At 38.4% G+C, this 72,089-nt stretch overlaps 1 protein-coding gene across 1 annotated transcript; it reads left to right on the top strand.

Moving 5' to 3' along the window:
- On the top strand, window positions 46,591-69,092 carry LOC110259440 (uncharacterized protein DKFZp434B061-like). Its single transcript, XM_021084640.1, has 5 exons — window positions 46,591-46,761; window positions 46,853-47,375; window positions 47,435-47,841; window positions 48,590-48,782; window positions 64,482-69,092. Exons 1-5 carry the CDS (start codon window positions 46,591-46,593, stop codon window positions 64,610-64,612), a joined length of 1,425 nt encoding a protein of 474 aa, XP_020940299.1. The 3' UTR covers window positions 64,613-69,092.

Here is a 72,089-nt window from a genome sequence, read left to right as displayed (position 1 = left end):
GAAGAACTGATGTTTCTGCACATGTCATTGCTTCTGACACTGGGATATAATTTTCTTTTTCCAGATCAAGTAAAATAACTTAAGTATTCTATTCTACCCTAAATACCTAGTATCTCTCTTCAAATTAATTATATAGTTTGGGATCCTATGTTATGGTCCCAAAATGGGCTTATATGTATCTTTGCTCACAGGCCACTATGAAATGAAAAAAAAAAATATTGCGCTATTGAATAGCTGGCCTCCAGTGTCTTCTAAGCATTGTTAGGAAGTATGTCCTCTTGGTAGAATTTCTGCAATGATGTTATACACAATCAATAAATTCTGTTCTAGATTTAACCAATGTATTCAAGGAAGCACAAAATAAATGCTTTCAAAGCTTAGAAAAGAGTAGACTGGGATTGTTCATCCGGCTTTCAGTTATATTAGCAAACTTATTCTGCATCATGAGTGAAATATGTAGTCTGTATAATGAAAAGTAGCTGCTCAAGACTACTATATTTAAAAATTTCAATTATTTTATTGGAGTAATTAAAACTAAAGCTGTAGTGGATGCTGTGATAATCAGCCATACCCTCCTTCAGGACTTTAAGACATCATCCTAACTGACAGAAGAGGGGTCCTTAGCTGTCAGTCTTCTCCAGAAACTGACCTTTGGAAAGGGCCTTGGACTAGAGAAAGTTGCTTTACCCAAGCACAAGTCTCTTTCCTGGGACAGCACTATCCAACAACTAATGTAAATTATAAAGTATAATACATAGTACAAACTACATATAGCCATCCAGTATATAGTATTATATATATAATATATGATAGTATAGGATACAGAACCAAATGATTAGTATACTACTCATAATTAGTATAGTATATGGAATAAGTATATAGCATTTTAATATAGTATATAAGCTATATATTATATAGAACAGAAAATAGTATATAGTATAGTGTCTTGAACAGTATAGTACGTAGTTTATAGTGTAAACTATTTGCTTAGTATATAGTATACAGAATAATGTAAAGACCCAGCTCCCTTGCTGAAGTACGGAGTTATTCCACTACTGAGACAGCATCTCAGCTCCAGTTCTTCTCTCTGCTCAGTCCTGCTTCCTCTCCTCTCTTTCCCTCCCTTCTTTCTCACTCTCAATCCATCTTCTCTTCCCTCCCCTCCCCCTTCTCCCTGTCCCCTTCCTTTTCTTCACTTGTCTTCTCTTCTCTTCCCTAACTGTTAATCCAGAGAACAATCTGTGATAAAAGTCCTGCCCATATTGCAGCCTAAGAATCAGCTTTGTAAGGAACATGCTGCAACTAAAGGTTAAGAAAAATGAGACTTTAACTCAAACTAGTTTTTGAGATTCCTTTTCTGGACAAGATATTTAAAAGAATAAAATAAGTGATTATTTTTCTAGAATCATTTAGGTCTGATCCAACCTAGAGTAGTTTAGATTAAATGATGCCAACGATTTGATTGTGGAGTGTGTGAAAATAGATTTTAAAAAATCAGTGTATATTTAAGAATGATTCAACAGCAGAAAGTACAAATCCTACTAAAGACAAGAAGTGATTTCACCAGTAATCAATCTCTGAGTATTTACACATTCTTTTTTTCTTTTTTTTTAATTTTATAAAAGAAGATTAGTTGACTTACAATGTTGTATGGGTTTCAGGTGTGCAGCAAAGTTATTTTTCCTTTGATAGGCTTTTTATGAAGTTTTGAGTAGATTTCCCTATGCTATACAGTAGGTTCTTGTTAATTATATATGTGTATATGTTATTCTCTTCCTCTTAATTCATTCCCTCCCTCCCTGGCATGGTTTCCTCTATGACCATGTTTGATTTTGAAATCTGTTTGTTTCTTTTCCAAATAAGTTCTTTTGTACTTTTTTATTAGATTTCACATATAAGTGATATTATATGATATGTGTCTTTCTCTGTCTGACTTACTTCACTTAATATGATAACCTCTAGGTCCATCCATGTTGCTGCAAATGGCATTATTTCCTTTTTTATGGCTGAGTTTTTCATTGACAGTTATTTTTTCTTAAATATTTTTCTCACCTTGAAATGATATATATATTCACTCTCACCAAAATATAGCAAATATGCATTCTATCTACTCTGCAAATATCTGTATTATATTTCCTTTTGAGAAATAAACTACAACAACTTTAATGAAGGTCTAAAAGCTTATCTCTATGTACCATTGTCCAAAGAACCACATCCAGAAGTGAAAAGCATCAGAAACTCAGAAGGTGAGGTGCTCACATCAACAAGGGGCCCTGGGCATTATAGTTGGTTAAAAAAAAAAAAAAAGAAAAGAAAAAAAAAAGAAAGCCAAGTACTGGGTCACTCTCAATTACCAACAGTCACTTATCTATGTTTGAAACAGCAAAGTATCACTCAGAGCCTTTTGGTTTGTGTATATTGGGATGGGAGGGTGGCAGTGACAAGGCCAGATCCTTAGCCCACTAGGCCACCAGAGGACTCCCCTTTTGCTTTTATTGCTTATTTTTTTCTTTTGAAAAGTTATCAAACTTATTTAACTTTCACATTATTCTATTCATAAGCAGCTGGTTTGCATGAAAAAATTCTGCCATCATTTCAGAATGGCTACCCATCTCTAAAATGATGGCACGTATCTGAGCTGAAAAAGTGTGTTCCCTTTTTCATTTTAGTATCCCTGTCTCATTACACAGTTAACGTTCTGTTTCATCATCTAATGTAACATAATATGACAAGTAAGATTTGAGAAAAGAAATCATTTTTTATATTAGGTAAGCTACTTTCTATTTGAAAAGCTGATATCTGTCTCCACTTCCCTGAACACACCAAATAGCACCATAGCTTAAGCCAACATCTGCTTGCAGACACTGGTTAATGAGCTGATGGCTGACTTTTAAAAAATCTGAGTAGCTTGGCACACTGCATTCTACCCCAAAATTATGACATATGATGTTTTATAGCGTCCAATTTTCTTGAAAAGGCTGTGTTTTTCTTGTGTTATCATCTTTTCCTGTCTTGTTTATATATTTTACCACCTACATGGATTCACACAAAAATATCGAGTTCTTTTTCTTTTCCTTAATTAAGACAAACTACATAATGCCGTAAATGCCAATGGGGAAAAATATTGTTAAGTTCTGTTACTTTTAAGATAAAAGCACAGAAAAAGATGGGCCAAGACTGTCTTTGCTTCCCATATGTTCCATTCTTGAAGAGAATGGACTTCTTTGTCCCAGTTGATGGGGTGCCCAAGAATTTCTGGGTGCAAATGTGTGATTCTGCCTCTAATAACCTGTATCTCAATAATAGATAATGTTTTCATACACTTTTACAACATTGATTGTTAAATGTTTATTATCTCTTCTGAAACTTTTAAAATTACATCAACTATTAATGTAACACTAAATATCTCATATTGAAGTATGAAATTTTAAAGTATTGACATTGAATCCTCTTATTATCCTCTGCCAGTCTTATTAATGTTGCCTATACTGTCGCTATTATTAGCTCTGTGTTCCTTTCTTTTCTTTTGTACCTCATTGATTCGGAATTCAGACAATGGATATTCCCTATGGGGAAATTTTCTTGATGTTTAAGGCTGATTGTTCTTTTGTTATTTAAAGATAGTACTTTTAATGGCAAGAGCAATGGCAAGGAGGGGAAAAAATGATATTTAAATGTTTGATAGGTCTATCCTAACATATTTAATTCTTATAAAACATTGATTGTAGAGCTAATACAAGACAGAATTTTGAAATTCCAATTCTTTAATAAAAAATGAATCAGCCTGCCATCTGTTTCTGTATGGCTCACAAGCTAAAATGGCTTTTACGTGTTTTTTTGTTTTTTTGCTTTTTTTATAAGGGCTGCACCCACTGAATATGGAGGTTTCCAGGCTAGGGGCTGAATCAGAGCTACAGCTGCCAACCTACACCACAGCTCACAGCACCTTTGGATCCTTAACCCACAGAGCAAGGCCAGGAATCGAACCCATAACCTCATGGTTTCTAGTTGCATTCATTTCCGTTCGCAACTTCCCTTTTACATTTTTAAAAAGCTGCATTATAAATGGTTATTGAAGTATCTACATAGTATCCTTGATTTTGCCTCTTAAGTTGAAAAGTCTAAAATATTTATTATGTGTCCCTTTAAGAAAACATTTGCTGGCCCCTGATCTGGAGGAAAGGAACACTGTGCTTTTTTTAATACTATGTAGTTTTCTATGATGACTGTGGTCACTGGTCTATCAGTGACTCTCAGAAAAAAATAAGCAGTTTGGATGAGTGTAGGAAGGGTATGTGGGGGAAATGCTTATTTATTTTTCCCATCTGTTTTCTATTTCATTTGTTTGTCTTTCTGTTATCAATCCAGCACTTTTTCCCCACTTCTTCAATATGCTTTTCCTCCCAGGCAGAAATAACACATTCCTTGTAGAATATAATTACAACATAGATTTCACCTATTTGTGGACAAGTGAGGACCGTGATGTTATCATCTCTCCACTCATAAACATAATTGAATGATATCGACATAATTGAATGATAAATACACATGAACTAAATTTAAAATAAATCAATAATGTAAATACAAAATAAGTTTTAAAGAAAGATGGTAGACTTTTCCTCTGGCTAAACATTGAATAAGAACATAGGTATAAAATTTGTATAAACTGAAAACATGCTACTAACTAACTTGCATTATCAACTTAGTGTGTTCACTTAGTAAAATTTCCGTTTTGTTGGAATGTTTACACTTTATCCTTTTCTTGGAATATTTTGACATGAATGTTCTACATGATGATGGTAAGAACTTTATCACTGATGCCTAGGACACTGAATTTTGAGGAAGCCTCCTTAAATTGCAAGACATCAGGAATTCCTGTCATGGCTCAGCAGAAACAAATCTGACTAGCATCCATGAGCATGCAGGTTTGATCCCTGGTCTGGCCCAGTGGGTTAAGGATAGGTGTTGCCATGAGCTGTGGTGTAGGTCGCAGACGTGGCTCGGATCCTACATTGCTGTGGCTGTGGTGTAGGCCAGCAGCTATAGCTCTGTTTTGACCCCTAGCCTGGGAACCTCCATATGCTGCAGGTGTGGCCCTTAAAAGACAGAAGAAAACTGCAATGCATCATCTTTGATAAAAGGACAATTATTCTGTCTATAAAAATGATTTATGCCCATGTCCCAGTTATATGACTTTACCTTAAATAAACAAGATTTTCATATGTAGATAAGTCAATGCCTTTCTGAAGTGTCATGCATACTGCATTCTGCCTTTCTAAATGATTGCATAAAAATAAGCTTATAATAAATAATGTTTTATGAGTGTTGAACATCACACTAGATACTTCATTTTAATATCCAGAAAAGTAACACATTCCTTGTCAGGCAGGCAGGTCTGCCTGTCTAGGCTCTTCAAAATGAAGAAAAAGAAAAGAAAAGAAAAAAAGAAAAAACTCTATAAATTCTAAATTGTGATTGGGGATAGCAAACAAGAAGCGTGAAAAATAACCTGAACTCTTGCTCTTTAGAGAAGAAAAAAACTGAGATCCAGGGGGGACTTAGGGTTGCTCTGCAGTCCTTCCAGCACTTAGCTTCTATGATTTTTATTTCTAAATCCATAAACATAAGCTTCTAATTTTTTTTCACACGTTGAGCAGAATAAAATAGTATCTAATGCAATTCAAAATAACTTTAGTAAGTCATCCCACTGGTATCATAACATTTCTTTTTTTGGTATATCTTTCTTCCAAACTCAGTTTTTCATTTAGCACCGAAAGACACTGTAGCACTCAGAAAAGAAATAAAGACTTTATTTTTAAAGAGTGTTAAGTCTACAAGTGACTAAAGAGTCTTTGATACCAAAAATACCCTAGGTAAAGGGGGAAATTTTTCCCTTTGAAAAATATGCAGTCATAAATGTGCCAGACTTTCTATTAGCCCAGATACTGAGAAAAACAGTTGGTGAGGCTGCAACTCTTTGCTGAAAAAGAACAATACATATTGCATGGAATATGGAATATGGACCCTTCCTTCTCCCATATGCACATACACACCTACACACTCACATGCACACATACCCTCAGACATTCTCATACACAAATATCACATCTATATACACACTCGGGAACACACATACCTGGTCACACAGACACTTAGATACACATACACTCAAACATTCTCCTATGCACAAATAGGTGCATACATAGACTCAGAGACACATACACACCAAGTCACACAGATACACACAAATACATGCCTTGTGTCACAGACTCTGTGACTGCTTTATTATTAAAAGTCTTATCATTAAATTGAAAAACAGCATCTTACAAATATGACAGGAAGTTGGTCAACTCAAGACTGTGGCAACACAATGACAATGACAGAAAGAAAGAAAAGAGAAAAAAAGAAATTGTGTAGGAGAACATGGGCTCCTAGACTGGGGAAAAGCTGAGTGATTCACCTGTGGCAGGTCACTCTGATTCATCATTTGTGAAAGGTGGGAGCTGGGCTAGTGTCCCCTAAGCTGTCACACTCTAGGAACACATACTTAGTTGCATATGAAAAACGTTATTAACTCTCACTGCCTAGGCCCAGATCATCTGCCAAACATTAAAACATCCCCTGTAACCTGAACATTCAGCAGTAGAGAAATTACTGAGTTTTCCAACCAAACATCTAATATGCCTGAACGAAGCAGGGAAATGATCAGTTGGTTGACAAATCTGCCCTTGACCTTGACCAAGATGAATGCTGAGAGAGACTTATAATTCTTAGGAGCTATCAATAGTGAACTATCTATATCACCATAAAATAAATTATTTGCTAAAGGCATGACTGCCTTGGGCGCTGAATAAACACTGCACACAGTGACCAAACTTCAAATAATGATGGTGAGAGTGATAGACTGTATATTAAAAGTAAAACTTCCTTGTTTGAGCCTCTTCAGGAGCTGTATCTGTCACAAGATCCTGCTCATTCAATGTAACTTTAATATTGAATATCCTTTCAAAATCTTTCAAATTTGAGAAAATGAATGGTATGACTTTGGTAATATTATATGCTCATCTCATCTCTTATGGAGAAAACACATCAGTGAACTACTCAAACCTATTATAAGCTACCAACTATTGAGTTCCTATTATGACTGGGTAATTAGATACCTTATTTAGCACTCTCAAGAACAGGCTCCGTGGTTAAAATGACTATTTCCATTTAGCAGACACAGTACTAAAGCTCAGAGATGAAGTAACCTGCTCAAGGCCAAAAGCCAGTAAACAGCAGATCTGAGACTGGAGCCCAGTTCTGGTGGACTCCTGATCACTGCACAGCACTGGCCTGGATCACGCAGAAGTCTGTGTGCACAGAGGTGGTCTCTTGGAGTCACTAGGAAGGCGTCTGGTTCCTGGGGTCCCATGTTAATCATAGAAAATACAGAAGTTCTTCTCAACTTCTAGAGAGGGGCTCCTGGTCCTGAGTGCACATTAGACTTGAGAGGAAGTTTTCAAGAAAATGACTGGGACATAATTATCAGATTGGACATAAACTTTTGTGTTTTTTAAAAAAGTGTCCAGGAGATTCTGATGTTCAGTTAGAGCTGAGAATCACTGTTTTGAGCAGTGGTTCTTAAAGTATAGCCCCCAGGTGAGCAGTATCAGCATCACCTGGAAACCTGCAAATTCTCTGGCCTCAGACCTGCTGAAAAAAACTCTGAAGCTGAAGCCCAACAATCATGATTTACCAAGTCCTCCACATGATTCTGATACATATTAAATTTTCAGGACCATTGCCCTACATCAAGTATCCAAGAGATATGCTTTTCAAACTTTAACATGCACAAATGTTAAAAAGAAAACTATAATTTACAGCTGGGTGGAGTCTGAGACTGTGCATTTCTAGGAAGCTTCTTCCAAGTGATACTAACTCTATCTGCAGAGGATGCTTTGAGTAGAGCCAAACTTCAGACTTCTATTTTATCTTAATTATATCACCAATGCCAATTTTCCAACCAAGGCAATATCCTGGCATCAAAAAGAGGACTCTTAGAGGACTCTGCCAATAGTAACAGATAAGACAGCATGAACTTTTCACTATAGCCCCCAAGATGCAGCAGATGAAAGAGAGCAGCAAATGGGGTTCCAAATCTAGTTCTGGAGAAACGTGAATGAGTCCCATGACTTCTTTACAACTATTTTTCTTCCTTTTTAAAATAGCGAACATTGAGTGAATTATTTTAGTATGTTTTGAGCTCAAAATTCTTTGTGTAATCAACTTTATATCACTGTCTAGTGTACTTAACTATACTTCCACCTCCGCTTAGAATATGCTATTAAATGCAGGAACTGTGACTTATAAATTTTCAAAGCCCCTACAGCACTGGGATGGTATTTAGTACATAGTAGGCTCTTTAAACTGATTAAAGTGATTAGTGACGGAAGTGATGAAAGCACTAGAAGCAAATTATAAATTCTTTTCTCAGAAAACTTCAATTTTTAAAACAAGACCTATATTTTTTTCTCTGTAGAGATACTTCTTTGCACTAATGAGAAAGACACATCCACTTGAAAATCTTGTTTTATGTAACCACAAAAAAAGGCTTGCAGGATGTATCTGACCTACTGCCTCACTCGTGGAACTTCTTTCTGCTCATGCAATCCACACACAGTGGGTGCAAAATTCCAAGGGATTTAAAGATACTGAAAAGGACTTTTCTCTTGGAAGAGCAGCATTTTAATCTGAAACTGCAACTTACAAGTATTAAAGATAGTCATTTTTGTCCCTTTCTCTCTTATTGTAGTTGAAAAGCAAAGCAGGCAAAATTTTTGAAAGAGCAACAGCACATGACCAAAGAAAAGGAAATATATTACTCAGTGGGTTCAGTATTTCCAGTGACACTTGCTTCAAACTCTTTATCCTTTGTTCCTAAAGGCATAGATGTGAGATAAATACCTCCCTTAAGGACTGGAAACTAAAGATAAAGGGTATCCTTGGGACTTGGGGGTAGGTCTGCAGACTTGGGAAAACAGTGAAACTTGAGAGTCAAAGTCAGTTTACCGGGAAGCTGTGATTAACAGAATTAGGCCAGGGAAAAGAGTGAGATTAAATCAGTTGGGTTGACAACGAACAAAATACTCAGGAAGTTCTAACAGATGGAGTTCAGATCCTTAGAGAACATGGAGACCTGTCTTAGAAGCAGATGGCTGATGAAAAAGTACAATCTTGAGAACCAGATGTAAAAATGAACATTCTATAACCTTCCCATTAGTGTTGCTCTGTAAGATTGTTCTGGATACAAAAAGCAAAGTCCCAATGACAAATAATAACAATAATAAAGTATTTCCTGTCCATATAAAGAAAGTTCCTTTCATTCATCAGAACAATCCACAGATGTACAAAAATGCAAAAGAGGCAGAGAGGGATGAAGGATGCTAAAGTAACAGAGGTAGAAAACCAGCATCACCAGTTAGACATGCTACACTGGACATTAACTTAGAAGCAGAACTCTGAATTACCCTGAACACAGCATAAGTGCTACCACTACGCTGAGTGTCAGGGACACAATATTTAGTAAAATCAGACACAGTGCCTGCTCATTTAGAGTTTATCATCCAGGATGGAAGATATTCATAAAATATTCACAAGGTAAGAATAAAATGTGATTTTCACTGGGAAAGGAAAGGGCAGTTGTTCTCTGAGAGTTTGTAGGAAGGGAATTTGACCTAAAAAGGGTAATGCAACACAACATCCCTAATGAAGTAATGAGTTTACTGAAATCTGAACGAAAAGTAGGAATTAAGATGTGTGACAGTGGGAGAGGGCATTGAAAAATGGAGTGAGACTAAGAAGCCCAGAGAGAGATGTGTGGTGACAGATGACACTGGAAAGAGAGCAGGAAGAAGGGGTAAGATGATGCAGAAAGATCATGTTAAATATCTTGGTCTTTATTCCAAGATTCGTGAGAGACAACTGAGTTATTTAAACAGAGGACTGACATGAGAAGTTATATTTTATTTAAAAAGATCGTTCTGGCAGTGGCATAATGCACAGTGTAGTGCAGCCAAGATTTTAAAGTACTAAGGTGGAAGGATTTTGGAGGCTCTTATGGTTCTCCAGGTGAAGATGATGGCAGCTTGAAGTAGGATGCTGGTAATGAAAACAGAGAGTATTTGTTGGCTTGAGAGACATAGAAAGTACAATCAGCAGGACCTGGTGATGGATTAATTGAACACAGCATATAAAAAAAGCAAGCCTTCAAGGATGATTCATGTTTCCAGCTTGCTTATCTTTGAAACAACAATACTAGAAAAACATCTTATTTTGTTTTGTTCATGGTGGAAAGGTGACAATGATAAGTTTAGTTTGGGATGGGTAGAATTTTAAATGACTTTTAGATGTCCAGGTGGAGATACCAAATAGGCAACTGAGCATACTGGTCTGGACTCAGAGGACTGCTCTGGGCTGAAGATAAAAATAGACAAGGCAAGCCAGGCATGGAGAAGGTAATTGAAGACAGGTGCCTGGGTAGGACTGCCTGGAAAGTGTGGATTAAATGAGAAAAGGAGGGATTAGGGGATGGGATTTGAAGAAGTCTAATGGGAAGGGAGAAATCTGTCATAAGTTCCTCACTCTGGCCAGACTTTACCCTAACCTAAAAAGATATTCTAGGGAAAACAAAAAACACTAAAGGAACAGAACAGAATATACTAATATCATAATTTCAAACACTGGAAACATATGAGAGCAAGAGAACTTGTTAAGAGTCTCTGATTTAAGTAAATGAGGAGAAAAATTCAAATAATCAAAAATACATATTCAGGTCTAATTTTCACCTTATTGAAGGATGTTTTCATTGGCCAACCTATATATTTATCCCATGTCTGTTGAAAACTTATCTCCAGGCATTTAAAATGAGATTTGCTTTGGCATATAGGGGATGAAGCAAATGGACTATGCCCTTGCCAGGTGCTAACAATGGTGCTGAAACTTTGATGGCAGCCATGTTCCTCAGACATGATGTGCAGACATCCCTTCACTCTGAGGAGAGAGACTTGATTCCAGACTTCAGCAAGCATGTTTGGTTTCCAGCACGGAAAGAGTCGATAATGAAGCATAGCATCTCCTCTCTGAGCACAAAAGATATATTCCTGCACATATATCCTAACAAAACACCTTCCGCAGTGACAGGAAATTCTGTAGGGAAAATTGAGATTTTTTTTGGTGAATCCCCAACCAAGAAGTTAAGGTTAACCTGTAAGGACCAAGGAGAACTGAGCAAAATATTTCTAGGAAGAAAATAATGCATCTCTGTCTTCCTTTCTATATTTCATTTTTTTTAATGGTGGATTCCATAATTTTTCTATGTAGTTAAAAAAAAAAAGCATGTGTACTGGAAGTGCATAATCACAGCAAAAACCAAAATATCTATAAACTCGTTTTTCACATCTGAGTTTATGCAAGCATTAAAATTGTTTCTACTTTAAAAACAATAGCTGCTGAGGGAGCCATAGGGGTACCCAGTGAGGCAGATGAGCACACGGAAGAATTAGTGAAACACTCCCAGTTGGTAACTTCATCACAAGGAAACAATATTCTCTCAAGGCTTTCAATGAGATTTTTTAAATCTTGTGTTTGAGTGATTTTTTTAAATACATCTACCATTTTAAATTGTTCCAAAGAATGTTTTTGTCCTCTGGAGAGAGCTAATGAAAACATAACTGACAATACATGTAGCACCTTTTTCAATATCTTTGTAGTCTTTATTTTAAATTCTCTTTTTATGTTTCCTTTCAAAAATATGTTTTTCTTCTGACACTGTTATTCTATTATGAATTTTAATTTTCTTACTCCAGCTTTGTCTAACTTTATAGATTTAAATACCTCAGCAAGCTCAAAGTATAAGGATGCAGGGCAGGGCGGGGTGGGGGAGAAACCCCCTGATGTGATATCAATGTGCCAACTAAATGGTATTTATACTTTGTAGTCAGAAATGTTACAATGAAATTGTCTCTGCTTGTGATCTCACATTATGTAGAGTTCTGAGGGTCTGACAACTCCTGACATTATGATATACTCCTGTTACATGCTTAAAGCAGGCAGCCAGAGCAGAGTTCTCAGCAGAGCATAAGGAAAGATTTATAGACATGGCAAAGAACACTTTGCCTGTTCCCTTCTTTAAATAATTATGACTTTCCATGAATCTCTTTCTAAATCAACTGCAGAATGACAAATATCTGTGCAAAGAAAAGGCCACAAAAATATCACTTACAGTAAGCCCTATTGAGGTTTCAGAAGCACGGCATTCAATTCTCTGTTGCGCGTTCTATGTATGATTCATTATGCGAGATGTTCCCCACCTCTCCACACACCATATATTTCTCCCATTAGCATTCAGAAAGAACTTTTAAGCCTCCCTCTTTCTGTCAAGTTCTTTCTTTTCTCAACACAAGAAGTCAGGAAGAAAATATTTCAGTGTATATTGAATTGGATAAGTTGAGGGGATGGGATAAAAATATTTGCCTAATCGATTATATGATGTGAGTACTTTGGAAGGAATTTCCAGAATTTTGGAAAACAATTCACAAGTATATTTGGGATGCCTTTTTCATTTAATCATGAAGATGTTTATAAAGTAAAATTCTGAAATACTGAATTTTTTTAATGTCCTTTTTTTTCAGAGAAGGGAAGGGAAACTATTATTTGTGGAGCATCTTTTGTACAAGGGCCTGTCCATTTATTATATCTCTCAGTCTTTATAAAAGCCCAAGGAAGGACAGGACCTCAGCCTATTTTATAGATAAGCATATTGAGTTTCAGACAGATTATGTGCCCAAGATCATGTAACTAATACTAACAGATCCAGAATCTGAAGCATTGACTCTCAATTCCATGTTCTTTCTTGAGACCCGACAGAGGCACTGCATACAAACACGAGTGAATAAAATAGAAACAAAAATATTCTAGCCCTGGTGCTTCGCTGTTATAATATAAATGCATACTGGAGAAAAAAGGATGTGAGTGCTGATTTCATATGTTATATAATTCTGTATATTTGAAGAGTCTAACAATAAAATGATGAGGAATATAACATTTGCATATTTATCAAGCTCTGAGCTAAGCATACCTGTACTACAGCATGTAACAAAATGGTTCAATAATTAAAATATTAAATACTTGAAATCCTCACAATAATACCATGAGGTAGATACAATTACTAACTCCAAAATGGTGAGGAAACTGAGGCTGAGAGAGTAAAAAGCTTATCCAGGACTACACAGTAAGTAAGCGGCAGAGCCAGGCTTGAACCTGTGCTTATATGGTGCTAAAGAGCTCCTACCTACTATGTTATTGCCTTCCTTGACTACATAATTACTACAAAACTAAACTGTAACAAGATACTGACTGCTTTTATATTTTAAAGCAATAAAAATTGCATTATACACAACTTTATGGTTCATATTTTAATTATCTAAATACTACATAAACACTGTTAAAAAAAAAAAAAACCTGTAAAAGAATAGAGAAGTTAACTTTGAAAAGTAACGTATGGATCTCACCTGCTGTGCTTTCCACTAGCATTCCCTTCCTCCCTAAAAGTAACTCCTGTTGATAGATATATATTCTTCCCAAAGTTTTCAATGTATCTTACACATATATATATGTTATCCAAATATGATTTTATCATGTTATACCCTATTTTATTCTTCCTGATTTAATAACCTGTCTTGGGGCTCTTTTCACACTGAGACACTCAGCTTTCATACTCTCGTTCTTTACTCCTGAATAGTTTACCATGATACAGATATGCCACATGTTAGTTTTCCATTCTACAGTTGATGGACATCACATTATTTTATGGGTTCCTTAACTTTTCTCTGAAGCAGCAATCATGTGCTCTCCTCAGTTACCTATTGGATACCTCTGGATGCCCAACAGTGGATTCACCTTCCCTTTCCCATGTACAAAGTGAAATCTATTACCATGCTTCACATTGCTAACCCCTATATATTCTCTAGGCTATGTTACTGAGAGCATGAATCATGGACCAGTGACGGTCTAGGGATCATTTGAATTAGTCTGGGAACCAAGGACAAAAACTGAGAGGAAGCATTTGGAAACTTTCATAGCCATTTGACAATGTTGCAACATCTAACTGCAGGAGCACGCATCTGGTACTTCATCTTTGTTATAGTTTACAAAAGCATACATTGAATCAGAAATAAAAAAAAGAAAAAAGAAAAGAAAAAACTGATCCTCGGAGTTCCCTTCATGTCTCAGTGGTTAACGAAACCAACTAGCATCCATGAGGATGCCAGTTGGATCCTTGGCTTCACTCAGTGGGTTAAGCCTCCTGCGTTGTCATGAGCTGTGGTGTAGGTCGCTGACACAGCTCAGATCCCGTGTTGCTGTGGCTGCGGTATAGGCCGGTGGCTACAGCTCCAATTAGACCCCTAACCTGGGAACCTCCATATGCCATGGGTGTGGCCCTAAAAAAGACAAAACAAAACAACAAAAAAAACCTGATCCTCACCACAGATAGTCTGAGAAACACTGACTGAGGCAATTCAGCGAAAGGCACAACTATTCAACCAGCCACATAAACCAGAAATGTGAGCAGCATACACAGACAAACAAGCAGGACAAAGTTTCCAGAGCAAGGAATTTTTTTAACTTCCTGCCTTTACTTGGGCCTTTTCCTATTAGGATTAAAACATGCCAATTTCCCTTAATCTCTTAAATATACTCTCTTGGAGTTCCCGTTTTGGCTCAGTGGTTAATGAACATGACTAGTATCCATGAGGATGAGGGTTCGATCCCTGGCCTCACTCAGTGGATTAAGGATCCAGTGTTGCTGTGAACTATGGTGTAGGTCACAGACACAGCTTGGATCTGGTGTTGCTGTGGCTATGGCATGGGCCAGTGGTTACAGCTCCAATTCAGCCTCAGCCTGGGAACCTCCATGTGCCATGGGTGTGGCCCTAAAAAGACAAAAGACCAAAATAATTAAAAAGTTAAAATAAAAAAACCCTCTCTGGATCCAACCTGACCCTTCAGCTATTATTAATCTATACCGTTCCTCCCCTCCATAGTAACACTTGTGTTAAAAAGTTTTGGAGAACACCATGATCCCTTCCAGGCTCCCCATAGATTCTGATGACCAAAACAGTGCGATTTCCTCAACTCCTCTGTTGAAAGTCCTAACAAAATAAACAATGATGGCCTCATTTCTAAATCCACAGTTGAGATCTTAAACGTTTCTGATCTCTATGCAACGTTTAACACCATCGACCAGCCTCTCCTTCTTGATACCCAGTCTGGCCAATGGTTTCAATTTCAACACTGTGGAGTAAGATGTGAAATGATCCATTAATAAGTGTAGAAGGTATTAAATTGCTCTTGTAGCGATTAATGGAGGGCAGTGTCTATAGAAAATAAAAAGACAGCCAGGCAGTGTTGAGATCATCCTGGAAACCACCAATGTGGCGTAGCTTCTTTCTCTTATTTTCCTCCAGTGAAAGCAGGTGGTCGAATTGACCCAGAGTTTGTCATTTTAAAGGTGGTGGTGGATGAATACCACTAACGTAAATAAGATCCCCTAAGGAAAATATGTTGAAGGATAAGCAAGGAGGACCAAGGAGAAAATTCCAGAGAATGTTAATATTTAAAGAGTTGACAAAGAAGGTGTTTACTGCTGGTGCCAAGGAAATGCTACAGCCAAATAAGAGGATAAACATAAAAAAGGTAAGGCAGAAAAAATAGAGAGCATTTTAAAAGACAGATATCATCAATAGTAGCAACTGTACATAAATTATGCAGGATGAGGCAAGAAAATACATGAATGGATGTGAAAATTAATGTCATGAGTGATTTTATCAGTAGTTTCAGAAATACAGCTCCAGCTTTTGCTGAATCAGACAACAAACTCTGCTTCTTGCAGCACTGGGACTTATACTAGTGGCCATGATAGTCCCAAAGCCATAAAATATATGGCCACAATTAGTGGGCAGAAGCAAATCTCCCTGGAAAAATCCTTTTACGCACATTGCCATCCCAAAGGCCTTAAACTAAGAGTGTTATCTGTCATCATCTACTCTCCTGAATAAACCACCCAGGCCCCTCTGTGGAAGCCATTCAATCAAGACAAAACTCTCGTGACTCTGAAAAAGAACAAAGTGAAAAGCTGATACTTTCTATTTAATACCACTCCCAAGCTCTGTCTGAAATGACTGCTATGCTTTCATGACTGATTTTCATAATGACTGTCCTCTGTCTCTCTTCCAAGACTCATTCTTCCTGCCTTAAAAAAAAAACAAAACAAACAAACAAACCAAAAAAAAAACTGGCACAAAACCCCAAAGCCTTCTACATAAACATGACAGGAATTTTTGTTAGAAAAGACGAATCATCTTTAGCTCTTCTTCCCATACATTTATGTTTTTCATTCCAAAGGCTATCCTAAGAGCTCTCCATGTTTCAACACATGTGTCATGTAAATTCCAGAAAGTTCTTCCCACTAGCAAAGCAGTCAATGCAGGGAGCACACATTTCCCACCATGAAATTTGAGGGAGAAGAGTTGGTAAATGTGAAACTTCCTGATGTGTTAAAAACCCGAGAGAAGTCTTAGAACCACACTACGACACCAAGGGTCACTGGGTAAAAAGGAAAAATCTCCTACTCCCAGAAAGTACTGAGTGACATGTTCTAAATGCCATGGTGTTAAAGACTGGGCTGGAAAAATGATTCTACTGGGTGCTTCCAGACTCTGCTGATTGAGCACCATGGTAGAGACAATGCTGAGTGTCCAACACGTGCCATTGAATAGTTGTTTTTCAAGAATGTAATAATCAGAGTTCCCATTGTGGTTCAGTGGGTTAAGGACCTGATGTTGTCTCTGTGAGGATGCGGGTTCAATCCCTGGCCTTGCTCAATGGGTTAATGATCCAGCATTGCCACAAGCTATGGCACAGGTCGCAGAATGCAGCTCTGATCTAGGGCTGCTGTGACTGTGGCATAGGCCTGAGGTGCACTTCCAATTCAACTCCTGGCCCCAGGAACTTCCACGTGCTGCAGGTGTGGCCATTAAAAAAAAAAAAAAAGGAAGAAGAAGAAGAAGAATGGAATAATAACTACATACCCGGCTAGCTATCTTGCAGTTAGGCAAAACCATAATTCATGTTCTGGCCAGGAAAATGTGAACAGATGCAATGTGGCTTGAGAAGGGCCCTGCCATGGGAAGGGGAATTCTTGTGTAATGGTAGCTGATGCACAAGATTCAAGCATCCTGGTTTACGTTTACGGAGGACAGTCATCATTAAGTACTTAACAGCTTGTAATCAGGCTTTGCAACTTTTATTATTTAAGCCACAAGATTTGGAGTTTAATTAATTTCCCCACAACATCATCATTTCTGTCTTCATTAATACAAACAGCATTCAATTATAGACCTAAAAGGGGTAATATTCCCCATTTCTTTTTTTTGCATGCATGCAAAACTGAAGCCCATGAGTCTGTGTAACAGGCCCAACCCATGAAACGTGAGTGGCTTAGGGCGGGCAAGAGTGAAGGACTCCTGACATTTGTTCCACTGCTCTCCCACTTATGACAAAGACTTTTGCATAATCTAAGAAACAATAATGTTTCTTATTGTCAGAACAATAATGACAAACATATTAATAGCATGCTTTTATCAATATTTTAGAAAAACTATCATATTTAGATACATATGCACAATAAACACACATCACTAAATACAGGTGTGTGCATAAAAGCAGGAGTACGAGTGACAGCTACGGATAATGAGACAGCTGACTCCTGCATAACTAGGTAGCAGCTTTTACATGATGCGTTAGAACTTGGTACCACTTACATTGATAAACACTTGTAGATAATCTTGTTGTTCTAATCAGAATATATCTTAAGTATTATATACTATTTATTTTTCCCTTTGTTATTGGTAAATGAGGAAACTGAAGCCCAGGAAGTAAAACAATATTCCAAGTTCATGCTCTCTGCTGGTGACAGAAGAGGAGCAAGAATTATGTCCCTTCCCCATCCCACCAGATTCTTTGTGTTGTACTTAAATTTTTTACCCTGCCTCTCAAATTGAGGAAGGAATTGAAAGTTGAAGTGATGGGGTTAAGTATGAGGAGGGAAGAAAGACCAGATCCACAAAAGTGATAGGACAAAGAGAGTGTTCAGAATTAGACAGATGGAAGTTTCCTGGTGGCTCAGTGGGTTAAGGATCTGGTGATGTCACTGGTATGGCTCTGGTACTACAATGGTGAGGGTTTAATCCCTGGCCCAGGAACTTCATCATGCCAAAAAAAAAAAAAAAAAAAAAAAAAAAAAACAAAAAACAAAAAACTGGACAGGTAGAGCATTTAGGGATAGAATAGGTAGATTAGCCTCATTAGAAATGACAAATAACTATTGTGATTAAGATCAATCAAATAAGTTGGTGGTCCTATAAGTATTCACAAGCTCATAGGATCTATGGGAGGGTAATAGTTGAGAAAATAATTAGTTGGTCAACTTTAGGAATTTTTTATTACTAATATCTGCTATTGGTTAGGAACAAAGCCAAATAGTATGAAGAGAATTGCTGCCCATTACATAATACTAGGGTAGTCTCCTGAATTCCTCAAGGGAAGACTGTGATGAAAATAATGTCATTCTAACTCATGTGTTCCCTTGTGGTTGGATAAGCCATTATGATAAACAATCTCCCACCTTTTGTGCTCACATGATGTCTCTGAACAAGCTTTCCTTTTTGTGGCGTTTTAATTTCCTTTCTTAGTTCCGTACTAATGCCCTATATTCAAATGACCCTCTGTTCTGAACTTTGACTCCAGACTGTAAATGAGATCCTAAGGTCTCCGCTAGAGATCTATTTGTCTTGTCATGGTCAAAGAGCAATGAAATTCCTTCTGAAAGCTCTGCTTGAAAAATACTATTGCAAATGACCTCATACATATGAAGTATTCTTCATTAGAAAAGTATGTATGTGCACATATATATGTCTTTCGTGGTATGGCCTGAGCATAGAAGATAAGAAATCTATGATCCCATCCACAATGACCCAATCCGCAGAACTCCCAATTTCAATCTGTTAATTCACTTTTACCTTATCTGTATTGGTCAACCAGTAGAAGCTTTTTGAAAAGTGTTACGTCCAGCTGAAAGCAAATAGGGATCTCAGGAACCACATAAGTCCTCAGATAGAACATATTTACTTCCATGTTAAGAACTGTCTGTCTGCTAAGAAGATCCTCTCAGCATTAAAGTATAACAAGAAGTTAACCTTGTTCACTGGTAATTCCTCCATTGACAAAATTCTGCCTATAGCATTGCATCCCAACAGTTAGCAATAATCAGACCCTCTTCTATGCCTCCATAGTACTTTGGACATATGTTCATTATACATGATTTCATTGTGATTAGAATTCATTTGTATAAGTTATTTCTATTAAACTATAAGTGTTTAAAGTAAGGAATTGCTTTGTATGTATCTATCTATATCCACAACACTGACACAAAAGTTAAAATTCTGTGCCAATAAATAAATGAATGAGTTGCTATGGAAGCAATAATTTGATGGTAGGAAAAAGGATCCGACAAATATAAGTAAATCATATGGAACAGAAGGTAAGAAAGACAGAGTCAAAAATGATTTTGACTTTGCTGATCATGAGTTTTATAGTGGTCCATCTCTCAGGGAGGTCAGGTTCTCAAGAAGCTTTCCTCCCTCTAGAAGGAATATTTTCCAGACACATGGAAATATTCATTCTTGACTTGAGAAATAAGAAGTAAAACCCAGACTCTGAGTAGAGATCATAAACCAGAGAAGGACCCATTACATAAGACTAGGGTAGTCTCCCGAATTCCTCAGGGGAAGACTGTGATGAAAATAATGTCATTTATTAGACGGTGGCTGATAAATTCTGTTCTCTAACAATAAAGAAGAAAATGTCCTTTCCACCTAATCCAGCCAGTCTGGGCTCACCATATCTTCATTAGGTGGAAGTACACCAAGCAGAGACAGAGAAAGGCAAAGCGAAGGATAGGATAGGAAGTGATAGGATTTGCCAAAATCCTAAGCAGAGAGGAAAAAGAAAGGCATTGGAAGTGAAAATCAGGAAGCCTGACAAGACTGACAACAGCCCAGTGGGACTCCCTCTATCCTGATTGCTAGTTAAGTGATAATGACAAACTTGAGAGTCCCCCCGGGTACTATGTGTGAGACTTCCAGGTCCAGCAAGACTTCTCTGCTCTCCACTTCATCATCTCAAGCTGAGCATCATCATACCACACACTTATTCACAGGGGCAGTCAGCAGGGCATTTGTAACATGGCTTCAAACCCCTCAGACAAAAGAGACTTTCTAAAGACAAAGCTGTGGTGATATATCTAACTTCCTCACACTTCCTGTAACTTTCAGTGTTTCTTAAAACTCAGTTCTCTGGATTGACCTTGCTTAGCTTGAATTAGATTTTAGATAAGCCCATCTATTAATAATTTACTCATTTCTCATTTACATTATGTTATGTTTGTTTTCTTAAGGAAGTAAGAGTATTGATTTTAATTCCTATATCATGAAGCAAATTATTTCTGACCTCTGTATGTACAGAAGATATGCACTTAAGCTGCAACTCTTGCAAGCCATAAAATACCCCGCTGAATCATGAATATTAAAGCAAATAACTTTCCATCTTGAGGCCACGAGTGCATATTTCTATGGGAAAAAATTAAGCCATTTAATTTTAAGTCAAAAAATTAATTGAATCATATAGGAGTTGAAGAAAGTTTCCAGGGGAATATAAAAGTTTAGTTTAAAAAATCTAAATGTTATTGCCATAATTGTAATGCTACAAAAGAAATCATATTCAGAGTTGTGTCATTCCATTCCAATTAAAAGAACGTTATTTTCCTCAGGAAGTGAGTTGCTTCTTTAGTCATCACTAATCATTACCTTCCTTTCCAGAATATTAATTTTTCCTTTGTCTAGCCACCTTAGGTACGTGAGATCATGGCCTTGGAACAGTCCTTCACAAACACATACACACAAAATAATAAATATCTACAATATAATCAAAAGTTCTTAAAAGTAATTTTGTTCCCAATTCACTATAAAATTATCTTTTAAGATCTTTTATATGTGACGTTACTCCTCTTTCCTTCCAAAATCAAGATTTTTCTGAATTTTGTGAAACTAACCCTCACTGAAATGTTTAAGCCAGACATGGAAAGAATGAAAGATGTGCCATTGGGAATAAAGGAAGGACGAACACAGGTGGGGAAGGTTTCTCTCATCTAGGATCTCCATGAAAGGAAAAATTAAAGAAGGACTAATTACAGGGTTGATGTGCAATATTGTTCAGACTTTGAAAACACAAGCCAAAGCACATTCAAAGTTGGAGGATTCAGACCTATATTGATTCCAGAGTGAAAAAGGACCTTTAGGACCACAGTCGTCATGAACCATACTGTTGCTTCCTCTAACATGGCACTGCATACGGTCCTCTACTTCAATGTTCATCTAGCCTTATAGCCAATCCCAAAGAATGTACCAAGTTGCTTTTTTGTTTGTTTTGTCATTTGTCTTTTCAGGGCTGCACCATATGGAGGTTCCCAGGCTAGGGGTCTAGTCGGAGCTACAGCTGCCAGCCTACAACAGAGCCATAGCAACACCCGATCCAAGCCAAGTCTGCAACCTACACCATAGCTCATGGCAATGCCAGATCCTTAACCCACTGAGCAAGGCCAGGAATCAAACCCGCAACCTCATGGTTCCTAGTCAGACTCGTTTCTGCTGCGCCACCACGGGAACTCCCCAAGTTGCTTATACACAGGCATAGTTCCAATTCTTTTCTTCTCTCCCCAGTTATACTCTAAACTCCATCCTCAGGGTGTATTTTTTCATGCACCAAAAAATCTAACACTGTGTATGCTCTTTTGCATTCCTAGCTTCTACACAGTGCCCGGTACATAGCCAGTATTAGATACATTGATATTTATATTTAACTACATTTTATACAGTTAATATAAATATTAACTATAAATAGTTCAAAATACACTTGAAGAATGACCTATAGCATTTATTTAGAATCTAAAGATGGCATATGCATTTTACTACGTAGACAGTAAGAACAAAGCCTCGCTCGTGATCTTCTTTAATGAAATTACAATAGAGCCACAGGAGGGAAAAGTAATCTAGTCCACACAGTTTTCCTCTTAAAAAAACTCACCAAAGACCCTCTAAACCTCTGGGACAGGTGTGAGTTTATATGGCTTCCTTCCCCCCAATTTGAAAAACACTGCTCAGCAACTGTAAAGTACAAATGAACATCCGAATATCAGGATTTGTGATTTCTTGGCATGATTTTCTAATGTGAAGTTTTACACATTTATCCAGTTGGTTGTTAGGTGATTTTTGTGGTAGCTAATTGTTTTTATCATTATTTAGATCTGAGTTAGTTGTGCTATTGAGCCAGTAAATTCCTGTATCCTTAAAAAAACTGAGATAAAGGCATTAGTGAACATACTTCTAAATGTCATTATAGTTATTACTAAAAAACTCCATTTCATAGGTATATAAGAAAAAAATCAATATGTAGTTAAAATAAAGTATGCCATTAATATTTAGATACAACAAATTGCATTTTCTCAGCATCAAAATACTTGGCAAGATGTCTCATTTTATATTATCAATATTAATTTTTTATTTTTCAGAGATAAAAATAGAGAATTCTATTATAATCAATCAAGATAAGGAAAATATATTAAGTGTGGGCTACAAAGAAAAATCTTTTATGTGCTTGTGATCCACCTCCATTTGGATTTATTGATATATAATAGATATCAAGTAACTCTAAATGGTTGTCTAGTGATAATAATTACATTTGGGGCCACATTTTATCAAGTTGATTCTATATATAAGGATTTTACTACCCAACTGACAATGCTATAATGGGCTCTTGTCTTTTAACTAATGACACTCTATTAAATACCTTGATCAAAGCCTTAACACTTCTTGAAATGAGGTTAAAGACACCTTGCAAAATTTACATTTCACATGTATTTAGAGTTTCAGTGATATGGTTAACTCTTGAGAGAGAAGGAAATCAAGGAATAATATTTCATAGTTGTTTTTTGCTTTCAATCTGTCATTTTCTGGATAAATGTAACACTGACCTGAGAAGTAAATTTCTCTTTGACTTCTGTAATCTCTAATATCTCGTTCCATGTGCATATTTACAGTGGCTCTTTTGTTTTGTTTTCTGGTAGCACCCAGAAGTTCCTGGGCTAGGGGCTGAATCAGAGCAGCAGCCACAGCCTATAGCTATAGCAACACTGGATCTTAGCTGTATCACAACCTAAGCCACATCTTGCAGCAAAACAGGATCCTTAACCATCCTTAACCAGGGATGGCCTCATAGAGACAACAGTGGGTCTTTAACCCTCTAAGTCACAGTAGGAACTCCCTGGTTTTATCTTTCTATGCAGGCTTAAAGTTGACGTCCAGCAGCTCCTCTCCTATTACTTGCAGTAAATTCATAGGCCCTGCCTCCACCAGGTTTTATGTAATTAAATTTGCTATTCTTGCCATACAAGCAAAAACCATTGAGAAGGTAATAGTAAGTTCTGTGTGGATGAAAAAAGCGTATTTGTCACCAATCATTATGCCAATTCAGCCATGATAAATTAACTGAAATGGAGTGTTCTCCATATTCCTAGTGTGACTCCCCTTAAGTCTCATGGTCTGAAGGCTGAGAGAGGGGCTCTGTGAGGAAATGACATACATAAGGCCAAGATACTGAACAGCACTTTGCAGTCTGGAGCCCAAATGGCCTCAATCTGACTCACTCTGATGTCAAACTTTGGCCTTTGGCTAATGGGTAATTTCATTTTGACATGAATCATTGAAACTTAAATATGTTAAACTATTTACACTCTATGTAAAACCATTATCAAAAATCTAAAGTATCTAGTTGAAGCCTTTTAAAAAGCACCTTATTTAAACATTAAATAATTATACATAATATATATTCTCGACTTTTGTCTTTTGAAGGGGTAGACTATTCTGGGGATACTGATGTTTTGCTTTCAATGAAAGGAAAATTATTTTGGTATGAACTTGTCTCCTCAGGATGAAGGGATGTGAAAGCTCAGCATTTGTCAGGTTTGCTAGGAATTTGGTTCATCAGTGACAGAGGATTTGGGGTCTGGAAACACCAGAGGGCAAATATCTGCATTATCTGGGTAAATACTGCTTTTCTTTTTAGGACATTTAAAAATAAATAGGAAAGTTAAAAGATAAAGTAGTGAGTTTTTTACAGGAGGTTTTTTTTTTTTTTTTTTTGTTAAACATATTTTTCAGACGTTTTTAACATCAGCAATTGATGAGCTAGAGAGGAACTTCAATACTAAACCCTAGATTCAGTGCATGTCATTAGCTGTCCACTGGGTATTAGAGGATGAAATCAACTCTGGGTGGAGACGTTCTGGATCTAGCCAAGAAACAGCTAGTTTAAAAAATCTTTCACCTGGGGAGTTTCCATTGTGGCTCGGTGGTTAATGAATCTGACTAGGAACCATGAGGTTGAGGGTTCAATCCCTGGCCTTGCTCAGTGGGTTAAGGAGCTGGTGTTGCTGTGAACTATATGCCACAGGAGCGGCCCAAGAAATGGCAAAAATACAAACAAAAAAAAAATCTTTCACCCAGCATAGGCATTTTGAAGTTTTCAAACATTATGAAAGGTTACATCTTACTTCCTACATTTATAAAAGTAGATGGTGGATACTCTTGAAGCCTTGTAGAGCTGAGATAAAAATTGTATCCCTTATAACCTGACCCCAACATAGCTCTCTTTTAAATATGTTTCCTGGAACTGTCTCTTGCTTCAAATTTGGGAAAAGTAAAAAAGGTATTTTTTCTGCTCAATATCACTAATTAGTAGAGAAATGCATATCAAAACTACAATGACGTAGCACCTCACACTGGTCAGAATGGCCATCACTAATAAGCCTACAAATTACAAATGCTGGAGAAGGTATGGAGAAAAGGGAACCCTCCTACACTGTTGGTGGGAATGTAAACTGGTACAGCCTCTATGGAAAACAGCATGGAGGTTCCTCAGAAAACTAAATATAGAACTAACATACAATCTAGCAATACTACTCCTGGGCATTGCTTTCATTTGAATGAGAGACAAAACTTTCATTCAAAAAGACACATGCACCCCTACATTCACTGTAGCACTATTCACAATAACCAAGTCATGGAAACAACCTAAATGTCCATCGACAGATGAATGGATTAAGAAGATGTAGTACATTTACACAATGAAATATTACTCAGCCCTAAAAAAAGAACAAAATAATGCCATTTGGAGCAACATGGATGCTACTAGAGATTCTCATACTAAGTGAAGTTAGAAAAACAAAGATCATATGATATCACTTATATGTGAAATCTAAAATATGGCATGGATAAATCTATCTACAGAACAAAAACAGACCCACAGATATGGTGAACAGACTTGTGGTTGCCAAGCGGGAGGGGGAGGGAGTGGGATGGACTGGTAGTTTGGGGTTAGTAGATGCAAACTATTACTTTGGAATGGATAAGCAATGAGGTCTTCCTGTTCAGCACAGTGAACTATATCCAGGCACTTGTGATAAAACATGATGGAAGATAATATGAAGGAAAAAATGTATATATAGGTATGACTGGGTCACTTGACTGTACAGCAGAAACTGACAGAACATTGTAAATCAACTATAATAAAAACGTTTTAAAAATGTATTTTTTCATGACAAACTACAACCGAATATTGAAGAAAGCTCAACAAGTAAAGCTAATTGAAATATAAAAGGCAATACTGAAATATGTATAAAGACAATAAAACCCAGTCCTAAAATACTACTTAAAATTGTAATAAAATGAAATGCGCTTAGTCTATATTTGGTGCTGCATCAATATGGGAAACACAGGAATACTTGAATTTCTAATATGCACTAGTAACAAAAGGAGATAAAAGTATCCTGTAATAATGTTACCAAAGGCAGAATTGTGGCCCTCCAGTTATAGTTAAAGCAAAGGCTCAGGGAGCAGAATAGTGTGAAAGGATAAACCCCTTCTTCCCTGACAGCTGCTCTATTCCCTCCAGCAGAACTGATTTTTTCAATGCCCTTTTGCACTAAACTGACCTTTTCCATTAATAGGTCAGCCAGGTGCAAGCTACTAGATGTGATTTTCCACAGTTTCTAAGCCTCTGGAGGTCATTTTTTTCTTCTATGAGATAGGATTCAATGCTAATGAGTGTGGTGGAGCAGTATTTTACTAGCATGTGTAGATTTGACATAACTGCATGTTCTCCAATAGGAAAAGCACTTTAAATATGTTGTTTATTTCCATTATATTATGATTATATCATAAAAACAGACTTCTTAGGAGCTCCCATTGTGGCTTAGCAGGTTAAGGATCTGACATTGTCTTTGTGAGGATGAGGGTTCAATACCTGGCCTCCCTCAGTGGGTTAAGGATCCAGCATTGCTGCAAGCTATGGCATAGGCCACAGATGCGGCTCAGACCCGGTGTTGCTGTGGCTGTGGTGTGGACCAGCAGCTGTATCTCCAATTTGCCTCCTAGCCTGGAAACTTCCACAAGCCACAGGTGTGGTCATAAAAAAAAAGAAAGAAAAAAAAAAAAAGATTTCTCAGTGTTTGGGAGTTGTATGGAGATGCTGACAAAGCCATTTCTCAAAGCCCCGAATATCTTATACTCCTATAAAATTCCCTCCTCACCCACTTTATTTTGAATGTATTTTAAACGGTTTAAAAAAAAAAAATGTTGAATGACTTACAGAAAAGGCTTCAAGAAACTTGGACAGTTGAAAAAGCTCAAATATCTAATTGGGTTTTACTGGAGGGCCTCAAACTGCTGAAAGTAGGTGCTTCCATCCTCAGCACTTTCTAGGGGTTGCCCTCTGCACTCAGGAGTGGCCCCATATCCTGTTTCATGGCTCTTTTCCTTACACACAGCACATGCTGTCCTTCCTTCCCAAACGAGAGCTTGGTTTCCAATCTCCCATCTTTTCAGGTCTCAGCCCCAGAGGCTCACTGGGTCACTAACCTCACCAGATACACTAATCTTAGCTGCTATTTTGAAGGCTCTCTTGGAGATAATATATATTTATTAATAATATCTAACTTGATTTTTCTTCTCTAACTCAGTGGTACTTAAATCTGGAGAGCTCCTTAAAAGTGCAGATTCTTAAACTCTAATCTATATTTTTATTCAAGTCTAAGGAGAAATCCCCAAGTGATAATATAGAGCAGTCACATTTGGGAACCATTTGGTCACCTCACTAATGGCTACTGTGAGCAATATGAGACCCTATAATGAAGGGGACACTATCTCCAGGCAAGAAGAAATCCACAGTCTTTGGGGAACTCTAGTCTGTCACTTAAGAGTTGTGTGGCCTCGGAGTTCCTGTCATGGTGCAGCGGAAACCAATCCGACTAGGAATCATGAGGTTGTGGGTTTGATCCCTGGCCTTGCTCAGTGGGTTAAGGATCTGGTGTTGCCTTGAGCTGTGGTGTAGGTTGCAGACGTGGCTCGGATCCCGCGTTGCTGTGGCTCTGGTGTAGGCCGGCAGCAACAGCTTCAATTAGATCCCTAAACTGGGAACCTCCATATGCCGCAGGAAGCGGCCCTAGAAAAGGCAAAAAGACAAAAAAAAGAGTTGTGTGGCCTCTTTAAGCTTCAGCTTCAGCTTTCTCCCTTATAAAACAAGGAGGAAATGATACTTGCCCAGATTATTATGTGACTGAATGTGGTAATTTTTTTGAAGATGTCACTATGAGACAAGAAAAAGAAACTGGAGAGACGAAGAATAAAATGCATGAGAGTGTAGAAAACCATAGTTATGCAAAACAGTCCTGAAAGAAATGGTCAATTATATTGCTTTCCTGATAAGGAAGTCAAATCATCATACTCTCCTAGGTGCGGCATGGAATTACCCTGGGTGGAAATTAAGAATTGAAGGGATTTAAAAATGGTTAGGACACAGGAAATTTCTTCCCATGGGCAACCTGAGAATTTTCCTGTACATTCATTCAACATGTTTGTTGACTGTCTGCCAAATGCAAAAGATACTACATGGGAAACAAGACAGAAAAAAAGTTGTCCCTGCTCTGTTGTAATTTATGTTTCACTGGGAACAAAACTGAAAATATGCAAAGAGACAAGTGAGCAGTAAATGAATGAGTAAGAAAAAATCAGATCATCATAAATACCATGGAAAACTTTAAAAAGGCAAAGTGAGAGAGAGTAAACAGGAAGGTACTTCCAATTGGATGGGGGAGGAAGACATCGCCCCCAAAGTGACATTTAGCCTGAAATCTGAAGGGCAAGAAGGAGAAAGTCATAAGAACTGGAGTGGGGAGGGGGTAAGGGCATTCCTGGCCAAGGTCATAGCTAGGATAAAGGTACTAAACATGTTCAAGAGACAAGTAGAAGGCCAAGGTAGCTGAGACACAGGGAGTGATGGCAAAAGGATAGCACAGGAAGTCAAAAAGGCAGGGAGTGGTCAGAGCAGAGAAGGCTTCATATTCCAGAGTCAAGAGTTTGGATTTTACTGTAAGGATGCTGAGAAGTCACTGGAAGGTTTTTAATCAGAGTAGCATCATGGTTCGATGTATGTTTTGCCAAGATCAATCTGAGATCTCAATGGAGAATGGGTTTTCGATGAGAATAGTACCATGGATAGATGTGTGTTTCCCCAGGATCAGCTTGGGCTGTCAGTGGAGAATGAGTTTGATGACTGCAGGAGTGAAAGCAAGCACACTATTTAGGAAACTCCTGCAGTAATTCAGCCAAGAGCTCAGGTGGAGACAGCTTGGAAGACAAGGATAACCATGCAGAGAGAGAAATGGATGGAAGTTAGACATGTTTTAGAAGCAGTGTCTACAGTTCTACAGATACATGAGATAGGAGGACAGAGGAATCAAAGAGAACCCAAGGCTTTGGGGTTTGAACAAGCAGGCGATGGCGACAAGGAGCAGGTTAGGGGACGGCAAATTCAAGAGCTCTCCTGTGATATTTCAACTGCCATGAATCTTAACCAACAACAGAAAAGGAAATAAGTTCATGAAAGACATTCAGTGCTTGGTCTATTATCAGAAAAGTCACCTCTGAATTGAAATACTAACAGTAACAGTACCTGAACTTTAGTAGAGGTATAATTCTAAGGAGTTTTTTAAAAAGCACTTTACAATGCATTCATACAAAGAGCAACTTTTAAAAAAATCACCTCCTGGGTGAGATATACACAAACCACTAAATGATATGGAAAAATACAAGTACATTTGAATTAATAATCTAAATTAGAACTTGATTAACTTGCTGCCATGAGGTTAAAGGTGGGTAAACTTCCACTAGGTAAGCTAGAGTGATAATGGAATGCACTGAGAGCTCACTCTGTACCAAGCACTGTTAAATTTTAACCTTTCAGTAATCCTGTGAGATAAATAACATAATCTTTCTCTCATGAGGGAAGAAACTGAAGTAATTTCTTGACTGACAGGAGCCTGTAAGGGGGAAGCAGGGTTTGAATTTAGGCAGCCTGACTCCTGAGCCCAGGCTCCTAAATTACACTAAGAAATCAGGACTTCACGTGTAAGACATTTCTGTGACCTCCAGTTCAGTGGAAAGAGTTAACAGCTTTATGCTCCTGGCATTCCCTTGATAGAATTCTGTCCGTATACAACTCAAGATAAATGAGATCAAAGCCCTAGGTGTTTGAAAGCTATGATATAAGAAAAGATAATTGGATTGTTTATTTTATGGGTATGTTACCTTACCCTGTATTATGCAATAAAACCTTATGAATTCACACTTCACTAATCCCATGTGTCTAGCTGGCCAACTAAACTATATGTAATTAATATTAAGAAATATTACTTATTATTCAAAGAATTTGTTAGAATCTGATTTGTAAGATAGGAAAATCTAGCTTTCTTAAAAATCTAGTTTTTTTTAAGTCATTTATTTCTGGTCCTAGTAATTAAATTTATAATGTTACCAAAGTATTTAATATTTATGGCACAGCATGAAGCAATCAAGGATTTTTGTGGAGTATAGTTTTTATAAGCTTAGCTTTATTACCTGTTAATATCCATTTATACCTTAGCTTAAAATATTAACTTTCCTTGAGATTACTAAAACTCCATTTCTTCTCAAATATTTTCTCAGGCAGATTTCTCATTATTTTCCTTCCATTATGCCCAATGAAAAAGGTTTTAAAGTAGTCACATTTATGGGACTACATATAAAAATAATAATAAGCATCAATTTTCAAAATCATGTTCTTTTTAATTTTGTGGATATTGTTTAGAGATAAAAATGCAGATGATACAATTTTACAGTCCTTAATTCATGGAGCAATCCTTTCCAAGTTTATAGAAAAACTAGGAAATGTCCATAACCATATCAAGGCTTTTAATGCAGGTATTTCAAACACTACCTGATTTTTTTTCACTTATTTTTAGGAGGGAAATTTCTGTGCTAAACAATAGGAAACGATGAATAGCTGGTTTTAATTGAGGCCTATTTTTCATTTTTTTTTAAATGATAATTATAGGTTGGAGAATTCACTAAAACTTGACACAGGCCAAATTGTGTTACTTTTTGAGAGGAAGAAAGACAGTTTGTTATAAAAAGCTAGGATTTATTGAAAATTTTCTGAGAGCAGTCCTTGTATTAAGTACTTCATGTGAACTCTGGCCTCTAACATTCACAATAACCTGCATGATGGGTCCTAAGATTATGCCTCAACAGAGGGGAAACGGGCACTGGGAGAGGACACACCATGAGGATGACACAGGCGCTGGGATCGAGCCCGCCTCTTGATCACTGAACCCTACAGATATAGATCTGGGTTCTGAAAATGCTTAGGGAAACAAGCAGCATTTGATCTTTTCTCACCTCCTGCACCAGCAGCAACAGCAGCAGCATTAGCTCTGGGTGGTATTTAGAGTGACTTGGTAGGGAGGAGGTATGCTTGGCCAATTGATGCCCTTGAGTAATAGCAAGAGCAGACCCTGGAGCTAAAGTTCTGTCTCCTTGCTCAGAGACACAGGGGAAGCTTTCTGTTTACCAGCAGCAAAGATATCATCTAAACTCCCTCACACATTTACTCCTTCCCTAACTTTAACTTTTTTCCAGGAGGAATTATTCTATTTTATTTTACTTTACTTTTTTTTTTGGCCACACCTGTGACATGGAAGTTCCCAGTCTATGCCACAACCACAGCCACATCAGATCTGAGCCGCATTTGTGACCTATGCCACAGCTTGTAGCAACCAGATCCCTAACCCACTGAGTGAGGCCAGGTATCAAACCCCCGTCCTCACAGACACTATGTCGGGTTCTTAAACCTGCTGAACCATAATGGGAACTCCTTCAGGAGGAATTTTAAAACAAAATCTTTAATGCGTTCTTCCTTCCAAATTTTAAATCTTCCAGAGGCATGTTATATACTCATGACTGAGAGTTCCCTACACATTGATCTTTTGTTCTCGTGTGCCTTCTCACTTCTCATCAATTTCTATTTTCTTTTTCTCTCTTCTGTTCCTTTCTTTTCTTGTTTCTCACATTTGCCTTCATCTATTTAAAGAAAGAAGGAGGTGAGGAAGGAAGGAAAAGATAAAGAAGAGGAGAAGTTGTGGCGAAGCCACAGTGCTCAGCATTTATTTTCTACATAGAATATTTTTGTGCCCATATCACTTCCTGGATATTTGCTTCCTGATTTAAAGATTATGTCTTTAAATAAAATTCTTTAGAACCATACATTTTTATGTGGGTAACTTTCCTTTCTTTACTTTTTTTTTCTGTCTCAAGAATAGAACATGGGTTCTTCTTACTCAATACGTGACTTTGGATAAGAAGTAGCTTCTTACGTTTTCAACTTTATCTATCAAACAGAGAACAATACCTGCGTTGCCAACTGGATGGGGTGTCTGGGAACATTAAAGGAAACAACAAGAAGGATACACTTAGAAAAGACTGATACTCATGAGTTAGCTCTGGCAGCATAATATTTCTGGTCCTTTCTCAACCCTTTCTCCATTACTTTCTTCCTCTTTTTGGCCTTTCTCATTTTTCATTTAGCAATGCCTCATTTACTTGACAGACCACTAGATAAGATGTTCCACTACAAGTTAATGTGTTTTCCACCAAACTAAACCATGAAAATTTATTTTTTAGCTCTAATCATTTTAAATGGAAAATTTTCAAAACAAGATTACTCATCTTGTTTAAGCAGTTTATTAAACACGATTTCTGTTTCCTTGATGATTCAGGACTATCATCACTATATATGCAATGCTTCTCCCAATAAATCATTGTCACCCACTGCCCCACACTGGCACCACTCCCACCTCTATCACTTGTTCCTGATTCTACTGGTGTACCTTTCCCCACCAGCTAATTGTGTTTTACAGTGTTTTTCCACAAACAACTCATTTCCTTGATGGCATGGATGGTTTTTCATGTATCGCTATGTCCCACTGCCTAGCATGGTGTATTATACAATCCATAATGCAGTGTGAGTTTAATAACCACTATCTGAAGTTATAAAACCCAGTGATAACCCCAGAACCTATTCATTTCTGGAGGGGAAAGGGAAGAAAAGGATAATTCCCTCAAACCTGGCATTTCACATGTATTTAATTTTCGCAACAACTGAATAATGACGGTAATGTTAGCACCTCAAACGAGAAAACAGTCTGAGAGAACTCAAAAGCCTGTTCAGGATCACACAGCTACCAGCAGAGGACCTATAACTTGAACCTGGGCCTGTCTCATGCCGAAGTCCATCCACTTCATGCCACACTGCATATGCTCACTCTGACACTCTGACATGGAATGAGCCATCTGCTTTTTGGTTTGAGATGAAGTTCAGAGGCTTTTACAATTTTTCTTCCCCTTCCTCAAAGTCACTGTCACCACTTTGGATATTCCCCTGACCTACCTGGTATTTGGCTGTGCTGGTGTGCAGTCAGCTTAGAAAACACTAACCATATTTGTTAGAATTATTTAGAAATAAAAATATTCTTAGTAACAACATAGGAAAGGATGACAAATGGTACTTGAGCTGCCTACTTGACTCTAATGGCACAGTAGTAGCTGACCAGAGGGCCAGGTCAAGGCAGTATCCAGGATCTGCAGGAAAGGCCCACTGGGAGAAGCAAGATCTGGTATAGTTAAGATGAGAGAAAGTGGCTCCACCTCACTGCTGGAGCTTGGGGCATTTTCAATGAGTCAGTTGCTGTGTAGTCTTGGTATCATCTACCTAGATTTTCAGATGTGTTTTTCTTACCCCTCTGTTCTAAGCTAAAGTATGTATAGCTAAGCAGGATAGATACATCACTTCTGGATAACTAAATATTTATGATGATCTTTTCCTTTCTCTCCCTCCTCACTTTCTTTTTCTTGGTCCAGGTTCTGCGGTTTAGGTCTTAAGCTTAGCACTCACAGCACCCACCGACTTTATCTAAGTCAGTGACAGCATCTAGGCTAAGAGGATGCAAACCTCTGGCACAAATTAGACAACCTCAATTGAGTAAATAAACTACAAAGAAACTACAGCATAAGAGGTTTTTTTTTCCAGAAATATTAACTGTGTGAAAATTTAAATACACATGGCACCCTGACACCCACTGAACTACTCTGATATTAACTCTGACCTTCACAGCCGTGTCATTCTTTCCACTGCCCACAAGAACTGATGACATTTCTTAGCCTCCTTTCCTATGACTTCTGTCTCTCTTACCACCACTTCCGCCCCACATACAATCTCCTACGCTTGCTTTCCCCTGCTCTCTGCCTTTCTTATTTCTTATCATGTTGGATCCCTGTCATGTTGTGTGAGCTTCTTGGCTTCTACATGAGAAGAGTGACCTTTTCTATACACCCCCATGTATATAAGCTGGAAGATTGTTTTTTCTTCCTGTTGGACAATTAATCAATCACAGCTCATCTGCTATAACCTCACGTTTTTTGGCTCTTTTTAATTCATTCAAAATGCTAAAACCTCAGAGTTTCTTTCTTTTTTAAAAGACACACAGTTTTTGGCCTTTGGATTTGACACCGTTCCTGGTGCTTGAACATACTATGATAACTGCGGTTATGCTGTACAAAGGCCAGCCACTGGAAGTCACTTTTTGATCATCTCACACATGATTGTCAATGTATGCCTCCAGAATGCTTCCAGGGAATATCGAGTTTAGATTCAATTCCCAAGTAACCAGCTCTAACAGTTCCCTTTTCTCTCCTCCACTCTTCCACACATGTCTCAGAGAAAGGAAAACTTCATCTAAATAGGGGTAACCTTGATTGTCCTAGCAGCGATTTTCTCAAATCATCTGCAAAAAAAATTACTAACCAGTTATTTAATCAATTCCACATAGCAACTGATGACAAAACATAGTTTTGAGCCTGATATTAACAACTGCTGAGAGCTAGTGGATCAATTTGCTAGAAGATCATTCTAAAAATAGATTGCTTATGGTTGATCGTCACCCGGAGACCCAATTTATCAAATGGTATTCTGAAGGACATCATTCTGTCACTATTCTAAGATGAGAGTTATCTGATATTGCAAATTCAATTAAATAGAGTTGTGAAGGAAAGAAAAACAATAGAGCGATCACTTCCAGGAAGTAAGAAATAAAAGAGGGTTTACTGCTGTTATTTTGCTGTTGTTGCGGAAGATACAGAATTTTATCTATGTTTATCTACTGAAGAGAAGCAAGAGGAGAGGGAGAGATAGGAAATACCTGGGTGAGAGGAGGTTATTCACAGTATAAAATTATATTGCCCCATATGATGGTCAACAGCCACACATGGCCTCTGAGTCCCTGAAATGTGGTTAATCTAAATTGAGATGTACTGAAAGTGAAACACACAGGAGATTTTGAAGATCTGACATGAAACAAAAGCATGTCAAATATCATATTAACATTGTTTCATACTGGTTATATATTGAAAAGATGATATTTTGTATACATTTATTTAAAGTAGTTAATTTTACCTGTTCCTTTTTACTCTTTAAAAATAGCTACTAGAAAATTTCAAACTACCTATATGGCTTGCATTTGTGGCTCACATTATATTGGTTTTAGATAGCTTTGGTAAAGGTCTTATCTATTGGGATTAGGTTCAACTGCAAATAACAGAAAACTCCAAAATAATACAGGATTATTGAATATGGTTGTTAAAGCTCTAACCAGAATAACCACATTCTAGTCAGCAGGACAGAGAAAGAGACCTATTAAAGACATATGGAAAACAATTTTAGGGTTATTAATGGGGAAGGAGAGGGGGGATAAATTATGAGTTGGGATTAACAGATATATACTACTACATATAAAATAGATAAACACAAGGTCCTACTGTATAGCACAGGGAACTATATTCAATATCTTATAATTATGTATAATTGAAAAGAATCTTTAAAAGAATATATATGTATATATATGTGTATACATATCTGAATCACTTTGTTCTATACCAAAAACTGACACAACATTGTAAATAAACTATACTTCAATTTTTTTAAAAGATACATTATATGTGCAACCTTATGAAACCATCTTGTACCATCTTCTTTGATAAGTGAGAGGTGCTTGGTCAAGATTCAAGCACCTCCGTAAAATTTGGGAGGAAAACTAATCACTATGATCCAGTATATTTTAGTCACATGGTTACCCATAAATACAAGAGAAGTTGGACAATGTAGTCTTTATTCCTAACAGTCAAATGTTCAGCTAAAAACCATAAGTTATTTTTAGAATGATCATTTGTCCCAGTTTGCCTGAAAGTCTATTTTGTGTGTGTTGCCCTGGCATAATTAATAGTTCCCCCTTTCTCTCTCTCAAGTGTCCTAGTTCAGATGATAAATTATATGGTCACTCTTGTTATATTACCAAGAAAAAAAAAGAAAAACAGATGATGGGGTAAACAATTGATTCTCTGCCAGAGATCCTTGAGGAATCACCTGAGAAATCCTTGGCAGGTGGATGCCTCACCATTATTCTAAAAGAGTGCTCTTGGAGGTTACTTGTGACCTCCCTATTAACAAGTTAAAGGACTTTCCTCACTATTCTCCTTTTATTCATTCAGTCGACAAATATTTATGGCATGCCTCCATTTACCAAGCACTGTGCATTTGAGGGACATGGGGGGTAAAACAGAATTCAGTGCTATTCATCTCCATACTACTGAAAGCATCTCCTTTAACCATGGAATAATAGGCATCTGACATGTCGAAATAGTCTGGATTCTGGACTACTGTTTCTCCCCCTGGATATTTCTCTAAATTGCTTTCTGCCTCTCTGGTTCCAGAAAATTCTCACCCAATATTTTGTCAAATGTCTTCAATACATCACTAGTTTTTCAAGAAAGTTCCATATTCAAATTATATTAGGAAGTGCAGCATAATTAGAATTTCATGAATCAAATTAGCATATTAAAATCTCTGAAAGGAAAGAGACAAGATGGCAGAGTAGAAGGACTTGAGCTTAACTCCTCTCATGGAAGAACCTAAATCACAACTAACTCTCTGAACTACACTGACAAAAAAGACTGGAAACTACTAAAAAAGATATTCTATACCCCAAAACAAAGAAGCCACAATGAGACTCCAAAAAATTGCAGAGGAAGGAATATTCCTAAACCCATTCTATGAGGTAACCATCACTCTGATACTAAAGCCAGACAAAGATATCACACACAAAAAAAGAAAATTATAGGCCAATATCACTGATAAATATATATGCAAAAAACTGCAACAAAATACTAGCCAACCAAATCCAACATTACATTAAAAGGATCACACATCATGATCAAGTGGGATTTAGCTCAGAGAAACAAGGACTTCTCAACATCCACAAATTAATCAGTGTGAAACCCCACATTAAAAAGTTGAAGAGTAAAAACCATATGATCATCTCAATAGATGCAGAAAAAGCTTTTGACAAAACTCAACGCCCATTTATCATAAGAATCCTCCAGAAAATGGGCATAGGGAGATACTACTTGAATATAATAAAGGCCATATGACAAACCCACACCTAACATCATACTCAGTGGTGAAAAGCTGAAAATGATTCCTCTAAGATCAGAAATAAGACAATGATGTCCACTTTCACCACTTTTATTCAACATAGTTTTGGAAGTCCTAGCTATGGCAATCAGAGAAGGAAAATAAAAGGAATCCTAATTGGAAAATAAGTAAAACTGTCACTGTTTGTAGACAGGATACTATATATAGAAAATCCTAATGATGCTATCAGAAAACTACTAGAGCCATCCACGAATTTGGTAAAGTTGCAGGATACAAAATCAGTACACAGAAATTTCTTGCATTCCTATATGCTGACAACGAAAGATCAGAAAGAGAAATTAAGGAAATAATTTACCATCATATCAAAAAGAATAAAATATGAGAAATAAATCTAGGAATAAATCTATCTAAAGAGGCAAAAGACTTGTACTCTGAAAAGTATAAGATACTTATGAAAGAATAAAAGATGACACAAACAGATGGAAAAAATATACCACACTCTTAGATTGGAAGAATCAATATTGACAAAATGACTATACTACCAAAAGCAATCTACAGGGACTCAATGCAATCCCTATCAAATTACTAATGGCATTCTTCATAGAACTAGGACAAAAATTTTCCAAATTTGTATGAAAGCACAAAATACCCTTAATAGCCAAAGCAATCCTGAGAAAGAAATAGAGCTGGAGGAATGAGGCTTCCTGACTTCAGACTATACTACAAAACTACAGTCATCAAAACAATATGGTGCTGGCACAAAAATCAGACATATAGATCAATGGAACAGGATAGAAAACCCAGAAGTAAAACCACAGACCTATGGTCAATTAATCTACAACAATGAGGTAAGAATATACAGTGAAGAAAAGACAGTCTATTCAATAAGTGGTGCTGGGAAAATTGTACAGCTTTATGTAAAAGTATAAAATTAGAACATTCTCTAACACCATTCATAAAAATAAATTCAAAATGGATTAAAGATCTAAACATAAGACCAGATACTATAAAACTCTTAGAGGAATATATAGGCAGAAGACTCTTTGACATAAGTCACAGCAATATCTTTTTGGATCCATCTCCAGAGTAATGAAGATAAAAACAAAAATAAACAAATGGGACCTAATTAAATGTAAAAGCTTTTGCACAGTAAAGGAAACCATAAACAAAATCAAAAGACAACCCACAGAATGGAAGAAAATATTTGCAAATGAAGTGACCAAAAAGGGATTAATCTCCAAACTATGCAAACAACTGATACAGCTCAGTATCCAAAAACCCCAAGCAGCCTAATCAAAAAATGGACAGAAGATCTTAATAGATATTTTTCCAAAGAAGACATACAGATGGCCAACAGGCACATGAAAAGATACTCAACATTGCTAATTATTAGAAAAATGCAAATTAAAACCATAATGAGGTATCACCACATATCATTCGGAATGGACATCATCAAAAAGTCTACAAACAATAAATGCTGGAGAGGGTGTGGATAAAAGGCAACCCTCCTACATTATTGGTGGTAATGTAAATTGGAACAACCACTATGAAAACAATATGGAGGTTCCTCAAAAAAAACTAAAAATGGAATTACCATAAGATCTAGCAGTGCTACTCCTGGGTATATATCTGAAGAAAACCACAATTCAAAAATGTACATGCACCCCAATGTTCTCTGAAGCCCTATTTATAATAGCCGAGACACAAAAGCAACATAAATATTCGTTGACAGAGGAATGGATAAAGAAGATGTGATACATATATACAATGGAATACTACTCAGCCATAAAAAAGAATGAAATAATGTCATTTGCATCAACATGGATGGACCTGGAGATTATCATATGAACAACAGTCAGTGAGACAGAGGAGACAAATATCATATGATATCACTTACATGTTTAATCTTAAAAAATATTACAAATTAACTTATTTACAAAACAGAAACAGACTCATATATTTCAAAAACAAACTTATGGCTACCAAAGGGGAAGGGATGGGGGAAGGGATGGATTGGGGGTATAGGACTGGCATATGCACACCATTGCATGTGGAATGGATAGTCAACAGGGACCTACTAAATAGCACAAGGAACTCTATTGAATATTCTGTGATAACCTATTGGGAAAAAATCTGAAAAAGAATGGACATGTGCATATGTTTAACAGAATAAATCTGCTGTGCAGCAAAAATTAATACATTGTAAATCAACTAAACTTGACAAAAATTTTTAAAATGAAAAAACAAACATGTAATGCCATTATTGTACAACCACAATCAAAAAACCCTGAGAACTACTACAATAGAAATTTCTTATTTAACTCTTCTAATCTGCTCTTATTTGGGGAATTAATACCGATTGGGAGCTAATACAACACCCCTTTTGTACTGCTCATTTAGTCACAGAAGTATAAGGATATTCTAAGTGTTTCTGACTTTAGTTTCTCCTTCTACATTCAGCCTCCTGAAGCTCCTCACATCTGTGTTCTATTTTTATCTCCATGCATGTAACACCTAAGCAACTTTCTCTAGTTTTTGCTTCATTCCCATACTAATAAAATGGGCGTCTCTACATGAGTAAAACATCATAATCTCAATCTTAACCATCTAAAATTAAATTTGCCTTTTTGTCACAAATCAATTCCCCCCCCCCATATGTGTCATTTTTTGGAGTAATACATAATACTACCTAGGGTAGACATTTTCTTTCCTTTTCTTTTTTTTTTTTTTTTTTTGGTCTTTTTAGGCTTTTGTTTTTGTTTTTTTGTTTGTTTGTTTGTTTTTTGTCTTTTTAGGACCATACCTGTGGCATATGGAAGTTCTCAGGCTAGGGTCTAAATAGGAGCTGCAGCTGCTGGCCTATGCCACAGCCATAGCAACACTAGATCGGAGCCATGTCTGTGACCTCCACTGCAGCTCAGGGCAATGCCAGATTCTTAACCCATGGAAGGAAGGCCAGGGATCAAACCCACATCCTCATGAATACTGGTCGGGTTCGTACCACTGAGCTACAAGAGGAATTCTGACATTTTCTTTAATTAGTTGTTTTGGGGTTTTTTGTTTTTTTATCATGTTTGTTTGGTTTTGACAGGGAGTTTGTGGGCAGGCTAAGCAGACCTGAATCTTCACTTCTACTTCTGGAAAAAGCTCCTTTGTGTTTAGTGTTGGTGAGAAGCTGTGTGTAGCCAATAGCTCCTGGCAGACTGGGCTGGAGCATGTGGTCTGGGCTCTGCCAGTCAGCTCTCCACCAGGAACTCTGAACTTAAGTTACTGGGACAGAGAAGCAGGGATGGCTAAAATTTATTCACAGTGTGGCAGGAGTGATATTAGCAGGGTTCCATGACAATAGCGGCTTTGTCCTGGTCACCTCAGATGTTTCTGAAATGTCCTATAGTTTGAGAACCACTGTATCGGGTCTTTTTTTTTTCTTCTCTTTTTCAGCCACAACCTTGGCATATGGAAGTTCCCAGAACAGGGATCAAATCCGAGCTGCAGCTGCAACCTACGCCATAGCTGCGGCAATTTTGGATTATCCGTTCTCTCTTATACATCAGCTCTTCTAGGAAGATTTAAGAATTATTCCATACAAGACTAAGTCTTTTTTTTCTAGAGGTCTATAACCCTTAATATCTATAGCAGTCACACTGAACCTATTCTATGCTGCTTTGCCAGTACTTTAGTAGTTATCATCTCTATAACTAGTTTCTAAGCTTCTAAAAGGCAGGATATGTCAAAATGACTTAAAATAAATACTCACTTAATGAATAAAATGAATGCATTTGATATATAAATCTCTCCATTTTTTATAAAATAAAGTTTAAATTAGTTCACCTCTATTCAAAAGCTTCTAAAGCAGTGGTTCTCAAATTTGCAATATTTCATAATCACCTCCTAGAAACCAATAATAAATACTTAGCCTCACGTCACAACTTCAGAGATTCCTAGTTAATGAATTTGGGGCTGCAGCAATCTGGTTATTATTATTCGTTAGAATTTGTAAATGGTTATATATTGCAAGTAAAGCTGTGACTTTTCATTCTGATATTCAAAGTGTAGTTCAAGAACCAGTGGCAGCAGTTTACCTGGGAGTTTCTGGACATGCCTTTTGACAAGATTCCCCAGTGATTCATATACATTAAAGCATGAGAAGCACTTATTCTAGAGCAGTGATAGCCAATGGACATATAATATAAAGTATGTTATTTAATCTTTTAGTAGCCCATTTCAAAAATCTTTTTAGGAGATAAATATAATTTAACAATATAATTTATGTAACAATGTTTCCAAAAGATTATTATTTCAATGATTATCATAAAATTATTAAGAAAATACTTTGCAGGGTTTTGTGTGGATTTTGCACTAAGACTTTGAAATCAAGTGTGTATTTTATACTCACAGACTAGCCACATTTCAAGAGCTTCACGGCCTCACATGCTTAGTGGTCAACATATTGAACAGTAGAGATCTGGAACTTATTAACCTTTCCATCCTTTTTTTTTTTTTTTTTTGTCTTTTGTCATTTTAGGGCCACGCTAGTGGCATATGGAGGTTTCCCAGGCTAGGGGTCTAATTGGAGCTATTGCTGCCAGCCTACATCACAGCCACAGCAATGCAGGATCCAAGCCGTGTCTGAGACCTACACCACAGCTCACAGCAATGCTGGATCCTTAACCCACTGAGCAAGGCCAGGATGGAACCCGCAACCTCATCGTTCATGGTCGGATTCCTTTCTCCTGCGCCAAGATGGGAAATCCCAACCTTTCCATCTTTTACATCAGCTAGAGTTTTCCTTACAAAAGCTTTTCGCTATAGTCAATCATCCCCTTATTCACTTTCTTGTCTTTACATTGTTAGCCCCCTCACCTCTCCTTCCAGCCTGGAAAGCCCTCCCTTTACTCTCTGCTGGTCTAGGCTTCCATTTTTGTTTTTTTTTCTTTAAACCCAGCATAAGTGTAAGTCTACATCTTTTTGGCAAAACTTTCCTAAAATGGTCATAGGTTACAGAAGTTAGTTCCTGCTCTGTATTTTATAGGGTAACAGCTTACTTTTGTACCTAATAGGGAAGATGGCAAAAGAAAAGCTAGACAAGGAAGGCTACTTACAATTCTAATTGAATTGTAAAACATGACGCCTCTCTTAATGACAGTAAAACTTAGACTTCAGGAGACTGATATTGAAAACAGTTTCTCTGGTTGGGAGGAACAGCTAAATCAATTTACATAATTCTTCCTTTCCTAGAGACCTTTCACAGTTACCCTTGCCTACTGTCCCCCACCCCATAAGACTGGAACGAAATGATGCTCTACCTTAAGTATGAAGTCAAGTGGAAGCAACAACTCTTCTCTTGATTGCTCTAAAACTTAACTGAAACAAAAATGGAATATTGAAAAAGACTTCATTAATAGCCCCATGGTTTTTTTATATATATATATGAATTCAGTGAATTTTGACAGACTAACTTGTAAGACTTAACCTGTGTTCTGTATGAGCAAGATTACCCCCTTCACATGGCTCAAGGGTAGAGAATCAAGAGAGACCCTGCCAGTTTCCTCCCTTCCTTGCACCTCTTCTCTCTCCACATGGTTACATTTTATTTAGCCTATGGACCTAACACTTTCTAGACATCTTACTCCTCTTGGTCTGGAGTTTCCTTATCCAATATTATCACCATTGGTTGCATGTGGCTATTGAATATCTCAGATGTGGACAGTCCAAATTGAGATGGCCTGTAAGTAGACAATTTATACTAGATTTCAAGACTCAGTACATGTATGAGTTTTTCATTGCTGCTATTTAAAAATACCATAAATTTAGTGGTTTAAAACATTAATTGATTATCACACCATTCTGTTGTCCAGAAGTCCCAGTACAGTTGGTTCACTTGAGTCCTCTGCTTAGAGTTTCATAAGGACAAAAGCAAGGTGTCATTAGCATTGCATTCTTCTCTGGGGGCTGGATGGAAGAATCTGCTTCCAAGATCACTCAGACTGTTGGCTGAATTAAGTTCCTCACAGCTCCTCATGAGTATAGGGCAGTGGTCTTATTTTCTTCCCAGATGTCATCCAGAAGCTCACGGAGCTCCTGAAAGTCACCTGCATTCCTTGTCCCACTGACCCTTCCATCTTCAAGCATGTTAAGTCCTTCTCATGCTTTGAATCTGACTTCTCTTTGTGTCATATTTCTTCTGCTTCTTGCCTGAGCAAATGTTTGGCTTTTAAGAACTCATGTGATTAGGCTGGACCCACTCAAGACAATCCATGATAATCTCCCTATTTTACAAGTCTATAAATTTAATTACGAAGCCCACTTTGCCATGTAATGTAACACATTTATAAGTTCCACGGATTAGGGTATGGGAACCATCCTGCCCATCACAGTATGAAAAAAAAATAATGTAAAATACTTTATTAATAATTGTGTATTGATCATATGGTTAAAATGTATTATTAAATTTCACCTGCTTTGTTTTACTTTTAAAGTGAGCTACAGAATACATAAAATTGCACAGGTGGCTCACATTTGTGCCTTGCTAGACATTTCTATTAGCTAGCACTGATCTGGACCTAGAGAGGGGTTAAATCCTCTTGACATACTCATCGTTTCTGACATCAGATCTGTGGACCTGCCTCTTCCATAAGAAAATATTTCCCTTATCATCAGGTATGACTTTATAGCTTTAGGCCTCTGACTGCTAAATAGCATAGCACAGTACAAAACCAGAACTTTCACATAAGAGACAATCAAATACAGTGATGGGACACGGAGATAGGGGCTCAGAGGTTCATTTCTGCAAAAGAGAAGGACTCTTGATGAAACAGATCTATACTTGATAACCCTAGTGATTACTGAACACAGAGGATGAGAGCAAAGGCTTCTTTTAGAAGCCTTTTACTCATCTTTTGATTTCCAGTGGTTGGCACAAAAGAGTTCCTTTATTATTTATTTTTTTCAGGGCCGCACCTGAGGCATATGGAGGCTAGGGGTTGAATTGGAGCTGTAGCCTCTGGCCTACGCCATAGCAACACTGGATCCCAGTCGCACCTGTGACCTACACCACAGCTCAGGGCAACTCTGGATCGTTAACCCACCAAGTAAGGCCAGGGATCAAACCTGCATCCTCATGGATGCTAGTCAGATTCATTTCCACTGAGCCATTACAGGACTCCAAGAGTTCCTTTCAATAAATGTTTACTTAACCAACTGAATCTAGATGTCAGCAATTGACTGGTTAAATACACAAAAATGTTGAGAAACAAATCAGATACCCTCTATTTCCTAATAATGACCAACAATTCCATAATTTACTAAGAGGAAAGCTTCCATGTGAAACTGCAAACTGAACAATATTTAATGGGTGCATTTTTATGGGACAAGAGACTGTGATGATGTCAGGGGAAAAAAAATTCTTTACCAAATGAACACTCCAATTAACCAAATGTTTCATCACTGCACACTTTATTTGGCTTTGGTGACTAAACCAAACCAATGAACCTGTGACCGTGTTCAAAACCACACTTTAAAAAGATTTTTTTGGCTATGCCCCTTCATCTGCTGTTTAGTTTTATTTGTTTAATTTCCCACACTACTGAAATGTTCCTACTAAAAATGTAGGATCCACTCACCCACCTCTGAACTTTTCCTAGCAAGAAGGCCAGATTATTTGAAGAGCTGAAGAGCAAGCACCACACATCTACCTCAAACCCGAAGCTAGGTAGAAACCTTTCCAAAAGTCTGCTTTGGTTTCTGCAGTTGCACCTGCTCCTAGCCCCAGGTGTGATCTTGTACAAGCTAGGCAAAATCACTGTGACAATCTTTTAGTCCATCAACTACAGAGCTAAAGGTCCTCTGAGGAGAAGTTAGGATTTGCTGAGAAAGCAAAGGCCACTGATTGTTCCTCTCCTGCCAGACATAAACCTGAAGCAAGACAGAATTATGAGAAACTAGATTCATCTGATCTCCTCCTCAGTAATCTTCCCTGCACAAAAGAAAGACTCAATACCAATAAAAAAAAAAGATAACATAAATAAACATTTTAAATAGAGTTGACTAATTGAAAAGACTGATGGAGCAATGCATTCTTCAAAATCTACTGTCATGCCTTTGTAGACTTTATTGCTTATCAGCATTTTTCCCCTCAAGAAAAACAGAACAGCAACATTTGTTCAGAAAAAAGCAAATTGTGTTTCTTCCTTTCTTATTACTTTTATTGTTTGAGGTTTCTTTTAGACTATAATGTGGCATTGTGATTTTGAAATGGGAAAAAACAATCCCTTGTCTTTCCAACATAAGACTGTGATTGTATGCTATTGTTGCCAACAATGAGCTAAAGAGGTTAATGGATCACAGATCTGGCAAACAGCCATCTTTCCTCCTGCTCAATATATTAAACAATATACATTTTGTTGCTGCTGCTGAGCTTATGATTTTGTTGGAGTAGTTGGTAAATAAGTTTACTTACATTTGAGTTATCTCTTTCTAGAACTCAACAGCTTTGTCCTTCAGGCTGTATCCTGAAATTGAAAAAGTGCAGTTTGAGATCTGAGCTTTTGGAAGGGATGGAGGGGGGGCATTGAATAAGAATCTATAAATAGCATGCCTTGTGAATTGCATCCAACCTTTCATTTTCAGATTGCTTAAATTAACAAAGTGAAATTACCATAATAAAAAAGAATGGATACTGGAAGAGGTAGTACAATTCTTTCTAGTGTTGTTGCCAGTGATCATTCTAACAGACCTCTGAAGGACTGAGTCTCTCTGTGACCCCAGGTTGACTCCACTCTGCATTCTATGACTGCCATTTGAAAACAGACCAGCCCTGAGAAATAACGCTGTGATTCCCTGCCTAAAGGACTGTTTTGTGTACTGCATTTGGACTATGGAATTAGTAAGAGACCTATTATATCTCAAGAGCAAAAATAAGTAAAGAAATTTTTTTAAAAAATAAAGAAACCCCAGAGGCAAAAACTTTATCGATGAAGAACATTTGTTTTCTGGGAAATTTTGGTTGGGTTGGGATGGATAATTAGGGAGGGGACTGGGTTTAGGAGAGAAGAAACAACACCTCAGTCTCAGATCAGGTGGGATCTTTGGGCAAAGAGCACGTAGATTCCATCCACTGCCCTACTGTTTTGCTGGGAACAAGGGGTAGGAGTGACGTAGACTGAACTGGGAGGGCTAATATATCTCTGCGGTTTGGGATTTGGAACCTGGAAAAAGGCAAAGCCCTGCTCTCCGCTTCCCAGCTTGGCCGTGATCGCCCCCTGTGACTCCGGATGCACACAGCAGCCTGAGAACCGCCGCTACCATTGCCTCCCGGCCACTCACAGCCTCCACCTCTCCTGCCTGGCGTGCTGGAGCCACACACAAGCGCCTGGACACCTGTGTCCCCCACACTCTGGGTCTAGGCCCCTCTAACCCCGGAGAGACTGGTCTCAGCACCTCAGAGTCTGAGTCCCTCCTACTTCTATGTCCCGGGGTTCTGCCACCCTGATCACTTCCAAAGGTTTCCCAAGCTGCCACCTGAGTTGCCCCGGGAGCTCTGCGCGCCCACCCGACCTCCCCATCGCGCTGCTGGCCCGCTGCTCCTGTGCCTGGGTGGGACGCGAGGTGGCTCAGCCGCAGGACCTCGGCCTCTGGGTAAATCCTCTCCTCCCCCTTCTCCGCCTAAGGCCCTGCCCACCCCCTGCAGCAAGCCTTTCGGGCGTGTGCGCCCTGCTCTCATTCTTAGGAGATACACCTGCGCTTCCTTCCCCACCCTTCTCCTCCGCCCTTTTCGCTGCGGTTTCCCGCTTGCCTTTGGGAGCTCGGGAGCGGCAGCTGGAGGAGGAGCAGGGGAGGAGGGAGAGGGCGAGGAGGAGTAGGGGCGGGGTGGGTGGGGAGAGAGCCAGGAGGGTGTGGACTGGCAGCCACTCTGCAGCTGGTCGCCGGAGACCCGGGCCCTCCCGCGCGCTGGAGTGATGGAGGGGAAGAGATTCGCTTAGACACACACACGCGCACACAGCTGGGCACGTCTCCGGGAGGCAGCCGCCGGGGGCCGGGCGGCGGCCGTGACAGCACCAGCCGCAGGGACTCGGGCGCCCACACAGCTTGGCCCCTGCGGCTCCAAAGACCGGGAAGGCAAGATCCCAGCCTCACTGACAGTTGCTCTTTTGGGCAGATCAGGAGGAAGCAGGCTGCCCAGGGTGCTGTCACCGAGGACCCAGGAGGCTCTCCGTTCGGCGCTCAGAGTCCGGGGCCGCGCCGGTGCCCGCGTGGGGCGAGGAGGATGCTCACCTCCTCCCGCAGATCAGCTGCGGGCCCCGGCACTGAGCGGACTCCGGTTCCGGCGGTCGCCCCTACCTTGCCCGCGCCGCGGGAGCGCGCTCTGCCGTACCTGGCTCCAGCCTCCTGGGGAAGTGCAGGAAACGAGCCCTAAACTCCACTACTTCTCGCCGGCCTCCTCCCCCTCGAGGCTCCCCGCCCTGGACCTCGCCGCCGCCGCCGCCGCCTGCGCCTAAGGCCCGCCCGCCTCTTACTCTCACACGCGCACGCACAGCTCCGCTAGCTCGCTCCCATCCACGCAGACTCGCTCTCCGCCGAGCCCAAGCCCGGGCGTCCGAAACTACTGGCCCAACTGCCAACGGGACTGCAGGAGACGCCCCGGGGCCCGGTGCGACCTGCCGGGGGCCCCCGCGCCCTGGGCTCCCGCCTGCGCCACTGTCGCCGCCGGGGACGTTGGTGAGCAGGGCGCGCTGCCCGCCTCGCGCCGGGGAGGGGGCTGGAGCACAGGGGGCTGAAGCCGCGTAGATTTGGGGGAACATCGCAGGGGGACGGTCGCCGAGGGGAGACGTCCCTGTGCTGCCAGCCAGGGCACTATGTGGGGCGCGGTTCTCTTGGGCACTGCCTTGGGGAGACTTTTGAGACCTACTCTGGGACTCGGGGTTAAACTAGAGTGAAATGGGAAACGGCGGGGGTGATTAAGAGTCGTTGGTATCTGTCCATCTCCCCCGAGGTGGGCGCCACTCTCGGGGCTGTCTTTGAAGGGGGAGAGGAAACACGCGTTAACTGCGTTCGGCAGAGTTTGGGGGCTCGCTTGGCCACTTCTCAGGGTGGCTGCGGAACTGGCGCTGGGCGCGCAGTCCCTCACTCTCCAGCTTTGGGAGAGTGAGGGACTGCGAGGCCCAAGAAGAGGGCAAGCGGAGGGCGGGCGGAGCTCGGGGAAGTTGCAGGTGTGGTGCGTTCCCCGCCCCAGCCGGCCTCCGCCCCTCGCAGCACCGGTCCCCACCCCAGGGCAGCCCCAGCTCACGCAGCCCTCCCCCCATCCCGACACACAAACACACACACAGACACACGCGCACTCAGGAAATAGATGCAGTGGAGTGGTTGGTCATACCGTTATTACTAAGAGGTACGCGCGGTCGCTGTGGCTTCTGACTGGAGCGCGGAGACTTCTGCTTATGGGACTTGGGCGACCGCCTTGCTTTAGGGAAGGAAGCTCCCAGCCTCCAGTGGATGCTTCTACCTGTCACTGCCAGGTGCACAGCGAGCAAACCTCCTCCACAACCCTGGAAGCACCTCCTCTTGCTGGACTCCGCTCTCTGGCTTCCCGCCTGGAGGACTTGAGGGCGCCCACCCAAGGGAGCCGCTGTTCACATCCTGGTTGCCCCAGTACTCACCCGGTGGGTCTCTCTCTTTCGCTCTCTCTCTTTCCTCTCTCCACTTTCTCCCCCCACCTCCCCCCCACCAGCTTCTTCATGGAAAACATTGATCCCTTAAGGGGAGGTTTAATATTTGCAAAGTGCTTTATATCATATTACTTCGTGGATACATTTAATTGCACTGTAACTCTTGTCTGATTTATGTAAACGTAGTCGGATAAATAGCAGGCAGGGTCCGTTTGGGGTGGGAACGAGATTGGGTGGGCGTTCTTTACCCGTACTGCTTTCCAAACTGATTTGCTAGAAGTAATTTAAAGCTGGTGCTTCTGAAAGCTTTTTTGCTCAGTAGTTTTGACATGTTTCAGGGCTTTAGACAAATGTTTCCACAGTACCGTTTATTTCAAGTATCTTCAACTTCTAATTCCAAGAAAAAGTTGAATATAATAAAAGGGATTACAAAATTGGATATCTAAACTATTTTTTAATGTTTTTATTGGTATCAATTATGTTGTAGCAGATTTTTTTTTTTTAATTGCCTTCCTGGTTCCTCCTAGTGAAGCTTGAAAGAAATGAAAACAATACCACTTACCTTCCTCCCTCTGTTTACAAATGGTCCTTACTGAAAGTGACTTGATGAGCAGCAGGGTAGCCTTCTTTACTTTAGGAATATGAAGTCTTTCACTGGTGAATTGATGGAGACACACGAAATCATTTTAAGAAATATAATGATGGGAAGGAAACTGTTGCTTAAATTTAACTACCTCCAGTGTAGGGAGTCTTAATAGTGAGCATGAAAACTGCTGTGGCCTCTTCCAGATTAATCTGGGCTGTTTAAAAATATATAGATACATCATCCATAATGTAAAATTATAAAAATTTCAAATAGATACCTAAAGCATGTTTTATGGGAAATTATGAGCATATTCTTCAGTGGAGTTTTGCAGAAGTACTAGGATCATGGTTTCTAAATTAAGCCAGATCTCATGCTTACATTTTAACACTGGAAGTTGCTCTCTTTGACTTTGTGAGAAGGGGCTGCCCACAGTGAGTTGACTATTCTGGCATAATTATCCATACCATTTTGCAGGCATACACAGATGTTTTTGAATGAATAACCTTCTTACTCACTGAATTTTCACTCATTCAAAAAGTATTTATTGAGCACAGGAGCTCACACAATATGCAAAGCTGGGCTGGGTGTTATTTTAAATAACAAGGAAGAATTTTCAGTGGAAGCAGGGTAGTTACTCCCACACTGTGTAAAAAAGAATTGCAGAGCAGTGACTTACTTAAAGAAACAGGATTTTACCCAAAGTAGGTGGTCAATCAAGAGTTGTTGACTCAAAAATCATGCAAGATGTTCAACTTTGCTTTCACCATAACTTTGCTTTCACCATAAATCCCACCATTATTCCTAACACACTGTGTCATTTAGATATGACTCAACTTTAAAGAATTGATGTTGACTTTAATCTTCTCACTCTTTGTCTGAATACTTTGGAGAAATAGAACTATCTGTGCACTGCTCTAGCTTTCTGTGTATGATTTCTATGGCGCAGTGCCAGATCTGCATATGTCATTAGTATTCATTTATGAATAAATGCAAATGTTACCATTGCATTGAGAAAGCAAACTTGAATTCATAGACTGCAACAAATATTATGCTACTTTTCTCATCTTTTTATTTTTCTAATCTCAGCAACAGTAATATCTCTTACCCATGCAATATTATGTAAAAGAGGAGGTTAGCAAAAATGGTTATTAGGATTCGTTAGAAAATGGGAAATGTCTTATGGAAATTTTAGCTAAGAATTTTCTTTGACTTTCTTGGTAGGTCTGGCAGGGTGGTCCTTTATTTTACAGGTGTTCTTTCATGAATGAACCAATTCTCAATGTAACTTCCCTAGTAAAAGGAGAAAGCAATCTCTTAATAAAGGGAACACTTAATAAAAATGATGCTAAAAACTCTGGGAATAGAATGTGAGCAATAACACTATTGTGCCATTGAAATTATGTGAACACTTATATATCTTGTTTTTGCATGATTTTAAAAATTTTCTTTTTACGAGTTCCTGTCATGGCCCAGCAGAAACAAATCCATGAGGATGCAGGTTCAATCCCTGGTCTCGCTCAGTGGGTTAAGGATCTGGTGTTGCCATGAGCTATGGTGTAGGTCTCAGAGGCAGCTCAGATCTGGTGTGTCGTAGGTCAGCTGCTACAGCTCCGATTTGACTCCTAGCCTGGGAACCTCCTTAGGCCACGGATGGGGCCCTAAAAAGACACAAAAAAATTATTTTTAATATTCAAATATTTCTTTATTCTGAGATTATTGCAATTAAGTGAGGAGGTATCGATTGGTAATGAAACTGTAGTTTGTTTTAAGAAAAGGTGAAAGAAAGGAGAGAAAAATCAAGTTAAGGAAATGATTATTCAAGCCACAGATTTATCTTCATTTGAGTCCTGTCCTTTTCTGGTGGAGAGGGGGACCTTACAACCAAAATAACTAGTTAAACTTTCACTATGACCTAAATTATTACAATTTAGAAAAATCCTACATTTTAATTTTTCTGTGAATTTAATACAAATTCTTCAAAACTAGCAAAAGTATAACTTTTTCCCCCTGGAATTCAATTTGATTGTTGACAAAGTTGTTTCACTTTAGAATCAGTATTTGTTTCTGAGGGTTGTGATGTTATCCTACCCTTCACAGCAGGAGTGCAATTAACGCAAGATATTAATAACTACACTTAAAAATCACTAATCCAACTCAAAACCACTTCAGAGCAGCTAACACTTATGAAAAGTAGAAGCAAAAGATTATATCTGGAGATCCACATAATGTATAGGCAAGATAAATGAACCTCTCTAAATCTCATATGCAAGTTCCATTAGCATGTCTTAACATTTGGTACAATGGATTATCTTCCAACGTCTTGAACGATTTTACGAAAGAAAGCTTTGTCAGTATTAAGAGATGGTTGAAGAGCTGGTTTGACTTTAGACCATTTTACCTAGATTGTGTGTGGGAAATGGGTATGTTTATTCACACACACACACACACACATACTTGTATTTAAATGTATGTATATGCACACATGTATACATATAGAGTACATCTTTATGTAATTCTTTATGTATAGATCTACATTTTGTCTAATAACCTTGAACAGTAGAAAGAGAGTCCCCTTCATGGCACATGTAGTTTGTGAAATCAGCATCATCTGGAGAATGGAACTTATTAAATCCTCAACTAGTTTGATATTAAAAATTGGATGTGTACCAACCTTTTTTTGAACAGTTTTTTAAGAAACACTTATCATAACCTCTAGTATGTGCCTGACACTGTCCAAGGAACAGTCTAGTATTAACTCAATGGTAGCTGCCCTCCTCTCCCCAGAGGGAAAATAAGTAGGTAAAGTGGGTGTTATTATCCTTGTTTAGGATTTGAGAAAAGTCAGGCTCAGCAAGCCTAAATAAATGGCGTAAGCCCACAGCAACTAAATGGCAGTTAGGCTCAGGCAGGCCACTGTGCTGTGTGCCACTGTTCTTGAACAGGTGTTTTTATTTTTGTTTTTTAAAGTTTACTTAAACAGGGAGCCAAGTGGGGACCAAGTTAATTGTAAAGCAAATGCTCTGTAGCAACTGAGATTTATGAGCATTTTCAAGTTAGAGTGAATTCTTCAGGAATTCATAAGGAAGGCGATTGGCGTGAAGCACAGAAATAACCTGAACTAGAGCAAGGCTGGAACAGTGCTGGAACTTAATGCAGTTTTTAATGGACTCAATAATTTTCCTAGGTTCAGCTACTTTTTTTAAATTAGGGAACTTAAGAACTGATGCCGTCTTTAAGTACTTTTAATAGCTCAGAGGTTCTGATGTTGAATGTTTTATGCTTCCCATAATATCCTTATAATGTGAACTTCTTGCACAGAGGTCAGTGATACATGTTCCTATATGGTACTTGCCAGAGGAATGAGTTTCATGTGAAGGTGTGAAATGAGACTTACTCTGCTCTGACCCATGTGGCATATGCTAGGCATCCAGTTAATATCTCCTGCATGAAATTGATAATCCAGAAACTTTACATGGCTTTCTAGTGGCATAGTTTTAACATTGCGATGTAATATCATATAGAATTTTTCCTTTGTTGCGATGACCTCAGGACATAACATCTGCAAAACCCCGGAGAATAAAAATCTTTATAAGATTGAGTGCCCTGAGATAGAAGGAAGAGGATAGGAAAGGAAAGTAAAACAATAAATTGATTAAAATGTTTAAATTTAGAAGTTGACCAAAAAAAAAAAAAAAAAAGCTGCTTGTAATTGTACCTTTTATTTGTAAAGGGGCGTATAAGACATAGTTGACCTTAATAGAATCTTGACACTGCCAACTCTTTCCTGCCATAAATATTGTTTTATTATTTGAGTATAGTTTGGGGAACTATTTAGGAACATATTAAAATGTCACTGGAATGCTCTTTGCCATACCCCACTACATCAAGTCAATAAAAAAGTCACAATTCTTCATGCACCTCAACATAAAATAAGGTATTTATTATAGTATGCATTCTGGAGTCAGACAGACCTGGCTGAGTTAGAATCCCTGCTTCATGGCTTGTCAGCTGTGGGATCTTGGACCAATTACTTAACCTTTTAAAATTCTTAGTAGTCTTACCTGTTATGTAGCGATGGAAATAGCGGTTCTAGATTTCCCCATATCTAGATTTGCTAACATGTGAAATGCCTAGCATGCAGAATCATGCATAGAGAAGATTCAGGAAGCAGTAATTGATGCTGTGGTTATCATCATCTTTAATATCACCGTAACATCATCACCAGTGGTTAAAGATAATGAGCTCATTATTCTCTCTATATCTGTCTGTATGTGCGTGTGTATGCTGAATTGTTGTTCTCTGTTACACAGCATAGGTTCTGTGGATTCTCTTATTGTGGAGGGAAAGATGTGAAGAGAAGAACTACGTGTTTCAGACTTAAGCATGATTAAAGTGTTACTGGATTTAAAGGCCTGTGTCAAGGACAGAAACTGAGAGGAGTCTTTTGGGCAGCTCCTTCACAGTTTTTTCTTGCCAGGCCCAGCTGTAGACCTTCACAGAATTCTTTGGGCCATACATCCTCTTATACAAATGAACAAAAGCTTTGCTAAAAGCATTGAACTACTCGTATTTATCTTTATATACTATATATATCTTTATATACTATAGATAAACTATATACTATGTTTTTCTTTATATACTTTGAAGTATTAGGATGCACAGAAATTTCTTTCTCTTTTATATTTTTATACCATGGAGAATTCATGGTTTACAGTAAAATCTATTTCCTGACTGTGGTGATTACATTTGAGTACCTTGACTTAAAAGTTTAAGTTTTAGTCTTAGATTTTTTTTTTTTTCCTGTAACTTTTAAAATTCTGATAGCCACCTGGCTATCTTTACTTGCCAGACATAAAGCTTAGAAAATAAGGTTCCTCCATGTTATTTTGTCCTGATGGATATACTATTTACCTCTTTATCTTTGTAAAAATAATAAGTGATTAGAGCTAAGGTTTAATTAACAGTTACTATGTATCATAGTCTTAAGACATTTCTCTCCCACAATACATTCAGTGAGGTACGTGTCATTAGTATTTCCATTTCACAGATTTGGAAACTACCGAGGCCTAGAGATGCCCTCCAGCTAGAGGGTTGGGAGCCATGATCTCAGCCCATGCCATCTGGCCCAGGGCCAACACTTACCCTGAGTAGCAATTAGCCCCTGAGCACCATCCCTGGATTTCTGGTCCTTGAAACCCATGCTGTTTCCCTGTGTCCTCCCTGTAACAAAAGAGGGGTTCGTCTTCAATAAAGGTTAATTTCCTATTTCATCGTATCGTACTATATACGTGCAGTGGCCACAAAAGCAAAAAATGCGGCTGTATTAATTTTTAGCAAATGATTGGAACTGTTTTTCAATAGATTTGAATTGGGTGCCAAAATCCTGCTAACTAGGTGCACTTATGCTCCATAGGCAGGAGTAGGGAACTAGCAGATTGCTAGTGGAATTTCCTCATCTGGTGAGCCAGCTGCCTGTGACCTCAACTTCCTAATTGCCTCACTTTTCTGAGCCCAGTGAGGTAGGATAGGACCAAAGGGCACTCAGAATGGGGTCTTTTATGTGGGTTTTTTGTTGTGTTTTGGTTGTGTTTTGTTTGAGGGGGAAGGGGGTCCTTATCCAGGACCATAGCGTGGAGAAACAGACTCTCTACCAGGAGCCCCAGAGCCCTTTCCTCCCAAGAAGAGCTGAAAAAGGGCCCTGGTATTGTTCCTTGGGCCACCTGACTGCATGTCTCTCATGAGCTGTATTGTGAGAGGGGTTGCGCTGTGTCCTTGTCGCCTTCATCTCCATGGTACTTAGCACATGGTAAAATGGGGCAGACTTAGAGCATCTTCCTTTAGGCATCTCAGAACCTAGAAAGCAGAGAGCTGAGGGTTCCAGGCGGGAAGGATACAAGGGGAGAGGTGGAGGCAGAAAACAGGGCAGATAAAATATGAGGGGGTGAAGGGCCAGCACTGGGATTGGTAACGCCTCACAGTACTTATTTTCATTTTAGTTTTATTCAGATATGGTTATATTCCTCTGTTCCCAAACCTAGCATAGATTGCGGTGCCCAACTTAATCCTGAGATCTGATGTTTGAAAATGGAGAACGTTACTGCTTATTGTCCCAATAGTTAGTATCTGGCACACCATAAAATTTTAATAAATATTAGTTATAATTATTATAACTTGATTTTCTACAGACAAAATTATTTTTTCTTAATCAAGTATTTATCTTATTCTCATACACTGTTTACTCTGAAACAGATGACTAGGCAGTCAAAGGTTACTTGAGAGCATTTGGTGTGAGGATTTCTGAATTACAAATACATCCTTTAAGAGACACCCAACTCTGTACCTAACCAACAAGAAGATCAAGGGCTTGTGAATTTTCATATGCTGTTACTTTCTTAATGTTTCCTCTTCTCAAATACTTTCTGTTATCTTGCTCTTCTGTACTGGTAGCATCATCTGTGCAGAGAAATCCAGGAAAAGTGAGAAACCAGAAAAAATAGTTACAGAGTTTTATAGTAGGAACACAGGTAACTTGGAATCATCTTGTATTTTTCCTTCTCTTCCTCTAGTTTGTCACCAAGACATGACAATCTTGAACATCTACCTACCTATCAGCCCCAGTGCTACTGCTTTAGTTCAGGTCAACAGAACTTCTCTCCTGAATTACTAGCCTCTTTTTTAGCTTCAAGTTTCCATCCTCTTCAGTGCTTTTGGAATTTCTTTTCTGAGTGCAAACCTGATCATGTAATTGCTCTGCTTAATAACTTGCAGCATCCTTTGCCTTGAGGGTAAAGTTCAGGCTAGCTCAACCTTCAAAGACCTTACTGTTTCCCATGGCCCAGACTGGGACTCATCTATCACTCAACAGGAGGTTCCTGCAGTTGGGTGAAGTAAAGAATAGATTGTGTTCTTTCACACTTTCATGCCTTTGCACATACTGGCCCCTCTGCTGAGAGGGTTCTCTGCTTCTCTCATTTCCTCATCACTTCTCTTTCTTTCTTCTCTCCTTGGCAGCCTCCACCCCCCCCCCCAAGCCAAGATAGGCTAGCTTTCTGATCCACCATTATATATAGTATAAGTCATAGTCTACGGAATTACTGCTTTATTTGTTAGTGCCCCTCCCCACCTCCCTGCAACCTCCATCAGAACCTGAGCCTGTACCTTAATCCCTGACCCAACACAGGGCTGGGCAGATATTTTGAAAGCTGCATATGTTACAATCTTTGTGCCAGGACTCAATGATTCTTAAAGTAGGCTAGAAGAGAAAGACAATTTTTGTTGTTCCCGAAGAGAGCCAAACAGGTCTTAGCTTCCCAGGTTGGCAAAAGGGACTCTGACATCAGAGGAAGTGGAGTGCAGAGACGGGAACTGGAGATAACTGAGTTGCCCTGTGGAACCTTGGATGCTCATATGCAGAAACAAGGTCCACATTCTCCTTCATCACCTGACCACAGGTGGGAACTACGCCTCTGTCCTTGCTGTCTAAACGCTTGCCACCGAGTATGACTTGCCACCTGCAGCCAGCTGGGTTGAGTAGCAAGAAACAATATCATGACAGCAGCGCAAATCATCACTCATACATCTAGCAGCTGTGCATTGAGCATCTACTATAATCCGGGAACATCATTAGCTGATTCAAAAGACTGAGTTTGGCATATGACAAAGTATTAAGGATGCAGTGAAGTTGAGGTTATAGGAATCCATACAATCTCAAAGTCACAACATTCCAGAGTTGTTTTTTTTCCCTTGAATACATTTTTTTTTTTTTTTTTTTTTTTTTTGCTTTTTAGGAGTGCACCCTGTGGCATATGGAAGTTCCCAGGCTAGGGGTCAAATCAGAGCTACAGCTGCCAGCCTACACCACAGCCATTGAAGATCCCGGCCTCACCTACAACCTATGCCACAGCTTGAGGCAACGCCAAATCCTTCACCCGCTCAACAAGACCTGGGATCAAACCCTCATCCTTATGGACACTATGTCAGGTTCTTAACCCACTGAGCCACAATGGGAACTTCCCTTGAATACTTTTGAGGGAGCTCATGGCCATTCAGTGTGTTCTCTTTGAGATGCTGATCACTTAGAATTTTTGTCATTTTGATTTTTTAGAACTATCTGGAATAACACACATTTTCTCAATAAAGGGGATTAACATTGTGACACATAAAGGGAGAATTTATACCATTCCCACTGGACCTTGCATCCCATAGGCAGAGGAGTACCAGGAAAAGGAAGGAATACAAGTTATTGTCTTTTGCCTACTTCTACTTTCACTCATTATTTTCCATCTGGAAACCTTTTTTTTTTTTTTTCTCCACCTGGGATGAACAACCAAATTATTAATTCCATTTAAATAATGTGCTGTATTCAGAAGAGTAGCTGCCAAATTTGTTGGGACCTATAACAAGATAATTAATTATCCAGTAACATGAGGACCATTGGAGTTTGGGATATAAAACAGATGGTGAGAGAAGAAGGATGAAGCAGTCAGGATGCTGTGAGGGGTGCGATAAGTCTTTTCGCCTGTGTAGGGTAAAGCCACTTGTGCGCCTGGCCTCCCCCATACTCCCTGCTATGCTTCTTTTCCCCCCATTGATCCTTCCACCACTCCATCAACCGATCTCCCCCCGAGACTCCAGCTTCCTGGCCCCACGGCCACCACATTCATTTTCAATGGCAGGGGAAGGAAGGGGAGGTGAGGGCAAAAGGTCTGCTCCCCTTAGACCCTAGACACAATGCCAGCATCTGTGGCGAGCCCAGCACCTAGCCCATGGAGCGAAGCAGTCTGCCATTACCCTTGTCCTGACATTGCTTTTAGTCACGCAGATGTAGAGCTTTAAAGAGTCTGAGCTTCCTTTCAGAAGCAGTTAAGATAAATTAATATTACGAGCAAATGCTGTGCCTTTTTTTTTTTTTTTTTTTCATTTGCAGATTTCAAAGACCTAACCTGAAGTCTAAACATTCCCCGAGAGAAAACCTGGTTGAGTATCAGTGAAAAATCCCTACAAGAAAGAGTTCATAACCCCCTCTGCCCATCCACTTTTCACAGCAATACTTCTCTGGGTCCAATCCAGTTGGTGCGAATTAGAAAGTACATTTATACTGACCTCAGTGTTTGTTGGTAGAGATTATAGTGACTTCACTATGAATGCTGTTCTTACAGATTACCATCATAAGGCATTTTTAACTCTGAGAGTCGTAATACTTGTTGGTGTGACCAAGGGGGTGACATTTAGATTTCAGATATTAAAAAAAAAATGATTTAATTGCAAACTCTATCATTCATGCACCAGAGAAATAGGGAATAACCTAGTTGGGATGGCTTCACAATAAAGTTACTCATTCATCATGAAAGAGTGAGTTTCTGATCTGGGGAAGCAAGCAGTCACCTTGCCTATCCCACCCTCTCAATATCAGGCCCATCTTTTATAATTTAAAGTAGAGCTCCCTGAAATAGATTACACTGACAAGTAGTAATTACTGACAGCTGCATTTAATTAGCAAAGCAGATTCCTGCTCATGACAATAAAGTATTATTACATGTTTAGCATTAGCACTGGTAGTAAAAGAGGTGACTTTGCTAACACAGAACTAGAAGACCTGTTTTCTTTATTTAAACACGCGCACACACACAGGCAGAGTTTGGCTGGAATTGAGCTTGTGCTGCGTGGGAGTGTCTGGTTGCAAAAGAAAAGAAAAACAGTAACTAAAAGTGTTGTATAAAAAAAAAAAGGCAGATTTTACAAGAAATAAGAAACAGTCCAGTGCCAAAAACTGGCCCCCAGTCTGGAATTGGGTGTCAGTGTTTCTGTGTCTGTTTGTGTGTGTGTTTTTGGGGAGAGGTGGGATTATGGAGGTGTATGGGTGCCAGAGACAGAAACATGGTTACCCCATGTAAATTAGTAATTTCTGATTATATTGACACTCTTGTCCTTCCTTCCTCCCTTCCTTTCCTCCCTCCTGTTCCCTCTCTCCCTCCTTCCTTCATTCCTTTCTTCCTTCTTTGCTTCTTTTTGTTGTACTTCACCCTTTATGCAACTCTGACTTATATTTGAAAAGTATATGCAGTCAAATTTAGGATTTCCTACACATTCTAAATTTGAAGTTAATCACAGTTTGCATCCATTCCTTCTTGTAATATAGGCTTGTCTGGAGTTCCCTCATGGTTCAGCAGGTTGGGGATCCGGTGTTGTCATTGCTGTGGCTCTGGTTACAGCTGTGGCATGGGTTCGATCCCCCCCCCCCAGGAACTTTCTCATGCTGCAGGTGCAGACATGTGTGCATATATATATATATATATATATATATATATATATATATATATATATACACACACACACATAGATGTCTGTCTCCCAGTATCCCTGATATTCCACCTCCTGGCCCTATCTTGCTCTCATCTGGTCATGCTTACGGAATGAAGGTGTAATGATAAGATTCGAAACATCGCAATAGACAGTCAGTGTTTGGAGAAACATGTACCACCTTCCTAATGTCTTCAATCCAGAGTGCCTAGATAGCTGCTTCTAGCTTTAAGAAGGGCTATGAAAAATGCTACAATTAGCAGTCCTTGACAGTCATGTGACATTTGCTCTTTTCATTTCCTAAGTATATCATTCCAGATACATCAACAGATCAGCTTATTGTGGCATCATCAGTATAATGAGAGTCCAAGAACCTAATATATTTTCTAACACTCATGGAACCCAATTCAAAAATGTTTACTGGAGGTCTAAAATCTGAAGCAAAAAAACAAAAACAAAAACAAAAAACTACAGTGTTGCATGTCCAGAAGTTATTTTCCCTGAGAAAACCTAGTATGTGTTCACAAAGCTGCTTTAAGTTATCTGGACAGCATTTATTTTTCAAGTTGTAAAAATAGACAGTATAATATACTGCCATCTTGTAACGTGCCACTTATAAATGCTGAATTCATAAAAATCAACTTATGTATCCATGGCAATAAGAAGCAAGATGAATATGAATAAAGAAATCCTAAATTGATCCTCCAAAAAATTTCCATCATCAAACTGTTCAGCAGACTTGTTAAACTCTCTTGATTTTTTTTTTTTTTTCCTTCTCTCCCACTCACCCTCTAGTGGACAGAAGCTAAAGAACAGGGGGGCTTCCTAGGATAGCCTGAGCCACGTAAACAATGGAGATTCCACAAAGGATGTGACCAAGCCACGAGTTTGATTCTTATCGTTCTCACAAGTCCATTATGATCACAAACCATGTTCACATCCCCAAACTGGGCACTATACCATCTTCATTCTCAAACACAGATAATTTTAACAAGGATATTTAAAGGCAAAATTTTCAGGAGCTTATCTGTATTTCAAGGAGATTTTACAAAAAGTAAATTCTAAGAAACAGCGATTATAGGGATTCTAAATATAAATATCTAAGCAAGTGTTAAGACCATTTAAGAGTTATTCTGAATATTAAAATGCAAAGCTTCACGAACATTCTAAATTTAAAGCCCTACTGAGTCTTACATTATATCAGAATTTAAGTCCTATTAAGAATAGAGCTTTATTTTGTTGGGTGCTTTAGAAACCAAGCAAGAAAAGAAGATTCTTCACTGAAAACAGTTTATAGAATTCAAGGACATTGACTACAAAGAAGTATTGTGATCATTGAAATTGGGTGTGTTTGACAACTCAATGTTTCAACTATAAAACTTTCCAAAATTAGATCTATAAAATTGGAAACTGCTACGCAACTGCTCTAATTACTGTGCTAGTTCATAAATTAGTACTGAGGAATAAAGGCTCAAATAATCTCTTTTAAGAAGTCTTTGCCTCAACATTGTCATTACTCAGAATTGTACATTCAGTCATTAGGCGAATACTTGATGAAGGCCTACTGTGTGCCATTGGGATTAAAACACACACAACCGTCCTCTGGATTCAAGGAATCAAGTGAGAAAAACTATTACCTTACAATTAAGTAAGACTTTTATTTTTGTTTCTCTCCTCCCTTCAACTAGAATGTAAACTCTACTGAAAGTAAGAGTTTTTGTTCACCAGTATATCCTAAGTATGATAAAATATTACCTGGTGCACAGTAAGTGCACAATAAGTATTTGCTGAGATCAGCAGAGAAGAGGGGAAGGGAAAGGAGGAAGAAAGTACTTCCAGGGGAGATAAGCTCCGTCTAGAAGCTCTAAATGAAAAATAATTTGAGCAAAGCTTACAGGGGCCACATATACCTGCATAAAACTAAGTGGGTTTTTTTTTCTTTTTCTTTTGTTTTGTTCTCTTTTTCTTTTGAAACATGCCTTAATATTGAGTCAAAGAACCAGTACTTTGACAGCTAAAAATAATAAATAAATTCTTGGAATGCAGGGACACTCCTTAAGACCCCTCTGTCCATCTCTATTTGTGTTTCACATGCATAGCAACTATCTAAAATCTACCTTCCTTCTCTACAAACTCTTAATGAAACTACCCCCCCAACTCAGCCCACCTTAACAAAGGAAGAACACTTTCATCATTTACCTGTCCCACTCTATTTTTGAACCAGGTACTTAATTTTTATCAAAATGTTATCTAACACGCATTTTAAAACTGGAGCAGCCTTTGCTAGAAGCCAAGTCTACTTCGTGGTTTAAATATTTTAACCCTTGATCAACTACACCTAGATGATTAACCCCATCAAGTTGACCTGAAGAAACTTCTGTTGTATGGTGATTGAATGTCTCTGCCCTAAGCCCAACCTCCTACTACAAGAGGAAGCATAAATTATCTGCAGATGCTAAACCTAGCAGTCTATTATTCAGAAAGTGGGAGCTTAGGCTGATGCATGCAAGGTTCATTTCCTACCATAAGGCAATTCAAAGAGGTTTTTTTTTTTTTTTTTTTGATCTTTGTTTCAGTGTTCCTTTCTCCATATTTTTTGGCCTGGAACCCAGAGTAGACATCTTCTACATGTATAACTATCATTTCTTAGTTTGGCAATACTTCACTAATTGGCCGTATGACTAAAGTTGTCCTGTGCTATAATGTCCTTTAAGTTGGATGAAACATAGTATCAGCAGTTGGAATCACTAGAAAGCGTGATTGGTTACCATGGTATAAGAAAGGTGGCTGTAATGGGTGGTTGCTCAGGTACAGACCCATTCCTGGTCCATCTGAATGCACTTGAATATGTTGGCTGAAACTCTTCCTTGAGAACATCACTGAAGAGGCTACTGATAGGCTCATGCATCCTGGCTGGAGAAGGCAAAGGACATAAAAACAAGTCAACAACTGACCAGTGACACATAAAGGCACAAAGATGTAGTTTACCATGAAACACCTTATTTTGTCGAAGGGAAGTTTTTGTGATGGCAAATAGCTACAGGAAAGGCAGGAGAATAAATTCTAGCCTATATAATGATTAAATAATTTGGGGGAAGGGTGTTCATTTTTTAAAACTTGGAGTTAGAGCCATCAAACTAATGTTGCATCAAAATGTTTGAGGTCCAAGGATTTTGTTCTGTTGTATGGTGATTGAATGTCAAAAGCCAGGTATAAATGACGAGTAAAAGTGATGAGCTGAAACCATAACCTGCCCGTGGCAGAAACTTACTTTGTCCCTCATCTCCAAGTTAGAAATGAAAGTTTTCAGGAACACTGTTTAAGGGAACACGGATGTAACTCTGTTCACGTGATCCAGAATCTTTTTTTTTTTTTTGTCTTTTTACCATTTCTTGGGCCACTCCACACCATATGGAGGTTCCCAGGCTAGGGGTCGAATCGGAGCTACAGCTGCCAGCCTATACCACAGCCACAGCAACACAAGATCCAAGCTGTGTCTGTGACCTACCCCACAGCTCATGGCAACACCAGATCCCCAATCCGCTGAGCAAGGCCAGGGACCAAACCGCAACCTCATGGTTCCCAGTCAGATTTGTTAACCACTGAGCCACGAGGGGAACTCCCAGGTGATCCAGAATCTTAGAAACTTTACAATTTTTCGGGTGCCCATGAGACCTGGCTGCTGTCTTGTCTAAAAAGGAACCAGAATGGGTAAGCATTTTCAAGCAGTTATATTTTTTATGCAGTATGGCTATAGCAATTCACAGTATTAGGTTGTTAGATTGTGTTTATCTCATACAAACTCCTTTCTCTTTTTCCTCCTCTTGGATCTCACACTCTTAGGAGCTAAGATCAGGCACAAAGAAGTCCATTCCCTTCCAGTACTCCTGCTAGAGTCTTCTCGGGATGTCTTGCTAACCCTTATCTCCTGACACATCATCTCTTGAAAATAGCCTTCTAGATTTCTTTGGCCCTAAAGTTAAAACTTTCTTTTTCTTTTGAGAACCTTTGAAAAATATCCTCTGTCCCAAATAAGAATCTAAAGCCTGAAACCAGTACTCCTTAACCCATCACAGGCCACCATAGCTTTATACCCTGGATAACTTCGTATGATTTAGCGTTCCCTTCATTACAAAGGAAAGTGTAAATTAAGTATATAGAAATAATATTTGCATTGATTGAGCAACCATTGAATGCCACATCCTATATTATACCCTTAATATTCATTCTGTGGTCTTCACAATAACCCAATGAAGTAAGTTCCATATTCAGCTTTTATAGATAAGGAATTATAGCTTAAGTTGAAATTCTCAAAGCTGAAAAGTTAGGGAGATGTAGGGTTAGAAACTGAACTCCTATCTTTCTGATTCTGTATATTCATGACTTCTGCCTCCAGTTATATTGCCCACTAGAGATTTTTCTAAGGATGAAATTTAAATATTACTGTACTATTGATACTCACCAACAGATTAATGGTTTTACCTGTTTCTTCCTGCACATACTCAGTAGTCATCCAAGCATGAGTTCTTAACCCCTTAATAATTTTATATATCATTAGATGCATGCTAGGTAGTTTACTTATGTTATTTTTCTCTAATCCTAATAATAATCCTGGTTTACTAGTTTGTTGTTTGTTTGTTTTTCCCTTGTGCCTTGTAGGTTAAAGCGCTTCCCTTCATTCTGGTGTATGACTTCTTGTCAAATGTGTTAGGAATGGGCGAGGTTGTGCTGAGGTAACAGAAGACCCCACCTCATTGGTTTCACACCTCAAAGGCTCATTTCTTCTTCTCACCATGTGTCCATTGCAGGTTGGAGGACTCTACCCCAAAGGGACCTGGGCTGTCAGAGCAGCATCTATGGGGACGTTGCTGATCTTGGCATAGGAGAAAGACGTCAGTGTGGAAGACAGGATAGCCATAAAGCTACCCTCTGCAACTGACAGAAGTCACTTGTGTTCATTCTATTAACCATGTCAATTCCTATGGCCAAGTCTGATGTCAGTGAGGCAAGAAAATAGTCTTCTCTCAGAGAGGCAGTGAATATTTGGAATAGCTTAACACTGTCTATGAAATTACATATGAAATCTCATCATATCTCAACACTATGGTCTATGAGTCTTTTTAGTGGGTAATTCAAACCTTCAGAGAGATTAGAAAGGATAGGTGGCAAGAAGAAGGGAACTAAGCTGCAAGGGCTATTTGAGCGGCTTCTATAAGAATGACCTCCAGGATTTTTGTCCTTTCACAAATAGGTTTCTTCTCATTTATTGCTTTTGCTAAAATGAATTTTAGGCATTATCAAAAGGGAATTTATACATGGTACTATTGCCTTTTTGAATTTAGAATATATATTTAGAATTTGGAATCGCTTTCTCTGGTGTCAGTTCTGCAGCTGATTTTTTTAATGTGTTATGTGAGCAAATGTAGATTGTAACTATAAACACAGTGCAAGGAAGAAGCAGACCCATCTGTCTCTTTCAAACTTGATTAGGGAAGGGTGTGCAGATAATATTTTTAGTATGGTCTTAAAATTAAGGTTAAGTTGCTTTGAAGCAAGTTGACTACCAGAGATTTATTCATTTTGAGGGTTAAGATAAAACAAATAGAAAATATATACACATTCCCAAAGACACATTATGTTGCTCCTTTAAAACCACATTTATTTTTTGATTGCATGGGAAATAACATTTGCAAGCATAGAGAGCTTTCCTCCTCTGACTTTGGTGATAGAAATTTTGAAATGGCAAACAATTTTATTACCTGTAGTTAATACTATTGGCAAGAATTGAACATGCTAGCAGGGAAAGTCTATATACTACCATGCACTTATAAATGAAAAAAAATTATAATACAGTAATAGAAACATCATAGATAAAATTCAATAATGAATGTAAGAAAAAAAGTGGTTTTTCCAGTTGTTCTAGATCAAATTTTAATAGTTTATCTGAAAGACTTCTCTATCAAGTCACCATCTTATTAAATTAAGTGACCCCCCCAAAAAAACAAATACAAGACTAACTTTATTTTTTCCTCTTCTTCCATTACCATGGGAAACAGAAAAATGCCAAACAATCAGATAAATAGTCAGATGCTCGGTTTATTGAGAAAAACACTGGGAAGGGCCATTAGTGGCTCTGATGAGGAAAAATTTTAAAAGAAAAGAGAGCTGAGGAAAGGTTCATTTGTACCGTATATTAGATTCCAGATATAAGTGATATCATATGCTATTTGTCTTTCTCTTTCTTACTTACTTCACTTAGTATGAGAGGACTAGGAATTTGACCTAGATGCAAACTATTGCCTTTGGAGTGGATAAACAATGAGATCCTGCTGTATAGCACTGGGAACTATATCTAGTCACCTATGGTGGAGTATAATAATGTGAGAGAAAGAATGTATATATGTATGTGTGACTAGGTCACCTTGCTATACAGTAGAATATTGACAGAACACTGTAAACCAGCTATAATGGAAAAAAATAAAAATAATTTTTAAAAAAGATTAGAGCACATAAATATAACATTTAAAATACTGAAAAAAAGAGCGAAAAAATCGAGGTGGCAGTGGATTTATGAAACAACAAATAGTTTTTGATGTAGAGAGAGCAATAAAGCCAAAGGTTAGGATATTTCAGTTACTGCACAACATATTTTCCTTTTTAATTCCCCCTCCCATTCTCCTGGATGGGAATGGTGGGTTCCACGTGAGAATAAAAAGAAGAGGCTAATAGCAAGCAGTTGGCTAACTTGCCCAAAGTTTCAGTTAGAATATCAATAGAGCCAAAGTTAATTAAACCCATTCATCTATTTTCTCTTTCAACAAATATTTATTGAGTGTTTTCTAGGCACTGTTCTAAGTGATGAGAATACTACAATGAATAAGAGAAGAACCCTCCTGTCCTATGGGGCTGATAGTCATGGTTTCCTGTTTTGTTTTGGGAATGATATATTTTTGGGGAATTAAATATTATATGCCCCCCGATACATAAAGCAGATAAAAATAAAGCTGCTCTGTTTAAGGTGAGGATAAGGAGCTGGAAATTCTTCCCAATCAACACTTCCCTTGCCTCCTTTTTCATTTCACAGATACCTACTTAGAAAGTCCCTACACCCTGATCTTGCTAGCAGAACAGGAGAGACCAGTGTGGGAAAGGCAGGTGGGTCCAGATGGTGAGGAAGTATGAAAGAACAGGTTTATGATGTAATTGAATTAGTATTGGAATGAGGTTATCAGAGACTGGTGAGCAGGAGAAATTTGAAGGAAACAACAGAAGGCCAGAAAACCTCATAGGACACTATCTCAGTAGTCTGCCTGAACTAGTGGAGAGAGTAGTGGACACTGGGTAGATTCAGAAGGATTCAGAAGATGTAATGGGTCAGCATTACAACTGATATCATGCATTAGAGAGACATCCTATGTTTGAGGGCAGAATATGAGTTTGGAATCAGAGAATCCAGGTACATAGCCTGGCCTTCGTGCTTACTTTGTAACTTTGGTCAAATTCCTAATTCGGCCTGAGCCTCGGTCTCCTCATCTGAAGAATGGGTATAATAAAACCTATTTGGGAGAATTAAAGACAAGGCATGTGAAGTCCCAAGAATAATGCAGTCATCTACAAAGTACCATCCCATCACCACCAGTTGTTCTAAGATTTTCTAGGGAATGTCTCATGAATACTCAAGAAAAAGTTCTATTATTTTTTATTATTATCAGTACCACCATTTCTTCCTCTCTAGTAAGAGTAGATGCAGTGAAGAACTGATTAAAGTTGGTGTACCATCTATTATTAGGAAAAACAGTGAGAGAGATAGAATCTAAATCTGATTTGGCTAATGGTAGAGCCATGGCAAAAATAATCAGGGACTTACAGACATACTTACGTATATGAAAGAATTGAAGTATGTTTATTGCAGTTTTGTTTGAGGTGGCAAAGACTGGGAAAAACTTAAATGTCCATCAACAAGAACTGATGAAATAAATAAAAGTGTACCTATACAATGGAACACTATCCACAAAAAAAAAAAAAAAAAGACACGAAAATCAACCCAATCTTCTGTAATAATCTGTATGGGAAAGAATCTGAAAAAGAATGAATATATGTATATGTATATAACTGATTCACTTTGCTGTATACCTGAAACTAACACAGCATTGTAAGTCAACTATATTCCAATAATTTTTTTAAAAAAAGAAAGGACTAGAACTTTAAATAAAAATGTGAAATAATATTTAACAGAATTTTAAGTATAAATGCAAGATGTACACTCTCTGGAAAAATAACATTAAATTTTCCCACATGATACTTCTAATCAGGATGCCAACAAGAAAAAATAAAATAATTCATGAGGAAATGAGGTTTCTTAGCTAAAGGTTTTGAAATAGGCTTTGCAAACCATCAACATGGTCATAACTGTGGATGGACTTTGAAAATAGCAATGACAGCTGGTGACCAGAGGCTATACTATATGTGAATCAAATTTACAAAACACTTGAAGGTGAAGGTCATTCTCTTAAGCTATATTTGCCTGTGGAATTACTCCCCAGCAATAACATCTTTGAACCCAAAGGAAGGGAATTGATCTTAATCACAAGTGTTGCATAATGGTGCCTGCAAATTAAATAATCCACAAGAAATGTATTAAGTTTAAGAAAATTAAACAGATTGAGTTCTCACTTTCTCTTTGAGCTTGGAATATATAACATCTTCAGAAACACACAAGTATCACATTTAAATGAACCACATAAACATACAATTAGATGCATATTTTAAATATATACTGTGAGTGGTTATTGGTTTAGGAATTTTGGCATAATGAAGCAAAATAAAAGACTGCCCCAATATGATAGGAAATATCTTGATCTTATTTCTCCCAGGAGCTGATAGGAGCTGATATATGTGATATTTTAGTCATTCTTTGAAAAAGATTATGAAGTTATAAGAGCTAATAGGTATTGAGCACTTGCTGGGTCCAAGCATAGTGCTGAGTGATTTACATAATAGTGAATTCCCCGTAACAACTTGACAAGGTAAGTGCTTCTGTTTCCCCAAGTGGTTCATTTGCCTGCTCAGAGTCCCACAAGTAACAAGAGGTCAAGTGGGCATTTGAACCCAGGACTGCTGACTTCAGAACTGTTATCTGTAACCAAGATGCTGACTGCTCTAAGCTTAGAGTATAACCTACAGGAGGGAGATGGAATAGGACTCAACTATACAGAGCTACAAGAAAAGCAATTTAAGAGAATGGATTTGGATATAAAAACAGGAAATAATGATGTGGAGAGCCTCAGTGGGGAGAATCTATGACCTGTATTTTACTATTATAATTTTATGCCAGACAGTTCTTTATTATTAGAGTTATTTTTTTAAAAATCTGCTTAAAGAGTCTGAGATTAGATCCCTGAAAATAGGTGAGAGAGGAGAAAAAAATAAATAAAACTTTGACCAATCTAGTGATGACTAGGTAGATAATTATAAAAATAATCCACATGGATTTTAAAATAAATGAGGAAGAGATGGAGTTGAGTTAAAGCATAGCTAAGAGTTTTTGGGAAAAGAAATAGGTATATATACTATGCTTTTGGCTAGTCTAGACCCAGCAGTTTTTTCCTAATTGGTCACCTTATATTATGGGCCATCCATGGAATGGACAGCATATAGTTCACTCCCCAGGATGGGGAACCATGAATGGTAAAATGTTAAATGGTGGAGATTAATGAACCCTGGCAGGTCAGCGTAAGTGAGCTTGGGTCGCATCTGCTTGCACGGCAGTGGGCTTAACTCTCGCCAGTTATGTGTATAAGAGCTGATGGTTGGACTGTCAAGTGGAGAAAAACTTCATGTAATAAAGTATTCTGATTTGAGTATGTGCACTATCAATGATGTTAATGAAGACGTCTGATTTTCTGAAGACATCTCCTAGGTGTGTGTGTCTGTTAACATGTTTTGATAATATGGAACTCAGATCACTAACAATTCTAACTAAAGTAAGCCCCTCTTCCCTGTGACTTTTCCTCACACTCCAGCCCACCCACAGCCACTATCATTTCTCTGTGCTTCCTTCCTAGCCCTTAGGACAATTTGTGCATATTTTACCTGTGTTGGTGTCATTCCCCTCCCCCATTCAAATAAATCCTCTAACAGGCACTCACTCACTTTTATTTCCAGCTAGGTAGATGCCTGGTCCACCGCTATAGGTATTCAGTATCTGTTCAGTGAACAGGTGGATACATGAAGTGTCTTTCTCATCAAACCTGGAATAATCAAAACTTCGTAATATATATTCAAATGTTATATCCATAGATATTGCCCAAAACCCTGAAGAAAGACTTTTCTGCCTTTGATTTTAAGACTGTTACAGAATTCCTTTGCATTTCATTTAACACTTTCATTCTTCAGGGAGCCCAGTAACTGAAACTATGTGTTTTGTTTATGCCAAGTGTATTAAAGATTGCCCTTGTGATGATGCAGAAAGAAGAGTTGGCTTGGGGAGGGAAGGGAGCACTTCTACATGAGACCCTGACAGATCCTGAGGGCATTTCCCCCAAGACTGACCTGTACAGTTTATACAAATGAAAATAAAATTATTCACATTCTTAAGAGATGTCTTAGCTTTTACAGGGATATTGGACACAAATTCCCCATTTGACATTTTTAAATTTTAAAGAGACTGAGAATCAGGGAAGTTACTTGCACAAAGTCAGCTCATTAATCATTGGAAAGATAATCAGATCTCTGAATAAAACTTCAGTGAATTTTCCATTAAAACACATTAGAATAACTTGCAAGGAAAATCACTTTACTTCCCAAACTAACAATGTAACTGCTATGCAACAATTTCATTGCCCTAAACTTACGAAAAATTAAAAAAAAAAAAAACCTAGCAACTCATGATTTACAGTATCATCTTTTTCTTAGAGGTTAATCTCAAATATCAGCATATTTGATAATCAAAACATTTTCGTCCTACCTAAATTATAGAAAAAAATGTCTTTGTAATCTTAGAAATAATGTGTGCTTATAATTCATTGAATTTGTTCATCTAGGAAACTTTTTTTTCTAGCAGCCTTAACTGCAGAATACTTTAGTAGTAATTATGGTGAATATCTCTTGCCCAATAATATAAATATTTGGTATGTATAATGTGGCTTATCTTTCCTCTGAGATCATCTGAATTTATTCGTTCTTTTTTTCTTTTGGAGTCTGGTTGTCACTTAAATACTTTTGGGTGTATCTGGAATCATTTTCCTCCTCGGCTCCATTTCTTATCCCCTTGGAATTAAAAAAATCATCAATTTGGTTTCAGTGCTCCTCTGATATGTGACAGAATAAACAATACTGGATGTGTTCCAGGCCCACATTACATTTAATGCCATTCCCTCCTCCAACAGATGGCCAATGTGTGTTCATTTTATGAGTGTCCTTAGAACAGGACTGCTTCCTGCATCATTGGCTTATTGCAACTAGTAGTGATATGGTCAGAAGAGTTACTTCTAAAAACAGATGACATTATGGTATAATTGATACAAATAATCATATGTACATGGGCAAACAACTCAAATACAAAAAAAAAAAATTCCTATTGCCTTGAAAAAAGGTGACATTATGAAATACCCTTGTTCACTGGTGGCCTAATTCACTTTATATAACAATAAATTCAATAATTGTTGATAGAAAAAGTCACATGCCTGCTTCCATTTCTCTTAATGGCACTGCAGGGCTGGATTGCAGCATGAATGAAAAGATGGTATGTTTTCAAAGCCTTGGCAGCCTGCGGTGACCTTCAGGAGAAACGAAATGCTCTGCTGGCTAGAGAAACAATTGAGCCGAAACCAGTGAGGCGCAGAAAACTCAGAGATAGACTTCCCAAATTAAAAGCTGTTAGCAACAGCTCAGACAAGAAAAAGGAGAAAAGAATATTTTTCTGCAAGGTGATTTTATGCAAAGATTTTAAAATAAGGGAGAAAAACAAAGTTCAGTTAAGAGAAAATTTATCTCCTAAAGAGTTTATTGTATGTATGGTATCTAGACCACAGCGATATCTAAGTCAGTAACCTGTTGAAAAGCATGCAGAAAAATAAAAGACCTTTTCATAAATCAGGACATGAAAGAATTAGTAGTGGTCATAATATTTTACAATCAAATTGTTTTCTATGCACCTCTAAGTCATAAAACCATTAGAGTGGATCACATATTTGTAGAAGCCTTTTGACATATTTATTCTGAAATATGAATACTAAATATGTTTACTAAATCTGTTGATGGTTAAGCTCTATGGTTATTTGCATTTTTTCTACTTTATGAAAATAAACTACCTTGTACCTGGTACCTTATTAAGAAATTAAAATAACTCCCTAAATATATGTCTAGCTTACAGATCAGATAAAACAGAAGACTGAAAATATACCTCTTTTATATTT

This window comes from Sus scrofa, chromosome 1 (genome assembly GCF_000003025.6).
Source record: "Sus scrofa isolate TJ Tabasco breed Duroc chromosome 1, Sscrofa11.1, whole genome shotgun sequence".
In the NCBI taxonomy this organism is placed as follows: domain Eukaryota; kingdom Metazoa; phylum Chordata; class Mammalia; order Artiodactyla; family Suidae; genus Sus; species Sus scrofa.
This window is presented reverse-complemented; position numbering and strand designations above follow the sequence as displayed.

What these genes read in the sequence shown, in the direction of transcription:
- LOC110259440 (XM_021084640.1), top strand. Translation starts at nt 46,591, where the DNA reads ATGTCCCGGGGTTCTGCCACCCTGATCACTTCCAAAGGTTTCCCAAGC. An exon ending in CGCAGGACCTCGGCCTCTGG is followed by an intron (nt 46,762 to 46,852) that starts GTAAATCCTCTC and finishes TCTCATTCTTAG; the next exon opens with GAGATACACCTGCGCTTCCT. An exon ending in GTTGCCCCAGTACTCACCCG is followed by an intron (nt 48,783 to 64,481) that starts GTGGGTCTCTCT and finishes TGTCCATTGCAG; the next exon opens with GTTGGAGGACTCTACCCCAA.